The sequence below is a fragment of the Drosophila mojavensis genome, unplaced genomic scaffold (genome assembly GCF_018153725.1).
Source record: "Drosophila mojavensis isolate 15081-1352.22 unplaced genomic scaffold, ASM1815372v1 contig_72, whole genome shotgun sequence".
In the NCBI taxonomy this organism is placed as follows: domain Eukaryota; kingdom Metazoa; phylum Arthropoda; class Insecta; order Diptera; family Drosophilidae; genus Drosophila; species Drosophila mojavensis.
The window spans coordinates 2,846,029-2,918,117 of NW_025318897.1; the positions used below are offsets into that span (position 1 = coordinate 2,846,029).

The 72,089-nt window shown below is 40.1% G+C and overlaps 3 protein-coding genes across 3 annotated transcripts; 2 read left to right on the top strand and 1 right to left on the bottom strand.

Moving 5' to 3' along the window:
• Nucleotides 1–225: 225 nt before the first annotated feature.
• On the bottom strand, nt 226–41,046 carry LOC122757386. Its single transcript, XM_044009340.1, has 3 exons — nt 40,955–41,046; nt 40,761–40,848; nt 226–1,286 (listed from the first exon to the last, which is right to left on the bottom strand). The coding sequence occupies exon 3, from the start codon at nt 1,282–1,284 to the stop codon at nt 442–444; it is 843 nt and encodes a 280-aa protein (XP_043865275.1). The 5' UTR covers nt 1,285–1,286; nt 40,761–40,848; nt 40,955–41,046; the 3' UTR covers nt 226–441.
• Nucleotides 40,816–41,284, top strand: LOC6585859 (C-module-binding factor A). The gene is made up of 2 exons (XM_002011447.4): nt 40,816–41,072; nt 41,131–41,284. Exons 1-2 carry the CDS (start codon nt 40,855–40,857, stop codon nt 41,279–41,281), a joined length of 369 nt encoding a protein of 122 aa, XP_002011483.1. The 5' UTR covers nt 40,816–40,854; the 3' UTR covers nt 41,282–41,284.
• A 16,576-nt stretch (nt 41,285–57,860) lies between these two features.
• Nucleotides 57,861–59,963, top strand: LOC122757423. The gene has a single exon (XM_044009385.1). It carries the CDS (start codon nt 57,861–57,863, stop codon nt 59,961–59,963), a length of 2,103 nt encoding a protein of 700 aa, XP_043865320.1.
• The last annotated feature ends 12,126 nt before the right edge of the window (nt 59,964–72,089 follow it).

Sequence of the window (72,089 nt, forward strand, 5' to 3'; positions counted from 1 at the left end):
ATCATCCATATATACGATTACCTTGCTTTCCTTTATTAAATCTGCAAATATATCATTAATGAACCTTTGAAAAATTTGCGGAGCAGTTTTTAATCCCATAGGCATTCTCAAGAACTCAAACTGTCCTAACGGCGTAACAAACGATGTGTATTTTACGGACTCTTTCTCTACAAAAACATGAAAATATCCATTCTTAAGGTCAAGCTTAGTGAAAACATAACGGCAAAGGATAATTATCTTTGATCATGATTTTGTTGAGTTTTCTAAAATCAACGCACATTCTTAGGTCTCCTGTTTTTTTCATTACCAATACAATTGGCGAAGCATACTCTGAGCAACTAGGTTGTATGATGCCATCTCTAAGGTATTCGTCTAACATTATCTGTATATCTGTGCAGATTATTGGTAGGAACCTAAAAGGACCCACCCGAAGACGGTGTTCTAGGCCATGGGACGACCGTCAGTGCTGGGGACGATTCCTGGAAGGATGACGTGAGAATACACGTCAGCCCCCAGCACAACAGACACCGTACTGGGTCGAGCCCAATTGCCGTCGGCGAGCGTAATCCCAGCCGGATTGGCTGCGTGCTCGATCGACCGGATTGGCGTCCGGCAATTGAGCTGCGGGTCTAATTGCAGGATAGCATTAATATGGAAATCGGATGTTTTCGAACAGATGGTCGCCGTGCAAACCTCTCCCGGACCCACGCTAGTGGCGGAAAGACCCATGGCCCTTGCCAATGAAGCATGGATCCGAGTAGTAGGGCTACACGGATCGATCAACGCCCTCACATCGAAATTCTTCTGGTCCGTTTGCACAATGACAATTGCCGTGGGCAGGATGCTAACGGCCTTGTGCTGCATCAGCGTGCTCAGCGGCGGCGTAACTTCCCTCGTGGTGGTGGATGCTGCCTGGTGGCGTCGTCCTTTGCGGGATCCTTTTTGTGGTGCAGGTGTCCCGGCGAGGGCGGAGGAGGTGGGCCCGCTGATACGGGCTGCAGCGGGACGACGTCGCTGTCGGCGACGAGCTCCAGGCAGATGCAGCAGCGTGTGATGGCTCTGGCCACACGTCTTGCATTTGGCCTTGCTTCGGCAGGATTGCCCGGAGTGCTGGTGCGCCAGACAATTCGCGCAGTACTTATTAATTAGCACGGCGCGAAGACGTTTTTCGGCCGGAAGGCCCAGGAAACGCCTGCACTTCCGCAGAGCGTGGACCCCTCTACACACGCGGCATCGGAAAGAGTTGATGCCAAGTGTCTCCACGGATTGAACAGCTGATGGCATAGCTGAAAAGGAGAGATGTGCGGGGTGGTAAGTGGTGGAATTAGATGCACATACATGGTTAGTTGGACATCACAGCGGTGTTATCGTCCGTTGGTAGGATGACCAACTTATGGACGGGTCTACGGACAATGCCCCGGGAGGTGAGAATGTCCGCCACTTGGACCTTCCCATCATCTCCTGGGTGCGTGAGGTGGACACGGCCGAGCCGCCACTCGTTGATGGCGACATTGTCGTCTTTCACGATGACCATGTCGCCGACCTTCAAGTCACGTTGTGCGAATTGCCATTTGAGGATTTGCATCGTGAGGTCGGACTGAAGGACCGGGCCTGGATGAAGAATATCATTCAGGCTCTTCCCATTGGAAGATGGGCACGATGCATTGAACACCACCCTCACTTTGGTGGCAGGTAAAAGTTACTCACTGCAGGATTGCAATGTGAGAGCACTGGCCTCATATGACCCAAATCGAGATACTCTTGCAGGATAGCTTCGTATTCGGCCTTAAGTGTCGGATTCTTGGACAATCTGCTCTCATTCTTGAGAAACTGCCCCAGAGCGATGGATCGGGAGTGACCTAAGTCAGGGTGATCCGACTTGTCTCTCCGTGTGGTTCGGACAAAGTTATCCTCACACGCAGAGTCCGGCTCACTGGCTACCTTGGGGAGATTCTCCACCTCCCAAAATTTGGTGATGAGGTGGTCGAGTTTTTCATCGTGGAGAACGGTAACCCTAGTCGTGAAAGCGGAGGCTTCTTTGTGACTGGACCCGTAAGAATCCAGCCGAAGATTGTCTCTTGGCCTATAAGTGATCCGCAGAGGTTAGGGAGGAAAGCTGTTAATAGCATAATCGGGCTCTGTGGGGGAGAAGCAATCCTGTTAATGGGATCTGGCATTAACATTATCTGTAATTTTTCCTTTTCAGTGTATGATAACCTTCTTGGTGAACAGCTAAACGGTTTTGCTTTCTCAATTCACATTTGTTCTTAGGTTTCACTGGCTTTTCAGCAGCTACATATGCCACTTTCAGCAATCTAATTAGTTTTTCTCGTACATCATAACTAATGTTTTCACCGATAATATATGTCTCTTTTTCATTGTCTCCTTCAACCATATTAATTTGAAGCATCCTGTTTTCAAAATTATCGTCAAAAATGGTTTTGCTATTTATTTCCATTGACTTTTCTAAGCACTCTTTTGAACTGTCGTTCTCTTCTTTGCCTAATAATTTTTCTTCTAACTCTATATTATTTGACCATTTAGCTTACAATTTCTCTTCTAATTCTTCATTTTTTAACAATTTATCTAACAATTTCTCTTCTAATTCTTCATTTTCTAACAATTTTTTCTCTAACGTACTTAATTTTCCTTTTGCCGCATCATCGTTTTTTCTAAGTTTTGCTATAATAGGCTTCGATTCGACCAACGTGCTGGCTGTTCTTTCCACTGAAATCATCCTCAGAGCGTTTGGGTCAACGTACAAATTACAAGCTTCCATGAAATCCCTTCCTAAAATTACTCCCCACCTCATAGATTCATCAGACACAACTATTAACCAAACATTTTTTTTTTTTAACTTCTTGAAAACATGAACAAATGTTTTTCCAATAACATTCAACTGGCTTTCATTTAGCCCAAAGTAATTTTCTGCGTGTGCTTCAAGTTTTATTCCAAATGGAACACACGATTTTTTAATAAACGAAATGGGACTTCCTGAATCTATGAGGCATTCTGCAATAATTGACGTTTTATCTTTGGTCTTAAAATATATATTGACTAATCTTACGAAATTGTTTCATATATCATTCTTCCTCTGCGTGCATTGGTCCTTAGCGCCTAAGTGGTAATACGTACCCTTCTCCCTCTTGGGCTTCTGACAATCTCTTGCCCAATGTTCCTTATAGTTGCAGTTGAAGCAACGCGTCTCCTTCATTGCATTATCGAGCCTTAGTCCCACTGCTGTTGTCCATTTTCCTCCAGTAGATCGTTGCCGTGGCAGACGCACCTCTGCAAAAGCCCTTACCAATTTGCTGGGGTCTTCAAAGCACTGTATCCTGGCCTGCGCGCGTAAAACTGCATTTGGGATTCCTTCAATGAGACCATCCAGTAGCTCGTCTACATTTAAATGGGTTTCCCTTGCTAAACGTGTTTTTTCTTCATAATACAGGGTAAACTTCTCGTCGACATTCCATATACGTGCCCGACGCATTTCGGCCTTGGATATCTTGCTTTCGAATGCTGCTGCCAATCCATCCAGTAGTGTGCTCAACGGTTGTACAATCCTCGATGGATCCTCATGTATCCACTGCATGGCTTTCCCTTTTAATTTGGCCATGCACAGCAGCTTTTTTTTGCATGTCCGTTAGCTGATATAATAAGATACAGATAATAGACTCCTCCCCGGTGAATTCCGCCATAATTTCTTTAGCTAATTTGAACATCATTGACATCACCTCATCATTGTTCGTTTCATTTATTACGCAACTTTCACCGGCGCCCTTTTGGCGCGCGTCAGTAGCGCGTTCCTCGAATTCAGCTTCTGCATCGTTAATTTCGTCACGCTTGCTGTTGCCGTCTCTGTCAAAATGTCGTGTGTGAAAATTTTTTAGCTGCTTGTTCGCTGCGTCGATCTGCTCGCTTAGCTCTCGCAAAACTTCTTCGTTCCTGTCTATTTCCTCTTGTTGCATTTGCAATGTCTGAGATACTCCAGTTTGAGCTGAGTCCTCCTCACTCTGTTCCAATTCGGGGGCGCTGCCGCGCAAATTTGCGGACACGCCATTGAGGCGAGCGACAAGTTCAGTCTTGCACCCTTGGGTCGACAAGCCCAATGCAGCTAGCCAATTTTTTAACTGCACCACAGATACTTCGACTAGTCTTAAATTCATATTGTTTAACTTGAAAATTTGTGCACTTTATCCCACTTCTGAGATTGTAGTAGGCCTTTCACTTAATTTCTTTATTTCTTAATCTCTTAATTTCTTAATTTCACTCACGTCTTCTCTTGTTCACAATCCAGCTTAAAATGTATCGATCTACCTCCTCTTCTTCTATTACTCAAAATGGCACGTCACATATCGACAACCTCCCCAGCCACCGATATGGTTAACTATCGATAGATGTGTATCTATCGATGGTTAACCATAGTGCTGTTACTAGAGGTGTCAAACTATCGATGGCACTATCGCCACTATCGATGGTTGGGCACTATCGAGCGACTGAACTATCGATGATTCAATGTATCGATAGTGGACGATAATATCTTCAAAGGTGCGTGATTAATAATTATAATTTTTCCTAATTTTTTATCATAGCTTGCAAATGATGGTTGATCGTTTTTTCGAATATGCTCTGCTTCATAACATAACCGAAAGGATTGTGCAGACACAATCTCGCAATGAGCGTCACTCTTTGCTTTGTTTTGAATCGGTTTTGGTTAAGTGCTTCGCATTGACTCATTGGTGTGAGGATCTCAAATGAGTGTCGCGTAAAGAGTGTCGCTTACACAAAGCCTCTCAGCAAAAGACAGTTTGCCTAAAAACTCAACAGAAATGATCGTGTGCATGCAAATACATACATACATACAATAGATGATAAAAGTATTTTGACAACGCATTGCAAAAACTCTCTTGTTTATTATTTCAATTCATTTAACTCAAGCAAACGATCAGTGCTTGACTTGAGCGAAACGAAAACTGAAATAACTGTCTCGCTCAGAGCGCGAGCGAGCTAAATCATACGGGACAAAAACAATTTCTGTCTGAGTCTTTTTTATTGTGTGAGTGAATGACACTTATTTGCAGACAACAAAAATCGATCACTACAATAAAAACCATAACTTAATAGTATTTAGGATTTAACTTTTAAGTCAATTCAGCTTTTATCTTAAAATGTAATTTCTTAAAATTGAAGTGTTCAAATTTTTAAGGCTAAGAATCACGGTTTTTTATTGCGACTATCGACCACAATCGATGGTACTATCGACAGCTATCGATGGTTTAGAAATTACTATCGTCCTCAATCGATGGGGCCCACCATCGATAGTTTGTCACCTCTAGCTGTTACCTTTAATTTAATATAACATAGGCTAGTAGCCTGCTACACTATTGAGGATCTATGCATTGTCATTGAGAATTTACTCAGTAGGCATGATAACAGTGACAGTTTTCGGTCATGCTTTCATGTAAAAAAATTATTCATGCACATTTTATACGTGTTTTATTAGTATAAAAGGTACTGTTACTGTTTACCACCAAATGAGATGAGCGAAACTAGCAAAGACAATTGGAACGAAGAGAAGCGCGCAGACTCGTAGTCTACAGCCGTAGAGGAATTTACCGACTATGTCAACAAGTAAATCGAGCATTTACAGCACATTCCAAAGTGGTCATTGGTACATTGGACAAAGAATGCCCGCACTGCCCTGCCTTTAAATTTAAAAATGAGCCGATCGGGATGTGCTGCTCATCAGGAACTGATCTTCGCTGTTCTTGCAGTCAATGCGAAAATTCAATTCATGTTTTCAAATGACATCGTTTGGAGCAACGGAAATAGTTAAAAATACTGCTGCAAATGGTCAATAATTTAATTCCACATTAAAAATCAAAGGCCAAGTTTACCACAAAATCGGTTCATTGCTACCAATGCCAAACGAACCTTATAAATTTTTAGAAATTTACTTTATGGGAAGCGAGGACCTCGAACGCGCACTCGCCAATCCCGTGGATGTCCGTTGCAACTATAATCACCTCAATTCAACTTTTGGAACGCGCATCGTCAGCGAGTAGGACGCTCTGTTAAATGAGCTCAATGAATATTGTGCATTCCATTGCGCTGAGAGATTAATCTGAATTTTCTTTTAAATGTCAATATTATTATATAAATTAAGTATTCGAAAGCGGTTTTTGGATTTAAAAAACATTTATTCACTTTCGGAGTTGGATTAGAACTAAACCTAAGAATTATTATACAAGTACTATTTATATGAAAAATGCCGCTGCTGCTATTGGTGTCGCTGCTGTTGCTGCTGATAGGTGTCTTGTGACACGATGGCTCTCACGGTGTTGCTGATCGGTGCGCTGACTCGGCGCTCGTGGCGGAAATGCACACGTTGACCAGAATGTGTTTTAGCATTGATCTTATTATTATTGCTGACGATAGGCGCCCACGGTTGCGGTTGCGTTGCTGTTGTATTTTGCTGACAAAGCGCACGTGTCAAAAGTGCGTGCACTGGGCCGTGATATAATTGGGCCGGTGCAATGCCCTTTTGTATGGTCTGTCGTTATCCTTCCCCCCTTAGATGCGGACGTCCTCGGTCGCAATATAGAAAACTTGAGCATTTTCTCTCTTTTCTGCTTCGGATGTTGTGACTTGGCTTGTGGTGGCTGGGGTCTTCCGTTTTAGCAAGTATCCAACTACTGCCATTATTATCAGTAGGGTTCCAGAGAGTGTTATATTGATTGTTGCTTTCATATCGTTGCTGTTCTTTAGGGTTTCTAATTTCTTCGTGTTGATTAGATTTATTTCCTTGAGCATTTGCAGTGAAAGGACTTCATCGATCTTGTTTGTTTCCGCCATGATTTGAAATAGCGGTGGGGTGGCTTCTGCGAAGGACATTACTTTTGATTCGTATATGTCATCTTCGATGCGTATCGTGGAGTTTTCGAATTGTACCAGTAAGGTAGCATGGAGTTCTACTTCCTCTTCGTCGATCTTGATTGATCCATTGAAATCGTTGTTCGTGATTGGGTACGTGTTGATTGTTGATAACACGGCAGTTTGGAGGTTGGCTTTTTAATAGTGGCAGAGTACAAGTATCATTTCTTAAATCGACTAACTTATTCTTATTACAATTTTTTTTCCATTATGTGACTCACATGAGTCTCTTATAGCATAGATTGCATTTTCGCATTTTACAATATTTTCGAATTTTACTTCATTGATATAATTTTTTCTTTTAATTGGCTTAATTAACATGGTTGTACAAACTTCATTTGAGATTAAAGGTATGTTGATTATATAGAGTATATTACTTGCGATTTTTATTTGGCTAAATTCTAACAATTCTTCTGCATTAAAGAACATGATTTTTTCTCTTTCTAGTATCTGCTCTATTATTTTGACTTCGGATTCTGACAATATTATTGAGTTTCATCACTCTTAACTGTGGTTTCTGTACTATTGACTTCGTTTATTGGATTCCTTGATAAAGCGTCTGCAACTACGTTAGTGGTTTATACTTTAACTCGTAATTGAACTCTTCTAAGTAACTCTTCCAACGTTTTAATTTCCCGTTTTGATTTTTATTACTTAGAGCAACGGTTATTGGTTGCTGGTCTGTGAATTCAATAACTTTGGCAGTTCCATAAAAGTAAATTCGAAGGTTTTGCAATGCCCAAACTATGGCTAGCATTTCCTTTTCGTTTGTTGCATAGTTCTCCTCTGTTTTTGACAATGTTCGTGATATAAAAGTGTAAAGAAGTGATTTCAATGGCCGGGGTACAACTCTCAGTCTTCCCCAGGTTCCTTTACAAGAATATTTGTAAATTGCCGAGACCAGAGAAATGGCCAATGGCCGAGCTATCCGTGATTGGGGCACAAGAAACTTGAAAGCTTGAAAACTTGATAACGTATAACGCTCAGAAGCGGGATAACTATGGCACACATGCCATTCATGCAGCCACACTGACCACCACTATGAACCAGCCCTGGTGTATAACACACAGTGCTGAGGAAACGCGTGATGCCTGCCGTATGCTGCGATTGAATGCCTAGAGGACGATGGCCCAGCCTCGGGAATAACCGCGTGGACCGCCACCTCGACTCGGCTCTGGCGTATAACGTTCAGCGCCGCGTCGCATTGCACCCGCTATGTGCTGGTGCGCCACACTGGGTACTCCCGAGAACCGATAGGCCGCCCTCGCCACCGACAACCAACCAGTGTGTCGTCTCAGCTATGGTGCATAACACACATAACACTCGGAGCTGGGTCACACTGCACCCACTATGTGCCATGGCCGGTTGTCTCGAAAGCTAACCCCAGCCTATCTTGCCTCCAGCCACGCGGATTCCCCACGATCCCGCTCCGGTATATGACACTTGGCGTGGAATAGTGTGACCAATGTCGCGGGCGGCGGCGAGACACCTATGGCCAACCCCGGAGGGCAGAACGTCGTCGGCTTCCCAGTCCAAATTCTGGCGTATAACGCCCGGAATCTTTCATGCGTCCCCGCCGCGCCCTGACTCCCGGAGTTGACCAGTTGCTGGTCCCCTCGCACACGTTCCCTTGCCAACTCAGCCTGGGCGTATAACACTCCGGGCTGAGCTGTGCCACCCTCATTGGGCCGCGGTGCGGTGCCTGGAAACAAGTGGTTTCTCACGTCGGGCTCTGGCGTATGACACTCAGAGTCTTCAGTGTGATTCCACTGCCTCCCATCTAGAATCCGAAAAATCTTCCCCACGAAGCTACGCAACACCACCCCGTTCTCGCCCGCAGCCAAACGGGTTGCTGCCATGATGCGGCCCTGGCGTATAACGCTCAGTGTCGGATTGTGTAGCTCCCGTCGAGCTGTGGTGAGACACTCAGTTGTCAGCGGTTTCTCGCTTTGGGATTCTGGCGTATAACGCTCAGAGGACCTCGGTGTGACTCCGCTGCTCCGAGCCTAGAGTTGGCAGCGCCCATTCCAGACGACACGGAAAGCAAACTAACTCTCGAAGCGTAGCCACACTGACCATTATTGCCAGCCGGCTCTGGCGTATAACGCTCAGAATCGGGTTGTGTGACTCTCGCCAGGCTACGGTAGGATTCTTGGGTGCAGGCGGTTTCTTACGTCAGACTCTGGCGTATAACGCTCAGAGCCTTCGGCGCGATTCCGCTGCACCGAACCCCGAATTGGCCGAATAATTGATCTAATTACATTTTCGGCAATTAGCGCTAAGCCTTTGCTGCACAGAGTTTCTGCCTGCGGCGGCGTCGCTGCGTCTAGGCGCTGAGAAAGAGCTATGCAATTGCGTTGCATTGGCATTCGTTATGTTTAAGTGGAGCTTTCGCTATCGATCTTGCTTCGCGCTCCTTGTTCTTTGCTGCTGCTTTACGTTTAAAAGCGTAAGAGCTTTCAATTCTGCTCGCCGTGACGTCGCTGTTTGCAATGCGTGAGAGTTTCTTGGTGCAGTTTGCGCTCTTAATTATTTCGAATGCGTGCATTACTCTTATGCTCTTTATCGCAAACGCGTCAACGACGACGCAAGAGATGCGCCGTTAGATTTTCAAAATTGTATTCTGTCCGCGTCCGTTTTGTCGTTGTTGTTGTTCGTTGCAACGCTATTGCTCCCTTGCTTGTTTTTGTTGTTATTGGTGTTTTTGCGTGTTCTTCGATGCGTGGTGCAGGCTGTACTCGATTGCCGTTTTTTTTTTTTTTTTTTTTGTGGGTGTCGTTTTCTGTTGCTGTCCGTTTGTCATTGTCACCGTTCGATATTGCGTCGTTTTATTGTTGCTGTTGCCATGCAGACTACCTTATGCTATGAATACAACGGGTATAACTAACTTGCTTAAGATAAACATATGTAATTTCCTTTCCACTATGTTATTGAGATAAAAAATAAAGGGGACAGTTTTTTCCGGGGTTGGGGGACGAAAATGTGATTCTTCACAACTCCCCCCTTGCCGAGGGGATAGTCCGCGAGTTCGTCGACTGGTGGCCCGGTGCGGTTCCGGCTGATTCGGTAGCGGTGTCCAATATGGAGGAGGTTGCTCTGCGCAACAGAACAAGCTCAACCCATTTGCTGAAGTGGTCAAATAGAATCAATAGCATCGTATGTCCGGACTTAGAGCGGGGATGTGGTCCCACGAAATCTGCGCATACCATGTGGAATGGCTCCATTATCTGGCGGGTCAGCATCTTGCCTGCCGCCTGTCGTTGACTGACCTTGTATTGTTGACACGTCGGGCAATGCCGAACGTGGATGGCCACATTTCGGAAGTAGCCAGGCCAGTAGTAGCGCTGCGCTACTCTCGTCGCTGTCTTTCTTATCCCCAGGTGGCCTGCCGTTGGTTGGTCGTGACACTCTCGAAGGACTCTAGCTCGAGAATCCCGCGGGATGCAAAGTTTCCGGTGGTCGTGTAATTCACTTCTGGTGGGGCTAGTCGTCGACTGGCATATGCCACCACCCTTTCCTGTCCATCCTCCACTTGTGTTAGTACGGCTCCCAAGCCATGATCGCTAGCGTCCGTTTGCAGGGTGAAAGGCTTGTTGAAATCTGGACATGCCAACAATGGCGCTTCTGTCAATTTCTGTTTCAAATCCTCGAACGCGGCCTGTTGCGGGGTACCCCATTCCCACTTATACTCCTTTTTCAGGAGTGCGGTCATTGGCTGTACCACATCGGCGAAATTTGGGACGAACCGCCGGTACCATGATGCTAGTCCGACGCACTGTCGGAGCTCCTTCACGGTGGTGGGTGGCTCCAGATTCTGCACAGCTAGGATTTTGTCCGGGTCGGTGTGGATTCCCCGGTCGCTGATTACGTGTCCCAGGTAAATAATACTTTTCCTGAAGAATGCGCATTTGTCCGGGTTGAGCCTAAGGTTGGCCGGAATACTTCCCGCAAGACTCGCATATGTTCCTTAAGAGGCTCTGCTACCACCACGATGTCGTCCAGGTAAGCGAATGCGTTAGGTTCCATTTCGGGCCCGATGATACTGTCCAAAGCGCGTTGGAAGGTGGCTGGAGCGGAATGCAACCCGAACGGCATTACTTTCCAGTGGAAAAGGCCTCGTCCCGGTACCGTAAACGCCGTACACTCCCGACTCTCCTTAGCCATCGGAATTTGCCGATAGCCATTTTTTAGATCCAGCGTCGATATATAATTAGCGTGCCGCAGTTTTTCCAGGATGTGCGTCATTCTGGGGAGTGGGTACGCATCGGGAATGGATCGCTCATTTAGTTGCCGTTAGTCCACGCACATGCGCCATTTGTTGTTCTTCTTCCGTACTAATACTATCGGCGCACTGTGGGGACTTCGTGAAGGTTCGATACAGTCCTGTGCCAGCAACTCATCTATTTGCTCGTTGATGATCTTTTGCATGGCTGGATTCTTTGGATAATAACGTTGTTTGATGGGTCGGTCATCTTTCATAGTTATTTATCCGCGATGTTGGTGGTCCCTTTGAGCTCATAGAATCGGTCGAGCTCTTCCGTCAAAAACGCTACTTCTGGGTTATCCATGACTGGGTTCTCTACGTCCTGGCCTGTGGGTAGGTTCTCCGGAATTGGTTCGTGTACTTCCCTTTTCCTCCTCATCGGGGTACCTGCTGCCTGGTCCTCGGGTTCCTCGTTCTGTCCTGTCTGGGTGACTGAGGTTGTCGGAGTGCCGTCATGTTGATTTCCCGTCGATGTGGGCCGAAGGGAGACTCCTCGGTGGACCGCCGGTGTAGTCGTCTGAACCTCCTCTCTAATGATCGCTCGATGTTTCCCGCACTGGATAGTGGTCTGCATGGCTGCCATATAGTCCATACCTAAGATTAGCTCGTCCACTAACGTCGGCAAGACGAGTATCGGGATCGTGACTCCCCGAGCTCCCCAGCCTTATGTCGGCTGTAACGGTGCGGTCAATTTCGCGCGACTCGAGTGCAAACACCCCCGGCTACATACGCTAATTTCAACCTCTTTGCCGTATCCGCCCCGACGAAGCTCCTTGTCGCCCCTGTGTCGATGGTGCCATCCAGCTGGTGTCCATTGACCACCACCGTCGCGACAATTCGACCCTTTTGTATTTCAGGGTGTTTCTTGTGGTTAAAACAAAACGTAGTCCTTGGCCCGCTGTTTTTGTTGATAGTCCTTGACGATAGTTTAATGGTTCCCCGACGATAGTTGATCTACTCCTAGCCGATAGTTGAGAGCCCCGACGATGACTGATACCTACCGAGGATAGTTGGCTTACGACGATGACTGATACCCCCCGATGATGGTTGGTTTACGACGGTGACTGATACCCCACGACGATGGTGTGATTGTCAAACGACGATAGTTTACTTTCCACGATGCTAATACTTGGGGTGTACCACGACGATAATCCGCATCCCCCGATGATTATTTATCCTCCACGATTAATTCCTTGAATATCCCACGATGATAATTTAAACTCCACGAGGAATTCCTTGAATATTCCACGATGATAATTCCTCGAGTATTCCCCGATGGTGATTTCTTGAATATCCCACGATGATAATTCCACGACGATGATTCCAGTTAATTCTTTGAATATCCCACGATGGTGAATTTTTGAATATCCCACGATGATAATTCCACGATGATGATTCCAGTTAATTCCTTGAACATCCCACGATGAATTCCTTGCAAATAATTTCTTCGATGTCCTACGATGATAATTTTCTTGACGAATTCCTCCGCTGGGGTGTGTGCGCGTCGAGCGTTGGTAGAAGAGTGTTCCCCTGTTATGTTGCGCTCGCTGCTTTTATACTCTTCGTCGATGCCTCGTGTCTCCGATGCTGCCGAGTTCGGTTCGGCTATTCTGTCCGATCTCTCTCTCTCTCTGTCCGTCGTCTGTCTCTCCCTAACGGTGCCGTCACGTGCTATTTTCTCTGGCGCTCTCGAATGAGTTTTCGATGCCTCATAGTCGCCATTTTGCCGTTTCACCGGCCATTTTGCCTCTATTCGGTTCTAGGTTGTCGCTATTTTCATGGTTCACCTACTGCCTAGTTTTTTTTTTCTCAAATTTCTGGGGCCTTATGTGGTTCTTTCCAACGGGGCTTTAATCCCAGAAAGAAACCATCCTCATTAATCCCGGGTCCCTGCTCGGGCGCCACTTGTAAAGAAGTGATTTCAATGGCCGGGGTACAACTCTCAGTCTTCCCCAGGTTCCTTTACAAGAATATTTGTAAATTGCCGAGACCAGAGAAATGGCCGAAATGGCCGAGCTATCCGTGATTGGGGCACAAGAAACTTGAAAGCTTGAAAGCGTGAAAACTCGAAAACTTGAAAGCTTGAAACTTGGAGAACGGAAGCAAATTACAGTCCCTCTCTGGCGTATAACGCTCAGAAGCGGGATAACTATGGCACACATGCCATTCACGCAGCCACACTGACCACCACTATGACCCAGCCTTGGTGTATAACACACAGTGCTGGGGAAACGCGTGATGCCTGCCGTATGCTGCGATTGAATGCCTAGAGGACGATGGCCCAGCCTCGGGAATAACCGCGTGGACCGCCACCTCGACTCGGCTCTGGCGTATAACGTTCAGCGCCGCGTCGCATTGCACCCGCTATGTGTTGGTGCGCCACACTGGGTACTCCCGAGAACCGATAGGCCGCCCTCGCCACCGACAACCGACCAGTGTGTCGTCTCAGCTATGGTGCATAACACTCGGAGCTGGGTCACACTGCACCCACTATGTGCCATGGCCGGTTGTCTCGAAAGCTAACCCCAGCCTATCTTGCCTCCAGCCACGCGGATTCCCCACGATCCCGCTCCGGTATATGACACTCGGCGTGGAATAGTGTGACCAATGTCGCGGGCGGCGGCGAGACACCTATGGCCAACCCCGGAGGGCAGAACGTCGTCGGCTTCCCAGTCCAGATTCTGGCGTATAACGCCCGGAATCTTTCATGCGTCCCCGCCGCGCCCTGACTCCCGGAGTTGACCAGTTGCTGGTCCCCTCGCACACGTTCCCCTGCCTCTCAACGCGCAGCCAAGCCAGCCGTGGTTACAACCCAGCCTGGGCGTATAACACTCCGGGCTGAGCTGTGCCACCCTCACTGGGCCGCGGTGCGGTGCCTGGAAACCAGTAGTTTCTCACGTCGGGCTCTGGCGTATGGCACTCAGAGTCTTCAGTGTGATTCCACTGTATCCCACCTAGAATCCGAAAAATCTTCCCCACGAAGCTACGCAACACCACCCCGTTCTCGCCCGCAGCCAAACGGGTTGCTGCCAGTGTCAGTGTCGGATTGTGTAGCTCCCGTCGTGCTGTGGTGAGACACTCAGTTGTCAGCGGTTTCTCGCTTTGGGATTCTGGCGTATAACGCTCAGAGGACCTCGGCGTGACTCCGCTGCTCCGTGCCTAGAGTTGGCAGCGCCCATTCCAGACGACACGGAAAGCAAACTAACTCTCGAAGCGTAGCCACACTGACCATTATTGCCAGCCGGCTCTGGCGTATAACGCTCAGAATCGGGTTGTGTGACTCTCGCCAGGCTACGGTAAGATTCTTGGGTGCAGGCGGTTTCTTACGTCAGACTCTGGCGTATAACGCTCAGAGCCTTCGGCGCGATTCCGCTGCACCGAACCCCGAATTGGCCAACCTCGTTCACGAAGACACACGCGGCAATCCCTCTCTCGACGCGTACCCAAACCGGAGGCCCCCGCAATCCGGCTCTGGCGTATAACGCTCATAACCAGGTCGTGCCGTCCCGGCAGGCTACGGCGACACACGAGTCACCGAGTCAGGGAAGGCAGTAGGCCGGCGGCTCGCATTCCACGCCCTGGCTCAGAGTCCTTCATGCAATCACCGTCGTCCACTGCCTCCCAAACGCGGCGACTCGTTTTTCGCACTACTATCAATTCACTAACTTATGTTATGTATTTTATGTTTTCACAATTTATTTCACTTTCACTTAAACTTTAACTCTAATTCCTCGAAACTCGCTATAGGCCCCACCATAAGGCACTCTTACGACAAAAAAAAAAACAACAAAATATTAACGGGTGGGAATGTAATTCCCGTCGGTTTACCGGCGAGCTCTGTCCGCGTCACTGTCCATAGTCTATAATTTTATTATTTTCCGCTGACGTCCGTCTGCTACGTGGGTCCAAAGATAAGTGATCTAATTAAATTTTCGGCAATTGGCGCTAAGCCTTTGTTGCTCAGAGCTTCTGCCTGCGGCGGCGTCGCTGCGTTTAGGCGCTGAGAAAGAGCTATGCAATTGCGTTGCATTGGCATTCGCTATGTTTAAGCGGAGCTTTCGCTATCGATCTTGCTTCGCGCTCCTCGTTATTTGCTGCTGCCTTACGTTTAAAAGCGTAAGTTTGCATTGCGTGAGAGTTTCTTGGTGCAGTTTTCGCTCTTAATTATTTCGAATGCGTGCATTACTCTTATGCTCTTTATCGCAAACGCGTCAACGACGACGCAAGAGATGCGCCGTTAGATTTCCAAAATTGTATTCTGTCCGCGTCCGTTTTGTCGTTGTTGTTGTTCGTTGCAACGCTATTACTCCCTTGCTTGTTTTTGTTGTTATTGGTGTTTTTCGATGCGTGGTGCAGGCTGTACTCGATTGCCGTTTTTTTTTTTTTTTTTTTTGTGGGTGTCGTTTTCTGTTGCTGTCCGTTTGTCATTGTCACCGTTCGATATTGCGTCGTTTTATTGTTGCTGTTGCCATGCAGACTACCCTACGCTATGAATACGACGGGTATATCTAAATTGCTTAAGATAAACATATGTGTTATGTAATGCTTCACAAAAGTAATGGGTCTGCCTTCTTGTTCAAGGACTGCACCGATTGCGTAATTCGAAGCATCGGTTATTAGGTGGAATTCTTTAGAGAAGTTTGGGTATTTTAAAATTACGTCATTAGAACAAAGAGTTTGCTTTATTTTATTGAATGCAGTCACACCTCAACTCCCGCAGAGATAAGACGTGTCGCAATACATTAAAACTCGCTTAACGCCAGTGCATCTAAAAGTATTAGTAAAACTCTTCAAACAAAACTCAAACACAAAAGAAAACAAAGACAAAAACAAATCGCACGTTGCAAACCGTTAAGCCGGGCTTCAGCCCAACAACAACAAACATGCTCGATCCACCAGACATACACAAAATCAACAGAAACAACAACACACAACTGGGCGAACCGAAATATATAATACTAAAACGCGATGATAACTGCACATTCGAAAAACTGTCTCCCTTTATAATCAAAAAAACAATAGACTACACTTGCGGAGGTGAAGTCGAATCTTGCAAAAAAAACAAGAGACGGCTCGCTCCTAGTAAAGACCAAAAACAAACTGCAAGCTATAAAACTATTAAAGCTAACTAAAATGACAGACTTCAACATTATCGCATCAGAACACAAAGCATTAAATTTCACAAAAGGAGTTATCTATTGCAACGAACTAAGGGACATAGACGAAAACGATATATTACAAGAATTAAAACCACAAAAGGTAACAGAAGTTAAAAAAATATTTAAAAAACAATCAAACGCTGCCCACCAAACAACAAACACTGCAGACAATAACGTCAAACTTACCGAAACAGGGCTTATTACGTTAACGTTCGCAACACTTAAACTACCAGAAACCATCAGAATCGGATACGAAACCGTACGGATCCGGCCATACATACCACTTCCACTCAGATGCAAAAACTGCCTTCGCTTTGGTCACCCTACTTCAGCCTGCAAAAACTCAGAATCATGCAAAAACTGCTCTGAACAAACACACACAAACGGAATCGAACAATGCAAGAACATCAAAAAATGCCTTAACTGCAAAAATAACCCTGAAATCGACCATCAACACTCACCTCTCGATCGACAATGCCCCACATTCCGCAAACAACAAGAATTAACAGCTATAAAAATAACCGAAAAAGTGGATCACAAAACAGCACTTAACATATACTTTACAAGACACAGTCAACAACTGGGAAACACATATGCTAAAATACTCACACTCCCGACTGCACACACAGGAAACACCCGTCCAACCAACACACTCTCCAGGAATCTAAACACATACTCAGAAGACTGCTCGCTACAACCATCAACTTCCACACCAATATCGATTTACAATCCACCAGCCAACTCAATAAAAGTAACAGAAACACGATCAATGCACCAAAAAGAACATAATAATCAACAGACTACAACAGAGGACATGGAAACCGACTGTAATCTGGCAAACACAACATATACATCACAACAGACCAGCAATCTAAAATTAAAAATATTTTCTAAAGATCCCAAAACTAACACCCTCTCTACCAATTTTAAATCCACAAAAACAAAGACAAAACCCAAAACTTTAACTAAGAACCAACAAACAAACAACAGCGATAGTGAATCTATATAAACAAAGTAGCTAAATCAACTTAAAACTTAAACACTTAAACACTCTTAGATACTTAAACACGAAAACTTATACTTATTTATAGCAATGCTTAAGATTTTACAATGGAACATAAAAGGATACACTAACAACTACAACGAACTCCTAACTATTATAAAAAAACACTCACCACAAATAATATGCCTTCAAGAAACACACTATTATAATACACACATACCTGTACCAATCCCAATTAACTACCTAATTTTCACCAATACAGCTTCCAACAGGTTCGGTGGCACAGCCATATTAGTCCACCAATCTATTGGCCATACCCAGATTAACCAAACCGGCTACTTTGAATCACTTACCATAGAAATAGAATCAAAAAGAAAAATTCGAATAACATCAATATATATTTCCCCTAACAAAAATTTTTCCACTAAATCTTTAAACGACAACATCGATACAACCAACAATAGCCAGATTATTGTAGGTGATTTCAACAGTTGGCATAACAGCTGGGGCTCACCACAAACAAACAAGAGATGTAAAAACCTTCACAAATTCCTTCAGAATGCAAACCTACACATCCTTAATGACGGATCTCCAACACACTTCTCAACACACAACACATTCACACACACAGACCTATCCTTATGCTCACCTAAACTTACACCCTTCGCTAATTGGAAGATTATCGATGACCTTCACGGCAGCGACCACTTCCCAATCCTTATTTCACTATTCTCCCAGTCAAAAACAAACAACTCCTTTCGCCCCTATTTTAAAATAAAAGAAGCCAATTGGCCATCCTTCACCCAATATACCCACGATAAAGACGAAATCGTGCCAATATGCTCAAACATAAACAAAGAAACTGCAAACATTACCAAAATCATTCTCCAATCAGCCCACCATAATATACCACAAACCTCCCCCAACCACTTCAAAAAAAATACACCTTGGTGGAACAAAACACTTAGCGTACTTAGAGCAAATAAACAAAAAACATGGAAAATATTCAAATACATCAATAACACTGACAACTTAATCAACTACAAAAGAGCCAACGCAATCTTTCGCAGGGAACTTAAACTATCTAAAATCAAAGCCGCAAACGAATTCACCTCCACAATACAGCACAACACCCCCTCCGACAAAATTTGGGCCAACATCCGCCGTTTCTGCGGACTTAACCCAGTCAAGCAAATCCATTGCATAACCAACCCATCCAACAACCTACCCACAATAGACCCAATCTCCATAGCCCAACTATTCGCCCAACACTGGTCTAACCAATCCAAAGATGACAACTTTAAACAAACCTTCATAACAAACAAATACTCAAACAGATCAACAAACTACATACCCCACCCCTCAGCACAAATCATAGAATCCGACATATCCCAAATCGAACTCCTTTCCGCATTACACTCACTTAAAGGAACCACACCCGGCATCAATAGAATATCATACCCTATGATTAAAAATAGCTCCAACACAGTCAAAACCCGTATCAAAAACCTCTTTAACAACATATTCTATAACTTCATACCACAATCCTTTAAAACCAGCCTAGTGATCCCCATCCTGAAGTCAAACTCACACAAGACATTAATCACAAACTACAGACCAATTTCCCTAAACTGCTGTCTCGCAAAAACTCTAGAAAAAATTATTGCAAAACGCCTTTGGTGGTTCGTCACCAAAAACAATTTGATCCACCCTAATCAAACAGGATTCAAACGCGGCAAGTCTGTTTCAGATGGTCTGCTCATAGCAGACTATCTTTTAACAAAGTCGCTGCGCACCAAAAAGCACTCCTCTGTCATTGCTCTTGATTTTTCAAAAGCTTTCGACAGGGTCGGAGTGCACTCCATAGTCGACCAATTAATAGAATGGGAAATGGGCCCCAAAATGATAAACTTCGTCAAAAACTTTATGTCCAACAGGAAAATCAAAATCAAAATAAAAAACACATTCAGTCACCCCCTCCCAGTCTTTAACGGGATTCCCCAAGGATCACCCATATCAGTTATCCTTTTCCTAATTGCTTACAACAAACTTTCCCACATTATTAGCCTACAAAAAGAAATCCAATCTAGTGCCTATGCAGACGATTTTTTCCTAATAATTCCCCTCAATAGACAAAAGAACCAAACATGCAACCTTGACTCCTTTTTTGCAAACATCCAACAATGGTGCTCATACTCAGGAGCATCACTATCCCTAGACAAATGCCAACACCTACATATTTGTAGGAAACAAAACTGCAAATGCAAAATTTCCTCAAACAACATAACAATTCCCGAAGTAAATAACCTCAAAATTCTAGGCCTAACAATAAACAACAAATACAGATGGAACTCACACATAAAATACATTCAACCATCCCTTAACAAAAAACTCAACATAATAAAATGCTTAGCCAGCCCCAAATTTAACTGTAACACCCACACACTGGTTAACATAGCAAAGGCAACACTCGTAGCCAAAATTGACTACGCCTTATTCATATATGGACACGCCCCTAAATCGTCTCTTAACAAACTAAAAACAGCACTTAATGCAGGAATACGCGCAGCCCTAGGAGCCCTTCCCTCAACACCAATAGCCAATCTGCTTTTCGAAGCCAATATACCCACAATAGAACAAAAAAGAGACCTCATGACAGCAAAAACATTCAAAACCATTTTACACAGCGCAAACTCCCCAATCCAAAAGTATACCAAACAAATTAAACACCACAACATAAAGAAATTACAATCCGCAATAGAAAGAACCATAACATCCTGCAAAGAGCATAATATTCCCCACCTTCCCCTACTCAACAACCAACCTATCACACCCCAATGGCTATACCCTCCCTCTAACATCAACACTTCACTAAACGACCTTAGAAAATCCAACACATCACCAGAAATATACCAAAAAATGTTTCTAGACATAAAATACAAACACCAAAGACACAATTTCATCTACACAGACGGCTCATTACAACATAAGACAGCTACATTTGCCATAAAAACCGAAACAGAAGTTTTAAAAGCAGGTATCCTTCCACATTATTCCTCCATCCTCTCTGCAGAAATAATAGCCATTCTGGAAGCCATAAAACTGATAAGAAATAAAAAAGGAAACTTCATAATATGCTCTGACTCCTTATCAGCAATCAAATCAATCGGCAACATAAACAACAACAACTTTTATCCCACATTAATAAGAACAATCCTAACCCTAACCAAAACCAAAATAAAACTCCTCTGGATCCCGAGCCACTGCAACATAAAGGCAACGAACTTGCTGACCAAACCGCCAAATCCACAATTAATTCCCCACTCCATTACACTCCCAACTTCAACTCCACAGATATAAACAAATTTCTAAAAAATAACTTAATTCATAAACTCATAAATAACATAGACCACTGCAATACATGGTACCAACAATTAAACAGCAACCTTTCACACACAGAACACTACCTAAAAAATTTAAACCAAAAAGATATAACACGCATAGATCAAATAAAAATTCTAAGGCTCAGATTAGGACACACAAGATTCACCCAACAACACTACATCAACCCTGACGATATACCACCCTGTCCAAACTGCAACTCAACATCCGACCTAAACATAAAACACATACTAAAAAACTGCACTGCAACATCCCACATAAGAAAAGAAATCTTCAAAAACGTATGCCCCTGAAAAATGTTATCAAACCCAACATCAACCAACATTCCCCAAATAATAAAATACCTAAAGAAATCAAACCTCTACCACATCCTATAAACCTTTAAAACCCATTATAAGTAAAATATGTAAATATGTTAAAAAATGTTAAAATATTCTTAATCCGATAAGCCGAAGGCCCATGCAGCCAGCGCTTTAAAAATTTAAGTTAGTTTTAATTTTAATTAACTCTAACTCTAAGATAAATAAATAAATAAATTTTATTGAATGCTTCTATTACCTTGTTATCTAACTTTATCTGTACTTTATCTGATGCTTTTGCTGATATACGACCATCTTCACCTCTGAGGTGAGTGGTAAGAGGTTTAGCTAGTTTTGCATAATCTTTTATGAATCTGCGGTAGTAGCCGGAGAGGCCTAAGAACGATCGTAGTTCTTTCAGAGTTTTGGGTATGGGGAATCTGGAAATCGCTTCAACCTTTTCGGGATTTGTCTTAACGCCACTGTCTGAAATGATGAATCCTAGGAAATTTGCTTCCTTTTTGAAAAATTCACATTTGTCCATTTGGATTTTCATATTAGCGTTAAGTAAAGTCGTGAAGGCTTGTTTTAGGTGATGAGCATGTTCGTTTTCAGTTTTGTTGAAAACAATGATGTCATAAATGTAGATATAGCAGATTTTTCTAACATGATCCCTTAGAATATCATCTAAGGCTCTTTGGAATATTGAAGGGGAATTCTTGAGACCAAAAGGTAGTCTTGTAAATTTGGTGGAAACCACTTTTGAGGTCGAGGACCGTGAAGAATTTATTGTCCCCTAAGTGGGCTATGATGTCCCCTATTTCTGGCATGGGGTATCGGTCGGAGATTGTGACCAAATTTAGCTTGCGATAATCAATTACTAATCGTTATTTCTTTTTTCCCGAGGCATCAGATTTCTTTGGTACGATCCATACTGGAGCGTTATACGGTGATCTAGAGGGTCTAATGACTCCGTCGTCAAGCATTTCTGATATCTGCTTTTCGATTTCTTTCTTTAGAGCAATAGGATATAGGTAATGCCTGCTGTAAACCGGAGTGTCGGTATTGGTTCGGATCTCTCCTACTACTTTAGTCGTGTAAGTTAATTTTTGCTCTGGGTCTGCAAATAATGGTTTAGCTTCGATCTATTATTTTTTTCTGGCTATCGGACATATGATTTGTTCGGACCTTTATACTGTTAACTGCTTGTGCAGGTAATTGCTTAATACGGAATTTATTACTGCCATTTACTATAAGGATATCATTCCTGACATCAATAACAACATTGAGTTGTTTCATTGCCTAGAATACCATGAAAAGTTTTTAGAGTGGGCAATACAAAAAATCTGATTGGAGTGGTGAGGTTAAAAAGATTCAGAAATGTATGATGGGTTATGGCTATTTTTCCGCCTATAGAATTAGCAAAAAAAGCTTCTTTGTTCTTTTTTGCGTTGGTTACTAGGGAAGACTGTATGTAAATCTGGTTGGAACCAGTATCAATGAGGAAGTTCAGTACCTGTCCGTCCCTCGTTTTGCATTGGAAGTAAGGTAACATTTAAGCTAAAAAATTGACGTCAGACAAATCAGAAATTTCTGCTGGCATCTGGTTGTTTGCGGTTGCTTCGTTCTCGTATGGTGTTTCGACGATACCTTGCTCCTCTGCAGCAGCATAGTAGGCCTGTCCACTCATACACTCCTCGTATGCCTCGGCATAAGCTTCGGCGGCGTATGCGTTGGCATATGCATTTGCGTAAGCGTTAGCTGTTGCGATGGAGACACTTCTCTCTCCGAGTTGCTGGAAGTTATCTGCTTTGAAATATAGAAATAAAATGCCGCGCTTGTGTGCTTCCGTAGCAAAGGTTTATTTGTGACTAACTTACTTAGAGGTGATACCTATCAGCTAGATATGGTACACACGTTTATCGATATATCGTGTCGCATTGTAACAGATGATATTCATTAACACCCTTCCTCAATGCGATCATGATTACAAATTCAGTTTACATAATCCATTTCAAATTAACTTAACATTTAACATAATTAATTTCAAACTTAACATTTCAGTAATTTAACATGCTTGTTCTTCTTCTTTGTCATGATATCCGCAATCATATCTGTTGTACAAGCATACTTTAAGTTAATTTGACCCTCGTCAACTACTTGACGTACAAAAATGATATCCAATATCAATATGCTTTTTCTGGATCACGAGTTTGCAATAATCCCTTGATGTATTGCGAATGGCCTATGGTGATAGGCCCAAGCTCATCTTCACGCATCACCTCCATGCCCAAGAACAGTTCAGGCACGCCTTTGTCGACACATTCAAACGAATTCGAAATCGCCGATTTGATGCTAACCAGGTCCTCTTTGGATTGACATGCTATCAGTATCTCATCAACATATACCAGGATTAAACACAAATTATCCTTCCCCATATGTTGGTAGAGACAGGGCTCGTTTTCGCAGGCCACGAAACCCAAACCAATCAGGACATCATTTAGTTTTGTGTTCCACTCCCTTCCTGATTGTTTCAATCCATATATCGCCTTCTTCAGCTCGCTGTCCTTTCGGCAAATCTGCCAATTGCCATGTCCGGTTGGCCATCAGTGCGTCATATTCCCGTTTCATCGAATCGCACCAATCTGATGCATGAGCACTCTTCATCGCCTCCTCATAGGATGATGGAACCTTTACGTCGCTGGCAACTAGAGCCCCAAGTACGTTGTGCTGCTTTCGAGGTCGGCCTGGCTTGCCGGTTCGAATCAGCCTTGGTCTGCCAGGACCAATGCGAGGAACATTCGCAGATTCGTCCACGCTGACTTTATCTTTGTCACAGCTACGCCCATGGCTGCTGTCTCGATCGCTGCTGCGTCCAACGCTGCTCTCCCGATCGCTGCTGTGTCCAACGCTGCTCTCTCGATCGCTGCTACGCCCATGGCTGCTGTCCCGATCGCTGCTGCGTCCACTGCTGCCAGAATCATCATTTCCGCTACCAGGCTGAATGGTAGCATTCGCATTTGGCAACACACATACAAATGAATCGTCGTCATCTTGAGTCTCGTCGAAAAGAACATCTCGCCTCTCAACCACCTGGTGAGTTATTGGGTCGTACAAACGATAGCCCTTGCTTGCTACCGAATACCCAATCATCCGGTATTCCTTGCCTTTTGGTTGCAGTTTGCTCTTTCTTGGACCCTTGCCCAAAGCCACTGCAATTGAACCAAACGTTTTTAGATGACCGACAAAAGGTTTCTTACCAGTCCACGCTTCCATAGGCGTCATACTGCCTAAAGCACTGGTTGGCGATCGATTTCGTATATATACGGCTGTGTTGACTGCTTCAGCCCACAAAGATTCACCCAATCCTGACTGCGTCAACATACATCTTGACATCTCCACCAGAGTGCGGTTTGCTCTCTCAGCTACGCCATTTTGCTGTGGAGTGTATGCTACTGCCAGCTGCCTCTCGATCCCTTGACTCTTCAGGTATTCATCAAACGGCTTATTGACGAATTCACCTCCCTTGTCGCTCCGGATACATTTGAGACGCTTGCCTGTTTGCCGTTCAACCAACGTTTTGAACTCGACGAACTTCTTGAAGACTTCATCCTTCCTCCGAAGGAAATATACGAAGATACGCCTTGACTTGTCATCAATAAAGGTTAAGAAGTACCTCGATCCAGCCAGAGACTGTGTGCTAAAAGGCCCGCACACATCTGCATGAACCAACTCCAATATGCCTTGTGCTCTATTGGCAGTTGCATCAGGAAATGGCTGCACATGAATTTTGCATAGCATGCAAGTTTTACAATTCATGTTATCATTGAAAACCATATTTTCAATACCGCGCACCATTCCTTTCTTGATCAGGTCTTTCAAGCTATTTACATTCAAATGGCCATACCGTTTATGCCATAGCACACCATCTGCCTTGACCGCAGAATTACAGCCATTTTGCTTTCCTTGAAACATGTACAAGTCGCCAACTTTATTTGCTTTCACAATGCAATCACCCTTTTGCATTACTTTTGCATACGTTTGCCCAAACGTAATAAAGCAATCATATTTCACAGCGCTGCTCACTGAGAAAAAGTTCCCGTTCATTTTCGGCACATAGAGAACATCTTTTAACAGCAACGTGCATAATTCCGTCTCTAGCTTTATTTCTCCTCTTCCCTCTGCTCTCAGCAAACCAGAGTCAGCCAGACTGATCATTTCTGTGTGTTTTTCAAACTTTGTGAATAACCTTTTATCACAACACATGTGGCTTGTCGCGCCACTATCCAAACACCACATACTCTTTTTCAAATGATCTGCGCTCACCGCATTAAATAAACTGCACTGCTTGTTCTCTCTTCTTCCTGCCTTTTTCTCACTTGCGCTCTCTTTCTTACACTCAGCCTTCATATGCCCGCGCTCGCCACACTTGAAACATACCACATTTTTGTTTCTCTGCTTTTGCGCTCTCTGCGCGGCTGGCTTGTAAGTTGCACTATACGCTTTTTCGCATTCTGCGTTCTCCCTCCGCTCGCTCTCCTCCTTCACTTTGATGCATAGAGCGTTGAAGGCCGGCAGACTGTCGCGCGTCTCTATGGCGACAACGAAATTTTCGAAACTTTCTGGAAGACTCGACAGCAAAATAATACTGCGCAATTCGTCGCATAGCTCAATTCCTACTGTCCCAAGGGCATCCAGAATTCCCACGAATTCATTTATGTAATTCGAAATGCTTTGCCCTTGCTCCATGCGCTTGAAAAGCAATTTCTTGTAGAGCTGAACCTTACGTGTTGCTCCAGTTGGCTGATGGACATCTTTCAACCGATTCCATGCCTCGGACGACGTCTTGCAATCCTTCAAATAGCCCAATTGTGAAGCCTTCACACTCAATGTGATCACTGCCAGCGCCTTCTCATCTTTGGCCTGCCGATTCACATTCTCCGGGGCATCCGTTGGTAGCACTTCACCTGATACTACACTCCATAGCTCCTGGTGTACCAACACACTCCGCATTTGCACGCGCCAAGTGTCATAATTGCCTTCGTCCAACTTTTCTATTTGATAAATCCCGCTCATAGCTTATTATCAATTAGTCCTGAGTCACACCAATGTTAATAGTTCATAACTAATAACAACCACTATATTTCAAAGACACAGATATTCGCAACCTGGGCCCATAACCTGTTGCGATGGAGACTCTTCTCTATCCGAGTTGCTGGAAGTTATCTGCTTTGAAATATAGAAATAAAATGCCGCGCTTGTGTGCTTTCGTAGCAAAGGTTTATTTGTGACTAACTTACTTAGAGGTGGTACCTATCAGCTAGATATGGTACACACGTTTATCGATATATCGTGTCGCATTGTAACAGATGATATTCATTAACATTAGCCTCATCATCTACGTTCTGCATTTGGGTTTCCCCAGTATTGATGTGAAATTGTCGCTGTTCTTTGGATGGGTTTTCTGCCCTAGAAGATAAGGGTCTTTTCCCAGCAAATTGGTTATTATTTGGCCTATTCATATAATTCACATTAGTAGTACAATTTTAGAGTTTTCTTAAATACTAAGTGTTAAAGTTCAATATTTCTTGTTTATTTCTTGTTTTTCTTAATTTCTAAGTGAATTGTTTAATGTTTGTTGTTTATTTCTTGTTTTTAAATCTTATTCACTATGCTTACAATATAATTTTTAGCATCATTGACTACCGCGATGATGGTCCGGATTGCTCTCATTCGTCAGATTCCAGTATTAGTGGTGTGTCTAAAGATCCTGCGACGCACACTGATTACGCGGTACCCTACGGGCGGACACTTATAGGGTGGCAACAATGTTTTTGACCCACGACCGTACCTCGTTTACGTAGTTAGAGTCACTCTTTCACGAACACGGTGTAGCTGCGGATTAGGCACTATTACGGTGTCTTGTGACATGATGGCTCTCCCGGTGGTGCTGATCGGTGCGCTGACTTGGCGCTCGTGGCGGAAATGCACACGTTGACCAGAATGTGTTTTAGCCAAGTGCATTATTGGCTTATTGGCGGAAATGCAAAAGCTTTAAGATGGCCAAGCTTTATCTCTTGGAGCAGATCGCGTGGCCGTTAGTATCAAAAAGAACTCACTTAAGAGCAACATGCACAAGCTGTTGCTAATAGCTATTAATTAGAATAAAGTCGAGCTTATACAAATCTTTTGTGGATCGCTAAATAAAGCCTCCACACTACAAAATGAAAAAACTTATATCATTCAATAAATAATATATATATATCATTCACTAAATAAATTCTCATAATATTGTACACATTGTAGCCCAAACGCAGTCGCTGTTATCTGCGTAGTTAGCCCGTGCTTATACGTGTACATATCTGTACATGTGTGTATCAAATAAGTGCAGAATGATTGGAAATCAGTTCTTTGAAGGTTTCAGGGTATCTCGGAGCCGAGCTGTCTCGACTAGAGCATTCTTACTTGTTTCAAAATTTCAGTTCCCATTTTTAATGTATTCAGGGAATAAAAATATCCAAAATTATATTTTCAGATGGAGCTTCGTCGTCGGCGAATACCAGAATTAAAGCAGCGACCAAAGTCGGGTAATTGGAGTAGCTTTCATGGAACAATGTCATCTTCCCTTATGAGAAATCAAATGCTGAACAACAGTTATTACGAAGCACTCTCTTCTGAAACTCATACAAATTCTAATACAAATACATTAGAAACAAATTCTCTGATTGAGATAAGAGCGCAAAGCATCGATTCATTAGACCAAAATGACTCAAAAATTAAGAAAGAAGAAATTGATCGACTTAACAAACAATTTAAAATATTTGGCAAAAAGCAGGAACAGCTACTTCGTGTTGCCTTTTATCTGCTGCTTAATATGGCCGAGAATGTAAAGCTTGAGAAAACAAGTAAGAAGACTCTAGTCGCGACTGCTCGACTAGGAGATACCCTGAACCCTCTAATCTGATATTCTAATCACTCTGCACTTCTTTTCGGCACACGTACATACACACGCCCGTATTAGAACGCGCTCTGCTAACTGCGCAGTAAGCAGCGACTGCGCTTATGCTGCGCTGCAGTGTGGGCAACATTATAAGAATTTATTTGTTGAATAATTTAATTTCTAGACGTACAATCTTAATGAAACTTTCAGGACGTAATCATATGGTGAAAATGTATGTACATTTTAAAGCACATGTCTCTAGTACTTGAAATACACCTTTTACAAAGGTGAGGGTGAGGGGGTGGATATCGGGGTGGGAGGTAAATTGCAACAAAAACCGAAATTATATAAAATACATATAAGTCTACATTTTAAATTTGGAAGCTCTAGCTCGAAAGCTGTAGGAGATATAATTAAATAACTAGCTTTCGATAAGGTTTTTAATCGATAATAAAATATCGGAAGTAGTTATCGATATATAAAGAAAAACTTGATATGCGCGTGATATACACGGACCAAGGAAAAAAAATTTCAAGTCTCTAGCTCTTATATCTTCTGAAATCGACGCGTTCATACATACGGACGGACGGACGGACGGACGGACAGACAGACGGACAGGGCCAAATCGACTCCGCTCGTCGCCCTGATCAAGAATATATATACTTTGTGGGGTCTGCCGCGCCTCCTTCTGCCTGTTACATACTTTTAACAAAACCATTATACCCTGATTTTCCATTTTCAATGGGTTCAGGGTATAAACACATTGTTAGAATGCTCGTCAAAGCACTTGATGGTCAAAACATTGATTTGCTCATATTAATAATCACGTTTCTTAAAAAACTGTCTATTGTTGGCGAAAATAAGGATGAAATGTGCGACTTAAAAACTATCGTAAAACTACCAAGGTTATTTCAAAAATCACATACAGATTTGGTGCAAGTTACTCTTAAGCTAGTATTCAATTTATCGTTTGATGCGACTCTACGCCTAAGAATGGTTGCAGCTGGTTATTTGCCTATGCTAGTTATGTTTATCAACGACGAAAATCATCATGGCATTGCAGTTAAGATACTGTATCATATGAGCCTCGATGATAGGGTCAAGTCAATGTTCATTGTCACGGAATGTGTACAAATTGCCATAGATGGATGCTATTATATTGTATCTTAATGTAAAAGTTGATCTGGATCTCATTGCTCTTTGTATAAATTTGTCATTGAACCGACGTAATGCACAAATTATGGTTGAAGGTCAGCGTCTGCACAGTCTTATGGATCGTTCGTTCAAGTACCAGGATGCTCTCTTGATGAAACTATTACGAAATATTTCACAGCATGAATCACTAAAACTTCAATACATAGACTATGTAGGGGATCTTGCACGTGTACTGACTATCTGTGACGAGGAATCTTTCATTGTAGAGTGTTTAGGCTTATTAGGAAATCTAACATTAACTGACCTAGATTATTTGCAAATACTCCAAAACTTTCAGCTAATATCTTGGATACGAAAAGTATTAATACCCTGCGCAAGACTTGATGATATTGTTCTTGATACTATAGTTTATCTGGGAACATGTGCATGCGATGAGCTTTGTGCTCTCCTTTTCTGTCGCGCGAAGGTTGTGATTTCACTGATTGAGCTTTTAAAGGCCAAGCAAGAAGATGATGAGATTGTGCTACAAATCATTTTTGTGTTCCAACAGATTTTGAGACACGAAAGTACAAGGGAGTATATGATTAGGGAAACTGAGTCGCCTGCCTATCTTATAGATCTTATGCATGACAAGAATGAGGAAATTAGAAAAGTATGTGATTATTGTCTAGATATAATTGCAATTAGCGACAACGAGTGGGCAAAGCGTATCAAGGTGAGTTAATATTATTTATTTATTTATTTATTTATTTCTTAAAGCTATTGACAAAAACGAGAGTCAATTTTAATTTAAACAAGTAAGAAAGCTCTAGTCGAGACTGCTCGACTACGAGATCCCCTGAACCCTTGGAGCAATAGATATTTCAATACTTTTTCGCGACTTTCAGCTTGCACAAGAAACACACACACACACACACACACACGCACGTACGCACACACAGGCATACATACACACACACACACGCATACAGACACACATACACACACACACGCATACATACACAAACGCATACACACACACATATACACACACACATACACACACAAGCAACCACGCATAAACACGCATGGGCGGCAATGAGCGCTTACTATGAGAACTTAATTGCTTAATAACTTTTTTGTGGACGTACGATCTTCATGAAACTTTCAGATTATGATTATGACATGGATATGCATGTAATTGCCAAAGCACAAGTCTCTAGTATTTGAAATAAGCTTTTTACAAAAGTGAGGGTGAGGGGGTGAATTTAAGGGTGGAGGGTAAATTTTAACAAAAACCGAAATTGTATAAATTGCATATAGGCATACCTAAAAAATTTTGAGACTCTAGCAATAAAGGTGTAGAAGATATAATTTTATAACTGGTTTTCGATAAGGTTTTTTATCGATAAAAAAAGATCGGGATGAGTTATCGATTTTTAATGATAAACTTGATATGCGCGCTGTAATTACGAACATTTAAAAAAAAATTTGAAGTCTCTAGCTCTTATATCTTCTGAAATCGACGCGTTCATACATACGGACAGACGGACAGACGGACGGACGGACAGACGGACAGACAGACGGACAGGGCCAAATCAACTCAGCTCGTCGCCCTGATCAAGAATATATATACTTTGTGGGGTCTGCCACGCCTCCTTCTGCCTGTTACATACATTTCAACAAAACCATTATACCCTGATTTCCCATTGAAAATGGGTTCAGGGTATAAAAAGCCTATACAAAATACACGATATAATTTCAATAGTAACACCAACCCGATGGGGGTATTTTATTTGCCAGTCCGGCCGGCTATGCCCACGTCTCACAGCCAAATATGGTCAGTGATACTATTGAAGCTATGAAAAGAAAGTGTTAGTAAGAAAGCTTAAAAAAATAAAATATTAAAATGTAGGTTATAAACAATATCTAGCATAATTAAAATAATTCTTAAAATAATAATAAAAAATAAAATAATAATAATAATAATAATAATAATAAAAAAATAAATAAATAAAATGAAAGGAGTTAAAAAAAAACAATAAAAAAAAATAGAAAAAAAGAATAAAATAAGAAGAGATAAAGTATAGAAAAAGAAAAAGGACGGTAATAAAAGAAGTTGCAAGAAAAGTTAATAAAAAGAATAAGAAATAATAAAAAGAAAAGAGTAATGGAAGAGCCAAAAATAGAGTATAAGAATAGAATTGAGAAATCACTAACACAACATTAGCAGCAAAAACGTATGCCAATGCTTATGCCTGGGCATTGTGAGTGATTTCCCTAAGATAAGCTGATAGTAAACTTTTTATTTTAGGAGGAGAGAGCTCTAAGGAAAAAACGTGATAATATTTATTAAAATTAACACAAAGAACATGAAACGCACTGTGCAAAGAATAATCCCTAGTGCACACAGGTAAATAAAGCGGACGATAGTGTCTAGTTGCTCGGGACGGAACCAAAAAATTTAGACGACCCAACAAAGAGGACAAATCAATATCACCACTAATCAATTTATGCAGAAAAACAATTCCTAAAATTGTTCTGCGATTGGTTAGCGATGGAAGATCAATTAGCTGGAGCCTACTATGATAAGACGGTAATCGTAAATTACTGTCCCATCTAAGGTCTGTTAAGGCAAAGAGATGAAACTGTTTTTGGACCGATTCGATACGATCCTGATACAGTTTATATTGCGGAGACCATACAACAGAGCAATACTCTAGGATAGGACGCACAAGCGAAGTAAATAAGCGCTTGGTAATAAAAGGATCTTTAAATTCCTTAGACCAACGTTTAATAAAGCCAAGCACACTTTTGGCTTCATTAATGATGGTAGAAATATGAAGATTAAAGTTAAGTTTACAGTCAAAGAACACACCAAGATCTTTGACTGTAAAGATGCGTTCTAAGGAAATATTGCTAATTTTATAATCAACAATTAGAGGAACGGTACGACTGAAGGACATTGTCATACACTTTGAGCAATTTAGGTCAAGCTGGTTTGCCGCACACCAAAGTTGAAATGCATTTAGGTCATCTTGAAGGTGAAGATGTCCATTTGCACTGGAGTATGGAAGGCAAAGTTTTACATCATCAGCATACATAAATATAGTGGAATACGAGATACAACTAGGAAGGTCATTTATAAAAAGGGAAAAGAGCAATGGGCCCAAATGGCTACCCTGAGGTACACCAGACGAAACAAAGATAAGTTTAGACATAGCTGTTCTCAGGAAGACTCGTTGGGTTCTACCCGTTAAATAGGATGAAATCCAAGAGACAAGACTGGGTGAAAATCCTAAACGTTCAAGCTTAAGAATTAGTATGTGATGATGAACTGAGTCAAATGCTTTACTGAAGTCCGTATAAATAACATTGGTTTGCATTTTTTTGGAAAAGCTGTCATTAACAAGCGAAGTGAACTCAAGTAAATTAGAGGACGTGGATCGATTTTGAACAAAACCATGTTGAGATGGTTGAATAATCGATATGCAAAAGTGCTGCAAGGCCGATGTTATGATTTTCTCAAATAACTTCGGAATAGCAGATAATTTCGCGATGCCTCTATAATTGGAAATATCAGATCTTCCACCTTTTTTATATAAGGGAATGATGAAAGATTCTTTCCAAATTGAAGGGAACACAGAAGTATCCAAGGACAAGTTAAACAATTTTAGTAATTGTGACTGAAGAGAAACACTGCACTCTTTAATCACACAACTAGGAATATTATCAGCACCAGGAGAGAAAGATGATTTCAATGTCCTAATGGCTGCAGCCAGAGAGGATGCAGTAACTTTGGGAGTATTTATAGATCCATATTCAGGAAGAGAATATGGATATGAGTTGCTGTAGAGATCAGCAGAAGAATAAGTGGATTGAAAAAAATCAGCAAATAGATCAGAGGAATCCTGATCATTGCATGTTTTTTCACCTCCAAGGACAAATGAGGACGGCAAACCAGAGGATTTACGCTTCGAGTTTACAAATGAGAAAAATTGTTTGGGATCTCGAGTAAACTGACGTTTGCAACGTGTAAGATAATTCTCATAACAGCTAGAATTTAAAATATTGAAGTTTGACTTGGCAATGGAATATTTGGACCAGTCAATACTTGAACCAGACTTTTTGTAATATTTAAAACATTTAGTTTTAATGTTTCTCAAGTTCGAAAGAGTTTTGGTGAACCAAGGTGGCTTATTTGAAACTGGCGAAATACGGCGGAGAGGGACACAAACATCCAGAATAGAGTTTAAGGTAGAATAAAAAAACGATGCTGCTAAATTAATATCAACCGACTCATATAAAATAGACCAGTCTGTTGAATTAATTAGTTCGTTAAGCAAAACGAAATTGCATTTACGATAACAGCGACTAAGTTTAGAAGGCATTGGAGTAGTAGAGGGAGGATTATCGATAGTTAATAAAACCTCTAAAGTGGGGTGATATATATCCTCAGGTAAGGAGAAAGGAGTTGATCTCGCGACATTAATGAGCGAATCATGATTAACAAACACAAGATCAAGAGTACGATTAAGATGGTTTGAAATAGAGTTCATCTGAAACATACACAGGTTAAACAATTCATCAAAGTTGTTGATAGTTGATTACAAATATTTATTATTATTTCATTTCGTAATTTATCCTCTAAGTAAATATATCGTCAGATTCTGCACTTGTCGCACAAAGATAAAGATTTTTTTATCTCTTGCTTGCACTTCGCGACTTCTGAAGCATTGCTGGGATTCCTTTTATAAATCCAATTGTTAGCCTTGTTGGGTAGCAAAAGCTTAAATGTAGTCTTAAGAACTAAGTGCTAGGGGCTCTCGTTAACTTAAACATACATACATATATACTTCATCAGGGCGAGGTGAGCTGTAATGGTTCTCGTAATTAATAATAAATAAATGTTGTATATTTCTACATTATATCCAGATTTTCCTTTTTTATGGAATTGTATATTTATTTATTTATTTATTTTCTTAAAGCGGGAGTCAATTAAATTAAAAAAAAAGCCCAAACTAAGTACAGAATATAATTTCAATAGTACACCGACCCGATGGGGGTATTTTATTTGCCAGTCTGGCCAGCTATGCCCACGTCTCACAGCTAAATATGGTCAGTGATACTAATGAAGCTATAAAAAGAAAGTATATCTAACATAATAATTAAAATAATTCTTTAAAAAAAATAAATAAATAAAAAAAAAAAAAAAATAAAAGTTAATAAAACAAGTAAGAAAGCTCTAGTCGAGACTACTCGACTACGAGATCCCCTGATCCCTTGGAGTAATAGCTATTTCAATAATTTTTCGCGTCTTTCAGCTTACACAAGAAACATGCACACACACACACACGCACGCACGTACAGGCATACATACACACACATACATACACATACATACATACACACACACACACACACACACACACACACACACACACACACACACACACACACACACATACACAAACATTTACATACACATACACACACAAGCATAAACACGCATGGGCGGCAGTGAGCGCTTACTATGAGAACTTAATTGCTTAATAACTTTTTTTGTGGACGTACGATCTTCATGAAACTTTCAGATTATGATTATAACACAAATATGCATGTAATTGCCAAAGCACAAGTCTCTAGTATTTGAAATAAATTGCATTTAAGCATACGTTAAAAATTTGGAAACTCTAGCAATAAAGGTGTAGAAGATATAATTTTATAGCTGGGTTTCGATAAGGTTTTTTATCGATAAAAAAAGATCGGGATGAGTTATCGATTTTTAATGATAAACTTGATATGCGCGCTGTAATTATGGACATTTAAAAAAAATTTTGTAAGGCGGCTCGATGAGCCACCTCACATAAGTCGTTTTCAAATGCCCGCGCAAGTCGCAGCGATCGGCAATGCAACCATGGTTTCGACTTTCGCGGCGAAAAGTTCAAAGGGCCCGAAGCTGTGGTGAGTTGCATTGCCGACGCGGAGCGCGCGGCCGAGGTGTGGAGGCGGCTGGAGAGCGATAGAATTTTTAATTAGTGAGTGACAGCGAGACTGAAAATTAGTGAGTGACAGCGAGACTGAAAGTTAGTGAGCGACAGCGAGACTGACGGCTAGTGGGTGAGCGCGACCATAGTTAATAGCGACATTAAGAAATTAAAAGAGTTGTGAAATAAAGAGATTGTGAAGAAGTGAATCTGTGTGTGTTTTATTTCTATCAGGCAACTAATAACTAACTAATGGTGCTAGTAGATCCCATTTCCCCCCTTCCCTCCTCGATGCATATTTCGTCATTTGGCCGAGGCGCATCCCGGCATTAAGTAGTTAAAGTAGAGAACGCGGCTATGCCCGTTCGCTGAGAGGCCAAACCCTCAGCATTGCCCCCGTTGTTCCCTATCGCCCTGATCAAGAATATATATACTTTGTGGGGTCTGCCACGCCTTCTTCTGCCTGTTACATACATTTCAACAAAACCATTATACCCTGATTTCCCATTGAAAATGGGTTCAGGGTATAAAAATAGTAAATAAACAAGTAAGAAAACTCTAGTCGAGAGTGCTCGACTAGATACTACCCTGAACTCAACAAATAAAAATGCCCATTTAGTATGGCTGAAATTTCAATTTCGATGTATTTAAAAATATAAATAAAATACCAAACTCATTTAATAAAATATAAAAATATTTTGAAACAATTAAAAAAGTTAACATCAGTTGCACCGATCGGGATTCGAACCACAACTTCTCGATCGAGCGTCATGCAGCTAACACACTAGGCCACCTCACTCATGCTAGTGGCGCTGGCAAAACTCAAATAGATTCACTGCTGCAGCGCCATCTACCAAAACTGAACGAAACTAACTGCTGATGTGATTCTAAGAATCTGCTAGAATAACCAAACTATTAAAAACGCATATTAAGTATGGTTAAAATTTCAATTTCGGTGTATTTAAAAATATAAATTAAATAGAAAACTCATTTATGAAAATATAAAAATATTTTGAAACAATTAAAAAAAATGAACATCAGTTGCATCGATCGGGATTCGAACCGCGACTTCTCGATCGAGAGTCATGCAGCTAATACACCAAGCCACCCCACTCCTGCAGGTGGCGCTGGCAAAACTCAAATAGATTCACTGCTGCTGCGCCATCTACCAAAACTAAACGAAACTAACAGCTGATGTTTTTCAACGAATGTTTCTAGAAGAAGTTTGAATGTATGTGTGAACACGCATACGATGCTGTTGTAGCTGCTGCACGTGCGTTTGTTAATTGGCCAAATATTTGATTATTTTTTATTAATTTTTGGCTGAACGGAATTTAATGAAACTTTCAGCATATGATCTACATATTATATTGAATATTTGAGAAATTAAAAAAAAGAAAAATCATTCACAATTAGCTATATTGGCATCTGATTTGAACTTGAATGTTTTTACTCGATAAAAACATAACGGGATGATTTATCGAATTTTAAAAGCAAACTCGACGTCCGCGCTGTATATACGGTCATATAAAAAAAAATTCAAGTCTCTAGCTCTTATATCTTCGGAAATCGACGCGTTCAAACATTAGAACAGACGGACAGACGGACAGGGCCAAATCGACTCAGCTCGTCGCCCTGATCAAGAATATATATACTTTGTGGGGTCATTTCAACAAAACCATTATACCCTGATTTCCCATTTTCAATGGGTTCAGGGTATAACAAGTAAGAAGACTCTAGTCGAGACTGCTCGACTAGGAGATACCCTGAACCCTCTAATCTGATATTCTAATCAGTCAGCACTTCTTCAGTAAGCAGCGACTGCGCTTGGGCTGCGCTGTAGTGTGGGCAACATTATAAGAATTTATTTGTTGAATAATTTAATTTCTAGACGTACAATCTTAATGAAACTTTCAGAGCGTAATCATATGGTAAAAATGTGTGCACATTCTAAAGCACACGTGTCTACTACTTGAAATACGCCTTTTACAAAGTTGATGGTGAGGGGGTGAATATAGGGGTGGGGGGTAAATTACAACAAAAATCGAAATTATATAAAATACATATAAGTCTACATTTAAAATTTTAGCTAGCTTTCGATAAGGTTTTTAATCGATAATAAAATATCGGGAGTAGTTATCGATATATAAAGAAAAACTTGATATGCGCGTGATATACACGGACCTAGGAAAAAAAATTTCAAGTCTCTAGCTCTTATATCTTCTGAGATCAACGCGTTCATACATACATACGGACGGACGGACGGACGGACAGACAGACGGACAGGGCCAAATCGACTTAGCTCGTCGCCCTGTTCAAGAATATACACTTGCTCGCAGAACTCTGCGTACACTTGCAAACAAACCCCTATTTCTAAGTTTACATGTATATTGTATTTAATATAGAAGACTTAATGCAATACTTCTTTTTGTATAACAATTTTCATTTATTTATTAACATAATTATGTTTTCATTTTATTATTAAAACTAAACCTAATATAGAAAAAAATTATAAACAAAACACATTACCAAAAAATGACACCTCAAAAGTCTGCGTACATTTTAAGTTTGCTGCGTACAGCGCTGGAATTTGTTAGTTGTTAGTATCTTGTAGGATACCCTTTTCGTTTTAACACCTCAGCCAGACGGCGAGGCATTGACTCAACCAGCTTTTTAGTGTCCTCTGCAGTTATTTTGCCCCATTCTTCCATCATGACCTCCTTCAGCATGTTCTTAGACCTTATGGTGTGCTGCCGAATCCTACGCTCGAGTAAGTCCCATAGATGCTCAATAGGATTGAGGTCTGGGGACTGGGGAGGCGTTCGGAGTTGGCTTTTTACATTGTAAAGTAGCCAGAGCTTTACATTGTGGGCTGTATGCTTCGGATCATTGTCCTGTTGGAAGCAAAATTCGTCCTCCAGGTGCAATTTCTGGGCACTCTGATGCAGATTCTCACTAAGAACTTTTATATAATCCTTCTGGTCCATTGTTGATTCTATAAAAGAGAGATTTCCCACGCCACTAGCCGCCATACATCCCCACACCATTACACCACCTCCACCATGCTTTACTGTAGGCAATAAATTTTCCTTATCCATGGCTGTTCCGCTTTTTCTCCATACTATTTTCTTTCCTTTTATGCCAAATAGGCAAAACTTGCTCTCATCTGAGAAAATTACCCTTTTCCAGAAGCTAGAAGGCTTGGAAATGTGCTCATTGGCGAAGTCCATTCGCTTTTTCCTGTTCACCTCTGATACATGTGGCTTCCTACGTGCAACGCGGCCATGATACCCCCGCTTTTTTCCAAGTGCGTCGAACGGTTTGCTCAGAAACAGTTTTGGAGAAACGTTCTGCAACTTCCAGACGTCCTTGGTGAGCAGATATCATTGGATTTTGAGGTACCAATTGAACAATACGTTTTTTCTCTCGTTCCGTGAGCAAGGGTGGGCGGCCTGAACGAGGCTTTGACAATATAGAGCCCGATGAGACATAATTGTCGTAGACTCTTTGGCACGAAGAATGAGTTCTGCCTACCAATAGACCAATTTCTCGGTAGGATTTGCCTTCTAACCTATATTTTAATATAAGCTTACGAACTTCTACCGATATTTCTTTCCCTTTTTGCTCCATGATGAAACGCGTGCCAAATTTCTTTTCAAAGTGATAGCAAATTACGCAAATGAGCGAAGAGGAATTAAAGAAACATGCAAAAACTAACGGTGATCGTGAATTCCAGCGCTGTACGCAGCAAACTTAAAATGTACGCAGACTTTTGAGGTGTCATTTTTTGGTAATGTGTTTTGTTTATAATTTTTTTCTATATTAGGTTTAGTTTTAATAATAAAATGAAAACATAATTATGTTAATAAATAAATGAAAATTGTTATACAAAAAGAAGTATTGCATTAAGTCTTCTATATTAAATACAATATACATGTAAACTTAGAAATAGGGGTTTGTTTGCAAGTGTACGCAGAGTTCTGCGAGCAAGTGTATATACTTTGTGGGGTCTGCCACGCCTCCTTCTGCCTGTTACATACTTTTAACAAAACCATTATACCCTGATTTCCCATTTTCAATGGGTTCAGGGTATAAAAAGAAAAAGGAAGGTATTAAAAGAAGTTGCACGAAAAGTTAATACAAAGAATAAGACATAATAAAAAGAAAAGAATAGGGGAATAGCCAAAATAGAGTATAGGATAGAATTTAGAAATCACTAAACAACATTGGCAACGAAAATGTATACCAATGATTATGCCTGGGCATTGTGAGTGATTTCCCTAAGATAAGCTAGAAGTAAACTTTTTATTTTAGAAAGAGAGAGCTCTATGGAAAAAACGTGATAATATTTATTAAAATCAACACAAAGAACATGAAACGCACTGTGCAAAGAATAATCCCTAGTACACACAGGTAAATGAAACGGACGATAATGTCTAGTTGCTCGGGACGGAACCGAATAATTTAGACGACCCAACAAAGAGGACGATGGAAGATCAACAAGCTGGAGCCTACTATGATAAGACGATAATCGTAAATTACTGTCCCATCTAAGGTCTCTTAAGGCAAAGAGAAGAAACTGTTTTTGAACCGATTCGATACGATCCTGATACAGTTTATGCTGCGGAGACCATACGACAGAGCAATACTCTAAGATAGGACGCACAAGCGAAGTGAATAAGCGCTTGGTAGTAAATAGATCTTTAAACTCCTTAGACCAACGTTTAATAAAGCCAAGCACACTTTTGGCCCCATTAATGATGGTAGAAATATGAAGATTAAAGTCAAGTTTACAGTCAAAAAACACACCAAGATCTTTGACTGTAAAGATGCGTTCTAAGGAAATATTGCTAATTTTATAATCAACAATTAGAGGAACGGTACGAATGAAGGTCATTGTCATACAATTTAAGCGATTTAAGTCCAGCTGGTTTGCCACACACCAAAGTTGAAATGCATTTACGTCATCTTGAAGGTGATGATGTCCATTTGCACTGGAATATGGATGGCAAAGTTTTACATCATCAGCATACATAAATATAGTAGAATACGAGATACAACTAGGAAGGTCATTTATAAAAAGGGAAAAAAGCAATGGACCCAAATGGCTACCCTGAGGTACACCAGACGAAACAAAGATAAGTTTAGACATAGCTGTTCTCAGAAATACTCTTTAGGTTCTACCCATTAAATAGGATGAAATCCAAGTCTAGGTGAAAATCCTAAGCGTTCAAGCTTAAGAATTAGTAAGTGATGATGTACTGAGTCAAATGCTTTACTGAAGTCCGTATAAATAACATCAGTTTGCATTTTTTTAGAGAAACTATCATTAATAAGCGAAGTAAACTCAAGTAAATTAGAGGACGTGGATCGATTTTGAACAAAACCATGTTGAGATGGTTGAATAATCGATTTTCAAAAATGCTGCAAGGCCGATGTTATGATTTTAGGATATCCGCTTATATCATGTGATAAACAATATGTACAATAACGTAAATAATTCACGAATAGGTAATGTTTATGGTAAAATTCTAATGATTACACAAGCGAAACATTTTTGTTTTGGTAAGTGAGCGACTGGAGTGCTGAGTCTATTAAATAAGACTTTCCCTTGAGGAATGGAACTAAAGTTTACTTACATTTTTAATCCTCGAAGTATCTGATATTTTAATTATTTTTTTTTATTCCGTGCAGCTAGAAAAGTTCTGAAATCACTACTCCCAGTGGCTTTGTATGGTAGAGTCGCAGCAGGAACGTGATAATGAACAGGATTACATAGAAAATAATGATAATGATAATGACTTGAACACGTTTATGCGATCAGAGTACTTACAAAATTGCGATCTCTACAACAGCTCGAATATCAACGAGTACGACATCGATAGTAACAGCATCAATAGCAACCATTTAGAAGGTTCCTTAAATTCAATTTATAGCAGGCCTGTGAGCACGTAAGTAATCAAATTAGATACTTTGTTTGCTAAGTAGATAATACTTTTTCTCATACAGATTTCGTCTTAGCCAGGATCTGGACGATATGTATAATATAACTTCCAGCTCCAAATCTCAAAGTTTCAATCAGGGCTGTAATGATAACATTTATATGTTTAAGTCGAACAAGTCATTAGATGCTGACGGCTTGAATGATAAGCTTATATAGTAACAAGTAAGAAGGCTCTAGTCGAGACTGCTCGACTACGAGATCCCCTGAACCCTTGGAGTAATAGCTATTTCAATCATTTTTCGCGTCTTTCAGCTTACACAAGAAACACGCACACACACACACACACACACACTCACACACACATGCACGCACACACAGGCAAACACACACACACACACACAAGCATAAACACGCATGGGCGGCAGTGATCGCTTACTATGAGAAATTAATTGTTTAATAACTTTTTTTGTGGACGTACGATCTTCATGAAACTTTCAGATTATGATTATAACACAAATATGCATGTAATTGCCAAAGCACAAGTCTCTAGTATTTGAAATACGTTTTTTACAAAAGTGAGGGTGAGGGGGTGAATCTAGGGGTGGGGGGTAAATTTTAACAAAAACCGAAATTGTATAAATTGCATATAAAAATACATTAAAAATTTGGTATTCGATAAGGTTTTTTATCGATAAAAAAAAAGATCGGGATGAGTTATCGATTTTTAATGATAAACTTGATATGCGCGCTGTAATTACGGACATTTAAAAAAAAATTTGAAGTCTCTAGCTCTTATATCTTCGGAAATCGACGCGTTCAAACATACGGACAGACGGACAGACAGACAGACGGACAGGGCCAAATCGACTCAGCTCGTCGCCCTGATCAAGAATATATATACTTTGTGGGGTCTGCCACGCCTCCTTCTGCCTGTTACATACATTTCAACAAAACCATTATACCCTGATTTCCCATTTTCAATGGGTTCAGGGTATAAAAAATAAGACTATTCACAGCGTTGAGTATGTAAACTTCGTAATTACAAAAATGTTATAATTTTACAGCGTCTATATGCAGATGTTATATGTACATATGTACTATGTCTACATATGTTAACATACTTGCTGTCATACATATAAATTATTCACTTAGAGCGTTTTAATCAAATGTGTTTAGTATTTATTTTTAAATGATATATTATTTTTATTGTGATTTGTGATTAAACGTTTCTAGTCCTAGCATTCAACCAAAAATTCCATTGAAAAACTAGAAAGTTATGTGAAGTCGTTGCTTGCAAAATATGCGGCCCCTCAAAGTGGAATTATGGAGTTATGGGGGAGGACCAAAGACATCTGGTAAGCGATTCCTTCCTCAAATAAGAGATCTAAATATTGCAGTAAGAAAACAAGGCATATCTCTTAAGCAAACATAGAGTAGAGGCGAAAATATAAACCATTAAATGTTGAGTCCGTGTTACTGTTTTCTCGTCAGTGTAATTCAAAATGTGCAAAGAAAACAAATAAGAAAACTCTAGTCGAGAGTGCTCGACTAGATACTACCATGAACCACTGACCAAAGAACACATAGATGAGACATGTAGAACAAACTTTTTCACCACCGAAAAAATGTGCATTAGGTACTACTCAACTTCGTATTTGCTCGGCTCCGTCTCTTGAGGCTCGAGCAGTAAAAATACAACACTACAAAGTCAGTTCGTTGCGAGCGCCAGGGTGACCGAATATGGTATTTTAAATACTTTTTGGTATTTTATCAGCTCCGATTTAGCTCAAAAGTATTTTAATGGTATATAGGTATTTAGTAGCATTTTTCTTCGATTTTATGGTATTATATGGTATTTTCGGTTTGGTCACTCTTTAAGTCTTAATGAATCGAATGCTTAATGCTTAAGACTTGCTTAATTTTAAAACAAATAAATAGAAAACATGAGCAATAGGCAAAAATATAGAGCTGAGTGGGAGACTATGCCGGAAAATGAAAAATGGCTGGGAAGGAGCGCTAATAATATGGATGCGCACTGCAAAGCGTGCCAGACTAATATTTTGAGTAGGCTGGCGTCACTTAGGCAGCATGCGGCTACACAAAAACAAAGATTTAATAATTTTGCCCGTTTCTAATCCGTCGTGTGAACGCATATTCTCTCAAATTAATTTAATCAAAACGAAAAATCGAAACCGCTTTAAGAATGTAAATATATCACATATATTACATGTACAATAATCATTGCGCGAAAATGGGTGCAATAATTTTAAGCCTAGTGAACAAGTGTTATGTAAAGATTTTAACAAATTGAATTTAAGCTGCTCTGACGAAGAAGGCTAGTAAATATAATTAAATGATCTTAAAAGAAACTAGCAAGACTGAACAAAGAAGTTCCTTTATTATTTTATTTTAAGAAAATGTTACAAAATGAATTTTAAGCATTTAATTAATTTTAAGACTTTAAATATATATTGGAATATGGAATTGAATACGAATGCATATTGTTCTAGTTTTATGTTGGACTAAAATATTATTAATTTTTTAAAATGAAATAAACAACAAACATTTTTTGCAATGGGAAAACCCTTATTTTTTCTATATATAATAAGTCAGTTATTCTTTTATTATAATTTGAATTTCCAGACGATTTATTTGTTATGGTATTTATAGTGGTATTTTGTAAAATATGAAATAGTATTTTATAGTATATTTTTGAGACCAAATTGGTATTTTTCGTTTGGTCCGGCGCGGTCACCCTGGCGAGCGCTCAAACGAAATGGTCCCATTCTTATATGAAGCAAGGCTATGCGCTATTTGTCCTACTCTCTCTCTCTCTCTCTCTCTCACTCCATCTCTCTCTTTGGTCTCGCAAATCACCGAAAGCAGCAGCACACAAAAATTGAATTTTGTTCGCGATGATCCCAGCTCTTTCCCTTTGAAGTAAAAGGTATACCTAAATCATAAAAACGTTTGTCACGCTCATGCAAACAAAATGTAAGCGTTTGTATGGTTGTATGGTCGTGGGAAGGGTATGAAAGCGTTGATACTCATGAAAATGTTTTCGCGACGAGCATGCACACACACATTTACAGTATGGGCTTTAGTGTGCGTGCGTCGCGAAACTCAATTCTTTCTTAATATGTTCATCAATCGCCCGTTGCAGTCCCGTAATGTGTACTGGTTAGTGTTTGAACACTTTTAGACCTAGAGATTTCAGATTTACTGTGTATGATTACGCTCTGAAAGTTTCAATAAGATTGTATGTCTACAAAAGAAATTCGCTGCTAACTGCGCAGTCAGCAGATCGCGTTGTAAACACGTGCGTGTGTATGCATGTGTGCATAAAAGACGTGCAGAATCAGTCAAATATCAGTTTATAGGATTCAGGGTATCTCCCAGTCGTGCAGTCACGACTGGAGCCTTCTTACTTGTTCTTATTCGAATAATTTTATAAGTTTAAATTTGTTTCTTCTTAAATAGCTCTCAAATACATATACGCAAATACAATATATATGTAAGTCTGCACGCATGATGCATCAAGCATTCCAGCCTTATACAAGTTAACAACAAATATATTTTTCAAGTTAAAAACAAAAATATTCTGCATTGCAACAAAACCCAATGGGAATTGTTGCAACACAAATAAAACGTAACAAGCTGATCAGACCAATAAGCCAAAACTGCTGACACCATGTCTAGCGGACTTCCTGCACACGCCAACCAGAGCTCCAGCAATTCCAAGAAGAATTGCACAACGGTTCAACAACACCACGAGCGACGCCGCTGCCAACGTCGTCGACTGAACCACAGCTTAGCTAGGGATAGAATTGATTTAAGTAATTTAGTTGCAAATTTGTTCTTCAATAAAGCGGACTGCATTTAAACAGCGAAATATCAAAACATCTTATTTTTTCCCGTTTTAATAAAGAAAGAACTTAACTGGCGCCCGAGCAGGGACCGGCTTCGCGCGCAATACAGCAAAACGTTTAGTACGTGCGCGATACTGCAAGTTAAAAGCAGAGTCGGTTCAAATAAAACGAAAATTCGATCGCGTTACAACACAGCAAAACGCCTGTACGAGCGCGACCGAAAATCACCAAAGCAACTCACGTCGCGTAACTTCGACGTTCGGTGAAATTCGTTAAAGGTAGTCTGGAACGTAATAGTTCGATTGCCCATCGGTGGACGGTAATCCTGTACGGCCCGCCCACAGGATACTTCAACGGAGTCTGGTCGCAGGATCCCCAGTAGGTACAACCAAAAAGGATGAAATCCGGATCAGCAGTGAAGACCGCCACATCATCATTATTGTAAGTTAGAAACATAAGAACACGAAACAAGAAACTAACAAAACTAAAACTAAAACAAATAAGTGTAATAAAATATAAGAAAAGTTTTTGAGAAAAATAAAAATTAAATAAGTGTAATAAAATATAAGAAAAATTTTTGAGAGAAATAAAAATCAAACAAGTTTAAGAAAATTTAAGGAAAATTTTTAGAAAAATAAAGAGAAAAATAAAATATTAAAAAAAAAAAAAACACAAAAAATAAAAAAGCGTAAAGCGATCAAATTCAAAGTGACTACAATAGTAGTATAAAATAACCCAACTTTGCGATTCCCAAGGGATCCTCCAAAGTAGAAGGGAAAAACCAGCCACTGGTCTTAATACAAAATAAAAATAAAAGCTAAATTTAAATTTAAAAAAAAAAAAAAAAAAAAAAAAAAAAATTTTTTATATCAGAAATTTCTTTATATTAAATTAAGTTGTACTAATGATAATCATAAACTAACACTAACTAACTAACTAAATTCAATCAAAAATCCACCTGTAAACATAAAACAATAGATCAAAGTCACAGTTGATAACGTATGGCTAACGAGAATAATTTGATTAGGCCCCCAGTGTTAGTCGAACAACCCCAAGTAGGTGCACACATTATCAATAGGCAGCAACAACGACATATAGACCGTCAGAACGAACACTTGCAGAACAGAGGCATGGCGAATAACGCAGAACAGTTGATTGCAGCCACTGTCGCTCAAATTTTGACAGAACAACTTCCGACGCTAGTGAGACAAATAGTTAACCCTTCTAGAGAATTCAATGACGTGGACGATCAGACCATAAACGACAATCAAAATTTGAACGACCTTAACAGAGTACCAGACATTGTCAAAAGTCTTAGGGAATTTTCCGGCAACAAAATCGAATTTAGCTCATGGAAAAAGAGTGTGGATCGCATACTCTCCATATATGCAAGCCAAGTTGGATCACCAATGTACTATGGTATTTTGCATACCGTGAGAAATAAGATCATCGGACAAGCCGACGCGGCCCTCGAATCTTACAATGTTCCCCTTAATTGGAGTGCCATTTCCAAGTGTCTCACACTGCACTATGCAGATAAAAGAGATATAAATACATTAGAATACGAGATGACTATGTTAATACAGGGCAACAACCAGACAGTAGAACAGTTTTATCAGGTTGTCTACAACCAGCTGACTTTAATATTGAACAAAGTACAAAGTTGATGTATGGAACTAAATAGAGAGTCGGAACTACTCATGACGAAAATGTACAGGGAAAAAGCATTAGACACTTTCATCAGAGGTTTGAGAGGAGACTTGCCACGTATTCTTAGCATAAAGGAACCAACAGACCTTCCCTCAGCTCTCCATTTATGTTTGAAATTAGAAAATCATAACTATAGAACAAACATAGCATTCAATAAAAGCCATCAAACAGGTCACAAAAGCGTAGCTCGAAACGCAACACCACCCATGTTGCCACCGCGTATGGTTCAATACGCACAAAATCCCCCTCAGATGATGAGATCTGTACCAATTGGTTTCAGAGCTCAAGTGCCAATGCAACATGCATGGCCAAATACCATGAATCAGGGACACCAATACCATAGACAACAATATTACCAAACGCAACCTCAACAGACAAACGTACCGCCCCGACCATTAGCACCTAAACCACAGCCACGCCCCGAACCAATGGACGTTGACAAAAGCATCCAAACACGGATGGTAAATTACATGAACAGGCCAAATTTTGAACCAGGAAAAAGACCCCCACCAATAGCAAATACAACAGATAAAAGACAACGAAATTTTAATATTCAAACGGGAGAGGAATATCCCGACAATGACTACCACAACGCTTCCATAACTATGGAAGAATACGGACAGACCATCGAAAGCTACGAACAACAGACCGAACACGAGCAATCACTACAAGAGTACGCACAACAAATAGAACAAGATGACAACGAACAAGAGAGCCCCATTGAACATGATAACATCAATTTTTTAGAATAACTAGCTCTTCGCTTCCTTACATAGAATGTAAGACAAAAAGCGGAGAGATACTTAGCCCAAACTAGTTTCTAACCCGATTCCCAATCAAAAGCCTTTTGAAGCCGTAACAGTCGGCGGAAATATAAAAATAACTCACCATAAAATCGCTAATCTCTTTGACAGACAAGATATCCAAGTAAAATTTTTCCTATTACCTACGTTAAAAGCATTTGACGCAATTCTGGGCAACGACAGCCTTAAAGAATTAGACGCTGTAATCCATAGCAGCAAGAATCAATTAATAATTAAAGATACCATATTTATACCCCTTAGACAAAAAAAAATCGAGGCAGTTAACACTGTCATACCACGGACAGATCACATGACTATCGAACAGAAACAAAGATTAAAACAGTTAGTTACGAAATACCCCAATTTATTTGCCACCCCAAACGAAAAATTAACCTACACAACCAATGTAAAAGCAGAAATTCGAACCAAAACAGATTCACCCATATATTCTAAATTTTACCAATTCCCAATGTCTTTAAAAGACGAAGTCCATAAACAAATACGAGAACTTTTAGAGGACGGAATTATTCGCCCATCCCGATCACCCTACAATTCACCTGTGTGGATTGTTCCCAAGAAAAATGGATGCTTCCCAAGAGAAAAAGTATAGAATGGTTATTGATTACAGAAAGCTTAATAAAGAAACAATAGCAGACAAGTACCCTATTCCAGAAATAAACGAAGTACTAGCACAACTTGGAAATAATAAAATTTTTTCAGTGCTTGACTTAAAAAGTGGCTTCCACCAAATTCCATTAAAAGAAGCAGATATTGAAAAGACCGCCTTCTCCGTAAACAACGGAAAATACGAGTTTACACGACTCCCTTTCGGTCTGAAAAACGCACCTTCTATTTTTCAAAGGGCGTTAGATGACATTCTTCGTGATCATATCGGCAAGATATGCTTCATATACATAGACGACATTATCATATTTAGCAAAGATAATGAAACACATGCAGAAAATCTTGACACAATTTTTCGAACTCTTCAAGAAGCTAACATGAAATGTCAGTTAGACAAATGCGAGTTCTTTAAAGACAAAGTAGAATTTCTCGGCTTTGTCATCTCAGATAAAGGCGTCGAGACTAACCCAGACAAAATAGCAACCATAGCCAAGTATCCCTATCCAAAAACACTCAAAGATTTGAGATCTTTCCTCGGACTCTCTAGCTACTATAGAAGGTTCATAAGAGATTTCGCTAAGTTGGCAAAACCACTTAGCTCTCTTTTAAGAGGGGAGGATGGACGAGTGTCCAAAAGCCAGTCTTCAAAAAAACTAATTAATCTCAATCAAGAAGCCATTGATTCCTTTGATAAAATCAAAAACGCTCTAATATCCAATGAAGTCATTTTACAATACCCAGACTTTAATAAGGAATTTCAATTAACAACAGACGCATCCAATTATGCAATTGGAGCAGTCTTATCTCAGAATAAACGACCCATATGCTTCCTTTCAAGAACATTGTCAAAATCTGAAGAAAATTATGCCACTAATGAAAAAGAAATGTTGGCGATTATTTGGGCACTAAAAGCCCTCAAAAATTACCTTTACGGTAAGGCAAAAGTAAAAATATACACAGACCATCAACCACTTACACATTCGCTTAGCAGTTGGAATGGCAACGCTCGAATCAAACGATGGAAAACGTACCTAGAAGAGTTTGATTATGAACTCCTTTATAAACCAGGCAGGGATAACACAGTAGCAGACGCATTGTCAAGAATACCCATAGTAAACCAAATCAATTCAGTAACATCCACTCAGCATAGCGCAGAAAGTTCAAGTCATAACCTAATACCTAGTATGGAGGTCCCGATAAACGTATTCAAGAATCAAGTATTCTTAAACAAAGCAAACACAGACGACTATGAATTCCAAATTCCTTTCCCAACTTTCCATAGACACCTAATAACTAGACAAGAGCTCACGGAAAATAACCTAGTTCAGATATTAAAAAAGTATTTAAATCCTTCTGTAATTAACGGAATAATAACGTCAGAAGAAATCATGAATCAAATTCAACAAATATACCCCAAACACTTTAGGAATTATAAAATCAGATTCACCCAGACACAAGTGAAGGACTTGACTAACGAAACTGAACAGGACGAACATATATTAAAAATACACAATAGAGCTCACCGAAACGCAATAGAAAATAAAAAACAATTATCAGAAACCCATTACTTCCCTAAAATGAAACAGAAAATAGCGGCATTAGTCAAACAATGTCAAGTTTGTAAAGAAGAAAAATACGACAGACAACCAAACAACCCTAAACTAAATGAAACACCCATACCTCAATATCCTGGACATATAATTCATGTAGACATATACACGACAGGCAAAAACTTAGTCCTGACAGCAATAGATAAATTTTCGAAACTAGCCCAAGGACGCATCATCAAATCTAGAGCAATAGAGGACATAAAAAAACCACTTCACGACATTTTATTTTATTATGGAGTTCCGAAATTCGTGGTCATAGATAACGAAAAATCTCTGAATTCAGCATCCATAACATTCATGATGCGAGATCAATTAGGGATTGAAATTTATAACACTCCACCTTATAAAAGCACAGTCAACGGCCAAGTCGAACGATTTCACTCTACGCTTTCAGACATTATGAGATGTAACAAGAGAAAACAAGAATATAAAACCTTTCAAGAATTAATTGACAAATCAATATACGACTATAACTACACCATTCATTCAACGACTAACAGACGACCACTAGATTTGTTTTTTGGCAGAAACCTAACGACGAACCCAGAACAATATGAAAAATCTAGTCAAGACAACATTGACAGACTTAGACAGAAACAAACAATAGACTTACAGAACCACAATAAAAGACGCAACGAAATACGTACCTACACACCAGGACAAGAAATATACGTCAAGATCAACAACAGACTAGGAACTAAATTGTCTCCCAGATACAAAAAAGAAACAGTAAAAGAGGACAGAAACACAACAGTACTAACCTCAACAAATAGAGTCATACATAAAAGTAATATTAAAAACGTTTGACATTTATAGACTACTCGTAATAATGGCGATGATGGTACAACCTATCGAACCGAATATGGACATAACGAACCATACGGCAGCACAAACCATAACGATCTACGACGGACTAGGCAAAATACAAACAACGACGACAAGAATTATTCACATCATTAACTTAGGCAAAATTAAAGAAGCTTTAGAGCAAATAGAATTTCATACAGAAAAAAATTTAAAATTTAGCAGTTTATACCACACCTTGCACCACGAAATTAACCAAACTCACTTGACTTTACGCACTATAGATTATGACATTAACAAGAGGACCACAAGGGCCATTAATATTCTAGGCACAGCTTGGAAATACATAGCAGGCAACCCAGATCATGATGACTTCGTGCAGATAGAAGAACATATTAATAAAGTTATAGATAACAATAACAAACAAGTAATAATAAACTCACAGTTAGAACAAAGATTAAATAAGCTGACCACAGTTACCAATACCCTTACAAACAATATACGGAAAGACGATAGATTCACACACGATATAGCGGAAAGTTTACAGAACCAAGTTAGATTGATCAAAGAGGAGGTTATTAATATAAAATATGCCATACAATGGGCAAAAGTTAACGTAATAAACTCATTTTTACTAAAAAAAGCAGAAATAGATGAAATAGAGAGAATCTTCAAAGCTGGTAGAATGCCTTCATTATCTGTAGAAGAAATGCTAGAATATTCAGACGTGGCCATATTTCACAATACTACTACTTTGTTTTATGTAATTAAAATACCTAACGTAGAAGAAAATGATTATGAAAATCTAATTGTGAAACCAGTCGTAAAAAATAACGCTATCATAAATATAGAGTATAAAGAAATATTGTCTCGAAAAAATGTAATGTTTGGAATTATAAAAAATTGTAAAAAATATAATAACATTAAGATTTGTTCAAAAAATAACATTGTCAACATTAGCAATAGTACATGTTTGCCTAGGCTCCTCAATGGAGAAAAGTCGCTGTGTGAGTTCAGTAACGCCGAGCATGTGGAACCCATCGAAGAAGTGGCCAACGGTCTTCTGATCCTCAACAACTTTGATGGAGTGGTGACATCGACCACAACAAGTACATGGTTAAACGGCACCTATGTCATTCGCTTTACCAACGAGTCCATTTCAATTGGCAACCGGACTTTCAACAACCTAGAGAGCAGCACACTGAGAGTCGGCTCTTCGATAATCCAGATGACACCAGAAGAATCGAGACGACTCCAAATTCTATCACTAAAGGCTTTGCAGGCATTACACATCAACAATACCCAAAGATTAGAACACCTAAAACTTACGACACATGCAATATCATCCATAATATTGGTCTGCATAGTCGTGATAATCATTGTCATTGCCTTCCTCTACATAAAGAGAGCGAAAAAAATTACGTTACTACTGGACAATAGCCAGGTAAAGAAAGTAACAGAGGCACCAAGACGAACCATAGAAAACATACAGTTCAACGACATTCCCTTCTTTTAATGATCGCTTGAGGACAAGCTCAAATCAAAGGGGGAAGAGTTAACAACAAATATATTTTTCAAGTTAAAAACAAAAATATTCTGCATTGCAACAAAACCCAATGGGAATTGTTGCAACACAAATAAAACGTAACAAGCTGATCAGACCAATAAGCCAAAACTGCTGACACCATGTCTAGCGGACTTCCTGCACACGCCAACCAGAGCTCCAGCAATTCCAAGAAGAATTGCACAACGGTTCAACAACACCACGAGCGACGCCGCTGCCAACGTCGTCGACTGAACCACAGCTTAGCTAGGGATAGAATTGATTTAAGTAATTTAGTTGCAAATTTGTTCTTCAATAAAGCGGACTGCATTTAAACAGCGAAATATCAAAACATCTTATTTTTTCCCGTTTTAATAAAGAAAGAACTTAACTTACACGCGCTCATTTGTATGTGTGTATGTACACATAAATGCGTACTCTAGCACATTCTAAGAATCTCGTTGCGATTGATTTGTCTTTGCATTGTTTTTGAATTTCCAGTCGCTACGCTTGCTTTTCTTTGCTATATGACGTCAGAACAATAATGTGATTTCGTTTTAACTACTGTTGTTCGAAACGACGGAGTGGTGAAGCAGAAGCGCTGGCGATTGTCATTTTAGTTATTTTGACAAACTTGCTATTTGGCTTGGATGCTAGTTCAAACCGTGAATGAGTATAAAAATTGACAGCAGTTGCACCGATCGGGATTCGAACCGCGACTTCTCGATCGAGCGTCATGCCGCTACTCACAGCACCACCTCATTTTTGGAAGCTGCGTTGGCAAAACTCAAATAGATTCTCTGCTGCAGCGCCATCTACCAAAACTAAACAAAACTAACAGCTGATGTGATTCAAAGTATAGCTGGAGAGCCATTGATAGAGACGGTACTCGATGGTTTTCCCAACGATGGCTCAAACTATCGATACTATCGATGGTTCCATCGAAAATTTTTGCTATATTAAATCACTGACCAGAGAGCACATAGACTAGACATGTAGTACAAAGTTTTTCAACACCGAAAAATCAACCGAAAAATATTTAAATTTTTTTTTTTTTATTTTAAAATATTTTTTTTTTTTCTATATTATATTTTTCTATAGTACATTAATTTATATAATTTCATTTTCAGTTTTTTGTTTGTTGACGCATGAATTAAAAAAAAAAAAAAAAAAAAAAACGCTTTTTCTGCAGCTGCATGGCCTTTCTCAGTTGCTCTTCGGCCGATCCATTGCCATCAACCAGATTTATTGCATCTAGGGAACAAATGTGAAGATTAAATTTTGTAATTAAATCGGCAATGAATTAAATAATACTTACCAATTAAAACGTCATAGAAAGCGCTCTCTTTTTTTAAGGCAGCTTTGCCTTGAACGCCATCATTCGTCAACTTGAACTTCATTTTCATTATTTTTTTTTGTTTTCTCCCCTTTCTGGAGTATTTTCTTACGTCGTAGCACAATACAATTTGTTTCTGTATTTTTCTTTCTGCTGCTGCTTCAGCCGTCTTAAATGTCATTCACTATACATATTTATTTTCTTTATTATTATTATTTATTTTGATTATTTTATTATTTTAATTTGTTAAAATTTTGTTGCAATTGCATACATACATATGTATTAATACAATATTTACGTTTGTTTGCTGCTTGAAAACTTCACTCAACTTGCAATGCTTGATTGTATTTGCTCAACGGGCGAACGCAGCAGCCTTCGAACATCGAGGAAGAGCAGAAAGCATAAACAAAAACAAACGGTACTTCCATAACAATTGTTTTTGTAAATTATGAAGGGAACAGCGACAGAAAGCAAAGATTGTTTTTTTCCTTCACTATGCACTATTCGCAAAACACCAAAAATATATGTGATGATAGTACCGTTTTTTTTCGTTTATGTTTTCTGCCGTTTCATGCATGTAGTTTGTTGCTCGGTGGTTCGGCGTTCGCTTACCATAGGGTCAGTCAAGTAAGTACCCATGTAAGGACTAGTGGGGAAGGTAGGGGGGAAGGTTCAACTACAGTCAATCGCCACCTCCAGTACTACAGGGAATTTTACAGTCCAGCACCTAGATCATAGCCGACTACGAGATCCCCAGAACCCTTGGAGCAATAGTTATTTCAATCATTTTTCGCGTCTTCCAGCTTACACACACACACACACACAAATACACACACACCGACACGCCACCCTAACATCTGAAGCGAAGACGCAGTTACTAAAAGTAGTGCATACTTTCGGGCTCTTGCTGTAGTTAAGCTGAGTTTAAGATACTGCGGTCTGTAAACTCAAATTATATTAGTAGCCATTGCCCACTACAGGCTTTACGTCGTTGTAGTCGGAGCAAGAAATGGATGCCAGGATGGAGGACGAGCTACAAGCTTTCGCGCGTCGTTCTTCGTTGCAGCGATCACCGCAGCAACAACAGAGGGCGCTGCCGCAGCCGTCGACCTTTAATCAGTCCCCAGTGCCTGAGTGCCAGGCACCCAACTCACTAAAAGAAGCGTTAGCCCAAATAGGAGTTACTCTAGATGGCTTGACTGCCTTATTTGGGGGTAAGCGGCATATTAATGCCCTAATGAGAGAGGAGCTGGCTAGGCTAGTCAATTTCCATAAGACGGCCGAAAAGCTCTGCAACCGACAGGCTAAAAACTGCGAGGTACAGACCATGCTGCTCCAGAAAGTAGTCGAGAAAGCGAGTGCTAGTGCGATCTCAGGTAGCAATACGCCTAAGCGGTCGAAGTTGCCACCGATCAGAGGAAAACACCCTCAAAAAAGCAGAGGCCCAATAAAAGCGCAGCGAACCCAAAAGAACAAATGGCTCTACGGGCTACAGCTGAAAATTCAAATCAGGCAGGTCAACAGACAAACCCGAACAGCTGGACAATCGTTAAAGGACGCAAGCCCATGCAAACACGACCCAGAAGTGACGCAATCGCGATTTCAGGCGTGGGTGGTTGCAGCTATGCGAACATGCTTCGTGTAGTCAAGACCGACCCAAATTCAAAGCATCTGAGCGGCGACGTTCAAGGCATTAGGAAGACAGCTAAGGGTGATCTGATTTGTTGCGACTGAGTAGGAAGCCGGAGCATAGCGATGAGGCCCTGCACGAAGCTGTAGGCAAGGCTTTAGGCGACCGAGCGGTAATTAAAACACCTACCGAATCGACTCAAATTGAGATTCGTGACCTAGATGAGGAGGCCATTGGGGTGGAGTTGAAGGATAGCTCACACCCCTTGAGATTATCAAATCGCTTCGACCAGCCTTTGGTGGACAGCAAAGAGTTACGGTTGCTCTCCCAATTGGGAAAGCCAAAACTCTGCTCGAGCTGTCCAAAATTAGAATAGGATGGGTAGTATGCCGTATCCAGCTTAACTAAAATCACTCTGTTGCTGCCCAAGATCTACTAGAGCAGACCATAAGAGAAAAATGCATTAACGTAGCCTTTCTCAGTGAGCCTCATCACAGTAGGACCATCTGCCATAGGACATGGTCAACAGACGCCAATGGCAAAGCTGTGTTGTGGGTATGTGGCAACTCAACAAATGTACTTTCGAATGTTAAGTCATTCAATGGGTTCGTACGCGGCCGATATGGTAACTTATGGCTCTACAGCTGCTACCTGGCCCCCAGCATGCAGCTCAGTGAATTCACAACGGTGCTTGACAAGCTTGCCGAGGATGCTAGGGATCGGAAGGCCATTATAGCAGGAGTTTTTAACTCATGGGCGTTAGAATGGGGTAGCCATACAACAAATGCCAGAGGCCGTATCCTACTGGAGATCTTCGCGACACTTGATATTGCACTACTCAACACTGGCCACGAGTTCACCTTCCGTCGGGCTGGATATGGATCTGTTATTGACACTACTTTTGTCACCTCATCCCTTTTTCGGGAAGCAACATGGAGCCATTGCGATAGCTATACGGGCAGCGATCATACGGCACTTCTATTCACAATAGGTGAGCCACCTGTCAGGGCGTCAACCTTGTGGAGGGAGTCGTATCGGCTAGATACTTTTGATCCCCGGCCATCCCTTTTCAGAAGCCATCCAGTCTCTGGGCACAATTGGTAATGCTAAGGCCAGAGCATGCCAAATAGTAGCATAAATTAAGAGTGCCTGCAATAGGAGCATATTACGTCGCAAGCACTTCACGCGACAACAAGAGCCTAGGTATTGGTGGAACGCACAAATAGGTGACATTCGACGCAAATGCATCCAGGCGAGAAGAATCTATCAACGGACTCGCGGTAGGTCTACGTTTTTTGAGAAATAATTAACTTACCAGGCAGCTAGATGACAGTTGAAGATGGCCATTCGGGCAAGCAAAAGAGAATGTTTCTTAGAGTTGTGCGACTCAGCCGAATATGACCCCTGGGGCAGAGCATCCAAGATAGTAGTTAAACAAGTAAGAAGACTCCAGTCGAGACTGCTCGACTAGGAGATTCACTGAACCCTCTAATCTGATTTTTTAATCAGTCTGCACTTCTTTTCTGCACACATACATACAAACGAACGTATTAGAACGCGATCTGCTAACTGCGTAGCAAGCAGCGACTGCGCTTGGGCTGCGCTGCAGGGTAAGCAACATTATAAGAATTTATTTGTTGACGTACAATCTTAATGAAACTTTCAGAACATAATCATAATGTTCAATTGTATGTACTCGTACATACCAAAGCACAAGTCTCTAGTACTTGAAATACGCCTTTTACAAAGGTGAGGGTGAGGGGGTGGATATAAAGGTGGGGGGTAAATTACAACAAAAATCGAAATTGTATAAAATGTATATAAGTCTACATTTAAAATTTGGAAGCTCTAGCTCTAAAGGTGCTGGAGATATAATTAAATAACTAGCTTTCGATAAGGTTTTTAATCGATAATAAAATATCGGGCGTAGCTATCGATATATAGAGAAAAACTCGATATGCGCGTGATATACACGGTCCTAGGAAAAAAATTTCAAGTCTCTAGCTGTTCATGCACATGCATGAACATAGAAATATGATAAGTATGGGAACATATGAATATACGAAGATCGTATACATGCCTCCGACGCACTCAACGACTAGCATGTAGTGCGCTGGGAAAAGATAAGGGTCACATGTACGGACTGTATAAATAGACAAATGGACACCAACCCTTGCAACCACAGAGTCAGATATATAAGAGACGAACGCTGAGCCTTACAACCTCAGCGATAGGATAAGAATAGATAATAGAACCACGCGGAGCCTTACAAACTCTGCGATAAGATAAGAACATGCAATAGACCAATGCTGAGCCTTACACACTCAGCAATAGACGCACTAGATTTAAGGGTTGAAATTATGCATGAGTCTGGGTATATAAACCCAGGCTCAGAAGAATAAAGATCAATACGAAACTAAACACCATCAAAGTAAAGTGTATTCGTTCATGGTCCTTCGAGCCGGAGCACAAGTCTACCAAATACCAAATGTTGTGACAGTTGTATATTAAATAAAAAAAAGTGGTTTCTTCTTTGGCTTACCGATCCACGCTGTGAGTAGAGGCACAGCAAGATCAACAAGGCGATCAAAACAAAAACACCTCCAACGGGTTAAGCCAAAAAGAAGATTAATCACAAATAAACAAAAACTACAACAACCGCAACAAAATGCTGTCAGGAAAGGCTATTGATATGCTAAAAAAGCAATCAGACCTGTATGACAGAACTATAAAGGCCATAGCTAATAAGGATGCGTTAGAAGTCGTGGATAAGTTGGCAGAAGAATTCACTGCCAACCACTCTACACTGACTAAAATCTGTACCCCAAACCATATATATTTTACTGAGAAAATATATGATGGATTAATGGAAAAAGTCAGGATCTACAAGGAGGCCCTGATGAAGGTCGAAGCTACCGACCTCGATATAGATACCGACAAACCATCCACTAGCAAGAATTGGCATATGCAAACTGAGGTATCCAGGAAACAGCAAACTCAAAAGGAAGTACTGTTTTCACGAAGTGGTTCAACCTCATTGGACTATCTGGTAGAACTTGTGAGTAAAAGAGCTCTAGTGTTAAAGCGGCACATTGAAGAGGTGCATGCCAATCTAGAGGTCAGCAACCAGGAGGAAACTCTAGATAGCAAAGAAACACTAGAGTTCCTCTGGAATAAAGTCCAGTCTACGCTTACCGATTTGGAGGTAAAATATGATATACCTTCCCATGAAATCGACGGCATAGACGCATTGGAGCTTAAAGTCCATACATTGTCGAAGAAACTTAACAGGAAGTTAAGTGTCTTTCACAGTATGAAAGAAGACGTTCCAGAGATGCCAAAATCGGATCTTCCTCAATTTAATGGAAGTCCCAAAGAATGGCCAACGTTCTTCAACTTGTTCTCCGACATGGTTCACAAAAGGAAGGATATCAGCGACACAAGGAAGCTGAACTACCTGAAATCATGCCTCAAAGGAGATGCCCAAATGGTAGTGAGCCATTTGTTAAGTGGATCAGCTGCTAGCTACAATTCGGCGTGGGAACTTATATGTAAGCGCTATGAAAATAAGCGCAAGATATTCGCAAACGCCGTTAACCAGCTAGTGGACATGGAACTGCTAGAAAACAATGATGAAAGCAGGATCCGCCAATTCTTGGATACAGCAAATGAGAATATTCACATCGTTAAAGAAGTAGCCCAAATTGGTAACGATGCTGATGTACTAATCGCTCAAATTTTGCTACGAAGATTCTCGACGGAAGTCTTACAACTTTACGAGCAACATGTAAAGAGGGCCAGAGAAATTCAGTCCTTGAAACATGTACTCGAGTTTATTGATCAACTATACAATTCAATAGACGCAGTACAGATAAGGGCCGTCCAGACGGTTATTGAAGCAAAGAGAACGAACTACAAAAGATGCCGTTTTTGCAACCTGGACAACCTAGAAATTACCAGGTGTTCAAAATTTAAAGCAGAGCCAGTTAAAAAACGCAAGGAGTTTGTAACTAAAAGTGGTCTATGTTTTAAATGCCTAGGTTCCCATAGCATGAAAGAGTGCCAAAAGGATTGGTCATGCAAGTATTGTACCAAATCACACAACAATCTGCTTCACGAGGATGCGAACGAAAACGAGACCTTCAGCAGCAATTGTCTTAAAGAAAGCAACGGACAAGATACGTTGTTGGCAACTGCGCTTATTCGGATTAAAAACAAGTCCGGAAAATATGAGCAGCTAAGGGCCCTCATCGATGGAGGCTCGCAAAAGACATTGATATCGGAAGAGGCCGCTCAACGACTACAACTGCGCCGAATCAAGCGGAAATTGGGAGTACAAGGAATTTCACAAAATGTTGAAGTTCTAAAAAACAGCGTTTGCTTGGCAATCAAACCAAGGATGACAAGCAAATTCGTCACCAGAACGGAGGCCCTTGTTATGCCAAAACTGCAAAGAGCTCTACCGAGCAAGAAAATTGAAATGGACATCAATAAGGACTGGATGGGCTGCAAGCTGGCAGACCCACATTTCAATGAACCCAGCAGAATCGATGTTGTGATTGGCGTTGATTTACTCCACTCAATAATGTTGGGAAAAGTTAAAAAAGTCAACGGTATACTGGGGCAAAAAACTGAACTTGGATGGATTGTTTCGGGGAACATAGCTAGAGCAGTAAACAACAAGGTGATCAGCGCAACAACGACGATTTGCCTGGATAACCTCGAACGCCTCTGGAAGCTGGAAAATAACTCAAGCTGTTCAAAAAAGAACAATAAATGGGATGGCCAAGGCCGGCTAGTAGTCTCCATACCATTTAAAAAAGACTTCGAGTCAGGAAAATCGCGCAAGCACGCTATGACACGATTACTGCATATGGAGAACAAATTCAGAAAGCATCTACAAATATTCACGGAATATAAAGACTTCACTTGGCATGGGAACCGCCACCTGAGCAAAGGACCAAAGTAAGGTTCATCTGGATGTCACATTCTCTGGGCCCCGCAGAATGTTCAAGTACGAACATGAGACCTCAAGGATTGCAAGCATGGACATTTTGTCAAGATTATCAATAATTATCATATCTCTATTTCTCATGTACACAACTAAGAGAAGAAACCAGGGACAGGAATTGTCAGCTATTACTTTCTCTGGCCCCCCGCAGAATGTTCATGCACATGCATGAACATAGAAATATGATAAGTATGGGAACATATGAATATACGAAGATCGTATACATGCCTCCGACGCACTCAACGACTAGCATGTAGTGCGCTGGGAAAAGATAAGGGTCACATGTACGGACTGTATAAATAGACAAATGGACACCAACCCTTGCAACCACAGAGTCAGATATGTAAGAGACGAACGCTGAGCCTTACAACCTCAGCGATAGGATAAGAATAGATAATAGAACCACGCGGAGCCTTACAAACTCTGCGATAAGATAAGAACATGCAATAGACCAATGCTGAGCCTTACACACTCAGCAATAGACGCACTAGATTTAAGGGTTGAAATTATGCATGAGTCTGGGTATATAAACCCAGGCTCAGAAGAATAAAGATCAATACGAAACTAAACACCATCAAAGTAAAGTGTATTCGTTCACTAGCTCTTATATCTTCTGAAATCAACGCGTTCATACATACGGACGGACGGACGGACAGACAGACAGACGGACAGGGCCAAATCGACTCAGCTCGTCGCCCTGATCAAGAATATATATTGTTGAGGTTTTCTTAAATGAAACACGGTATATGTATGTGCAACGCAATAAGTTTATTTAACACAACAAAAATATTCAGTAACAAGTACACTACTTCACGTACCGCGACGATTTGAACTTAACTGACCGAGCCGACACACTGACATTGATCTTACACAATGAACTTGCAGAATTAACTCTGGCTCGATTTACAGCATGCTTATATACTTACTTCTATTCCATATCGAATGTTCTGGATGTCTCCTTATGCTTCTATGTTTACGTCTATTTCATATGGAATGTATGCATGTACATAATCCAGAACATTCGATTTCTTATTCTAGAGACAAATGTGCGATCAGCCGACGACTGTGTTTACCGTTAGGTCAAATGCTTACTTGATGATGTTGATGAGTTTTTTTCGAGATCATTCCACAACACCCTCCCTAAAACTCAACATCTCTATAACAAATTTGTTCTTTATTCTTCATTCCTAATTTCTCTCTTAGATATAAAAATTTGGGCTTTGGCAAAGCTTTAGTAAAAATGTCAGCGATTTGTTCTTCACTCTTTACATATTTTACATCTATTTCACCTTTTTCAAATAAATCGCGTATAAAATGATATTTAACATCTATATGTTTGCTTCGTTGATGAAATTCAGGATTTTTGATTTGCTTAATCGCACTTATATTATCTATAAACAAGATGTAGTTACTTAAATTAATGTTACAATCAAAAAACAATTTCTTTAGCTATATCATTTCCTTACTTGCTAGAGCTGCACTTACATATTCGGCTTCTGTTGTTGATAAAGCTACACATTGTTGTTTTTTACTTTGCCACGTTATTGCAGCATTCGCATATTTACACAAAATTCCAGATGTAGATATCCGAGTTTTCTTATCACCTGCATAATCAGCATCACTATATGTCTCAAAAATATTATTATTTTTACTGTATAAAATTCCCAAATCCATCGTTCCTTTCAAATAACGAAATATTCTCTTAACTAACGTCCAGTGATGCTGCTTCGGGTTTTTTAGCTCTCGGGAAACTACATTAACAGAAAAAGTTATATCTGGCCTTGAAACAACTTGTAAAAACATTGAATTTCCTATTGCTTCGCGGTAAGGTGCATTACAATTATTTTGTTCAGATACATTTTCATCATAATTACATTCAACTGGCGTGGAGACAATGTTCGCATTTATCATATTAAATTTTTCTAAAATTTTCCTTATATAATTTCCTTGATATATGAAGATAGAACCATTTGGCTGCTTCAGTATTTCTATTCCTAAGAAGCATGTTACATTTTTTGTATTTGTTATTTTAAATTCCTTGCTCAAATTCTCAAATAGATTGTCAATTAAAAATTCATTGGATGCAGCAATTAACCCGTCATCTACATAAATCGTTAACAAAATTCTGTCATTGTTTTTAGAGTATATATAAAAACATGGATCTGCAATACTTTGTGTAAATCCCAGATTTTTAATAACATTTGCAAAATGCTCTGTCCAGCACCTCGGAGCTTGTTTTAACCCATACAAACTCTTCAACAATTTGCAAACAGAAGAGGTACCATCTTCGAAACCCTCTGGCTGATGCATATAAATATTTTCCTTAAGAGTACCATATAAAAAGGCTGTTTTTACATCAAACTGACCAAGAAATAGATTTTCTTGAGCAGCTACACTTAACAGGAATCTCACGGTATCAAATCTAACTACAGGGCTAAAAGTCTCTTTATAATCGATCCCTTCCTTTTGTGAATAACCCTTAATAACTAAACGCGCTTTATACCTTTCCGAGCCGTCTGGATTGAGCTTCTTTGTATAAACCCCATTGATAACCTTTTTATTTTCAGGTTTTGGAACAAGAACCCAAGTTCTATTTTCATGTAAAGAATTAACTTCTTCTTGCATCGCAGTTTGCCAGTACTCTTTATCATCAGACTTTAACGCTTCATTATAATTTAAAGGCAAGCTTTGTGTAATAAATGTAACAGGGCAACCATAAAAATCTGTCATACGAATCTGTGATCTATCTCGCAATCGCCGACCCATTTCACTATTATTATGTTCAGTTGATTCATCTTCAATTTTATTATTTTCGTATTCACTTTCATTAGTCTCACTTTTAGAATTGTCAACTAAAATTTCAGGTTTTTTAAACTGAGCTGTAAAGTTTTCTGGTTTAAAACATACATCTCTACTTATAATTACATCTCTCATATTTGGAACATATACACGATATCCTTTGCAATTATCCTACGTATCCTACTATAAATCCTTTAATAGACTTTTTATCTAATTTTCTCCTTTTTTCTTTTGGTACATGTACAAAACATTCAGTCCCGAAAATTTTAAGATTTCCGATATCTGGCTCTTTCTTGAACCACAACTCATATGGAGTTTTATTCCCATGTTTTGTTGGACCTGTGCGGTTAATTACATAAACTGCAGTGTTTACTGCTTCTGCCCATAGAAATAATGGTAACTCAGAATTAGAATGCAACATTGATCGTGCAGCTTCAATAATATTTCTATTCTCACGTTCCGCAACTCCATTCTGTTCAGGTGTATAAGGAGCATTAACAATATGTTTTATTCCCTTCTTATTAAAGAACAATTTAACTTCTTTATTAATATATTCTCTACCCCCATCGCTGTGAATTTCTTTAATGTTTTCATGAAATTGATTCTGAACTGCCTGAATAAAAATTTGGAGTTTTTCAAATACTTCCGACTTATGACGTATAAAATAAACTTCCCGATAACTTGAATAATCATCTTTAAAGCTAACAAAATACAACTTTTTACCAATAGACTCTACCTCTATCGGACCGCAAACATCAGTATGAATTATCTCTCGTGTGTTTGTTGCACGGTCAATATTTTTGTGAAATGTTAGCCGATGCTGCTTCCCATAAGCACATCCTTCACAAAAGAAATCATTTTCTAGAAAATCAATATTCTTATTTTTCAAATAATCGCGAACATGTCGAACGTTTTGATGACAAAACCTCTCGTGCCATACTTGTAAAGAATCACTTTCTTTCGATTCTATTTTTCTTGTTAAATTACACAATTTTGGCATCAAAACATTCGCATCTAATTTTAATAAGTTTCCGAACCTAGAACCCGTTGCAATTATTTTATTATCACGTCTCAACAAACACTGTGTTCCTTTATTTTTAATAAGACAATCAACACCCCTTTTTATAGCTGACATAATAGAAAATAAATTGTAAACTATTTCCGGAACATACAAAACATCAAACATTGTCGTCGCCCTTTTATTATTATTGACATAAGTTTCAATATCAATATTACCTTTTCCGTGCGCCGTGATATATTTACCGTTACCTACGCCTATCCTCAGGGGCTCCAAAAATTCTTCATAAGTAGAATACCAATCTCGACGCCTTGACATGTGATCAGAAGCTCCTGAGTCGATCACCCACACGTCATCTTCTCTGCCGTCCCTGCTCGCAATCAATCCTTTCCTCGATGATTCACCCAATTCTCCTTGATTATTTTCCGCTTGACTTCCTGCATTTCTCCTTTGGTGACAGGTGTTGCTCTTGTGGCCTTTCTTCTTGCATATATAACACCTGTAGCAGTCCTTCTTCAGATGTCCCATCACGCCGCAGTTATAGCACTTCGTAATTTTCTTCTTATTTTCATGTTCTCTTTTATTTTTTCCGTTGCCGGCAACTAACGCTGTTGACTCTTCAGGTACCACTTCTTGTTCTTTTGACCGCATTTCTTCTGTCATTAAACGAGTCGTCAAATTGTCCAATGTTCTTTTGCTGTCTTCGACCGAATCCTACGCACTATGAAAATAGTTAAACTTTAGAGGTAAAGATGACAGGATTCGCGACATTAACATTGTTTCAGGCACAGCACTTCCAAGATTTTTCATCTTGCTCCACAAAACTTCCAACTTTGAAATATTGTAGTCCACACTCTCACTTTCAATCCATTTGAAATCAAACAAGTAAGAACGTTGCAGTCGGGCGTTACCGACTGCGGAATACTCATTCACATCCCATCAACAATTTAGTAGTTAAGTTTCGCTCTAATACTGTAGAATATACAGGTTTTTCCGATTTGCCACGCCCCAACTGGGCGTAGACACCTCATTTTTGGTCAGTTTTTAGCAAGAGATAACGGTACCCTGACTGCAAAGTTTGAATGCTTACCCTCAAAAAATGTGAAAATTACAGGGTATTTTTCGATATGCCACGCCCCTAAAGAGGCGTAAACATTATTTTTGGGGAATCGATAGAGGAGGCTACCAGTAACTCAACTATCCAAATTTGAAGCTTCTAGCTATTATACTTTAGGAGATATAAACTTTTGCGGTTTGCCACGCCCCCTGTGGGCGGACATATATCCGACAAAACTTTTTGGTCTTGGGTGATCAGTCCGAGTATATATACAAAATTTGAGGTCTCTGCCATCAATAGTGTCCAAAATATAGGAGAATTTAAAAAATCACTATATCTTCAGGTCCGATTTGCCACGCCCCCAATGGGCGTAGACTTATAATTTATCTTCAGACTTTATAGAATCATACCATTAGCTGACGTGCAAAATTTCAGCATTCTAGGTTAACAACTTTAGGATATACAGTTTTATCCGATTTGCCACGCCCCCAATGGGCGTAGATATATCCGCCATAGCTCGTGATCTTGGGTGGTCAACGCGGACCTACATACCAAATTTCAGCTTTCTAGCTCTTCAACAAACATGATTTCTGGTATATCGGAAAATGCATTTTCCGATTTGCCACGCCCCTAGTGGGCGGATCGGGACAATTTTAACACTTTATAAATCGGAGATATACACGAGTATGTGTTCCAAATTTCAAGTCTCTAGCTTCTATAGCGCCGAAATAGATTGCGTTCATACGGACAGACGGACAGACGGACAGACGGACAGACGGACGGACGGACAGACGGACAGACGGACAGACGGACGGACAGCAAGACGGACATTGCACAAAACCAATATACTGATTCACTTTCGTGAATGAGTATAAAAACTGTTTCTGAATAGCCGATAAATTTTCTTCTGATTTCATATCATACACTGAGTTCAATTTTATCCACATTTCTCTTGCTGTTTTGCAGCTCACAATCAATTCCATCGGAGGCCCGTCACCCAACCAATTTGGTTTCCGGAAGGCTCGGTCAACAATAGATGCGCTAGAAAAAGTTGCTGGCCTGGCAACTTCCGCCATCCAAGGCACCGGATGGAGGCATGGGACGAAGCAATACTACATCGTCGCGACCCTGGATGTAAAGAATGCCTTTAACACAGCTAGTTGGGATATGATACTGGATGCGCTATCACAATATAATATCCCTAAATATCTAAGAGAGATAATAAAGAGCTACTTCAGAGGAAGAACACTGGTATACAACACGAGTGAGGGTCCCCAAACTCATACAGTGTCAGCTGGAGTACCCCAAGGCTCAGTGCTGGGGCCTCTCTTATGGAATATTATGTACGACGGCGTACTGCGCTTGGAACTTCTAGCAGGCGCGCACACCATTGGCTTTGCTGATGATGTAGCTGTCGTCGCCATAGGCAAGGAGCTTAAAGATACAGAGGATATGTGCAGCGAAAGTATCAATCGCATACGAAACTGGTTGACAGGAGCTGGGCTCGAGCTAGCAGCACACAAAACCGAAGTCGTCTTAGTAAGACGTCGCAAAAGAGTGGAAACTGCCAATATAAAGATCGGCAGCGTCACCATTGCGTCAAAGAGGGCGTCATGTTAGACACAAGATTAACTTTCCGCGAGCACCTAGAATATGTGCATAATAAGGCAGCTGATTCTTGTAGAGCTCTCTCAAGAATTTTGCTTAACACGCGGGGACCAAAACAGCAACCACGTCTCCTTGTAATGAGCGTCGTTAGGTCCGTCATCCTCTATGCTGCGCCAATATGGGCAAGAGCGATGGCAACGCCGAGCTACAGCCGGGGCATTTGCGCCACCTACAGACTGTGCGCAATCAGAGTCTGCTGCGCGTTCAGAACAGTCTCTGACGACGCGGCACTCGTCATAGCCGGTATTGTGCCTCTAGAGGACATTGTCGCCGAAGCCGTGGAGCGGAATGCACTCGAGCCTCTACGACGAAACGATATCAGAGCGATGAGTATTGCCCGATGGCAAAGAAGGTGGAGCAGCTCAACTAAAGGGCGGTGGACACATACTCCCATTAAGGAGCTTGAGCCATGGGTAAACCGCAAATACGGCGAGGTTAATTTTTATCTTTCACAGATTCTTTCGGGACTTGGGTGCTTTCGGAGCTACTTAAAGCGCTTTGGCCACGAAGAAATGGACGAATGCTCTTGGTGCGGACGAGGTCTGGTGGAGGACGCCAACCACGTCTTATTCGAATGTGGACGCTTTCTAGAGGCGAGGCGTTGTCTGGAAGAAGCAGTGGGCCGCTCCCTTAGAGCGGACAACATGGTCAACGTTATGCTGGGATCGGAGGCAGCTTGGAAACTCATAAGCACCTTCGCGGCCACAATTATGATGGAGCTTCGCAGAATCGAGCGAAGACGAGCTGTCCCAGACTAAGGGAGTGTAAAGTGCTTGCGAAGCAATGCTTTACGGCTGTCCCGCAAGCATCGTGCGCTATCCTTAGCCATCTAAACACATAATGTATTATATGTATAAGTAAAGTTGTAAATAAACAAAATATAAAAAAAAAAAAAATAAAAAAACCGACACGCATACACACACACTCACATACACAAACATGCATAAACACGCATGGGCTGCAGTGTGCGCTTACTATGAGAAATTAATTTTTTGTGGACATACGATCTTCATGAAACTTTCAGATTGTGATTATAATATGGATTTGCTTGTATTTGCCAAAGCACAAGTCTAGTATTTGGAAAACGCTTTTACAAATATGGTGGTGAGGGGATGGATATAGGGGTGGGGGGTAAATTTTATCAAAAACATAAAAAATTTGGAGACTAGCAATAAAGGAGTGGGAGATATAATTTTATTACTGGTTTTCGATAAAGTTTTTTATCGATAAAAAAAGAACGGGATGAGTTATGGACTTTTAGTGATAAACTCGATTCCGCGCTGTAAATACCGACATTTTTAACCCTTTATGTGGCACCACGTCCGATTTTGACGCGGTTTCTTTTATTAGATAAAAATATAAAAATAAAAAATTCAACTTTTTTTTTTTTTAATTTTACTTTTTTAGACATTTATTTAAGGATAAAAGGATTGTTGCATATATGCAACAGATAGGCTTGTGGTGAAAATAATTGAAGTATTTCATAGTGTATTGTAAGAAGTAAAACCAAATATTTTTCAAAGTTAGTTTAATATTATTATTAATTAATTATATAACACATTTAAGTAAAAAAGTGGAGTTATTTTAATGTAAATGAAATTTTTTGAAACAATTATTTCTTTTGTTAAAGCAGAGTGCTACGCCACATTTTTCGCACATTATCTGTGAAAAACCAGTGCAGTTTGGATATTTGCATCTGTTGCTGTTGTCAGTCCACGTTGGCCAATGCCCAACCTGATCTTGACGCACCATTTGATTTGGTACATGTTGAGTTGGACCTCTCTGCTTTTTTTTTCTGCAATTCATTTTCAACAGAATAACTTCGCTTTCCAGTTTTAGATTTTGTGTCTACTTTTATCAAAACTTCAGCCATATCTAGCCGAAACTCTGATGAGCTTAAAAGTTTTTTTTGTCGATGCATTTTCTTTTTGCACTCGTTTATACAACAACCAAGCGTTGCTGACTATCAAGTCCAGCAGGTGATAAAAAAAACCCGGACTTGCCAACGTCTGCTCCTTATATTTTTATACCCTGAACCCATTTTCAATGGGAAATCAGGGTATAATGGTTTTGTTGAAATGTATGTAACAGGCAGAAGGAGGCGTGGCAGACCCCACAAAGTATATATAAATTAAATATTCGAAAGCGGTTTTTGGATTAAAAAAACATTTATTCACTTTCGGAGTTGGATTAGAACTAACTTAAGAATAATTATACAAGTACTATTTATATGAAAGCTGCCGCTGCTGCTATTGGCGTCGCTGCCGCCGTGGTCACTGCTGTTGCTGCTGATAGGTGTCTTGTGGCACGATGGCTCTCACGGTGGTGCTGATCGGTGCGCTGACTCGGCGCTCGTGGCGGAAATGCACACGTTGGCCAGAATGTGATTTGGCCAAGTGCATTGATCTTATTATTATTGCTGACGATAGGCTCCCACGGTTGCGGTTGCGTTGCTGTTGTATTCTGCTGACAAAGCGCACGTGTCAAAAGTGCATGCACTGGAGCCGTGATATAATTGGGCCGGTGCAATGCCCTTTTGTAGGGTCTGTCGTTAACTCTTCCCCCCTTAGATGCGGACGTCCTCGGTCGCAATATAGAAAACTTGATCATTTTCTCTCTTTTCTGCTTCGGGTGTTGTGACTTGGCCTGTGGTGGCTGGGGTCTTTCGTTTTAGCAAATATCCAACTACGGCCATAATTATCAGTAGATTTCCAGAGAGAGTTATATTGATTGTTGCTCTTATATCGTTGCTGCTCTTTAGGGTTTCTAATTTTCTTGTGTTGTTTAGATTTATTTCCTTGAGCATTTGCAGTGAAAGGACTTCGTCGATCTTGTTTGTTTTCGCCATGATTTGAAATAGCGGTGGGGTGGCTTCTGCGAAGGACATTACTTTTGATTCGTATATGTCATCTTCGTGGAGTTTTCGAATTGTACCAGGAGGGTACCATGGAGTTCTACTTCCTCTTCGTCGATCTTGATTGATTTTTGATAGCACGGCAGTTTGGAGGTTGGCTTTTTAATAGTGGCAGAGTACAAGTATCATTTCTTAAGTCGACTAATTTATTTTTATTACAAATTGTTTTTTCATTATGCGACTCACATGAGTCTCTTATAGCATAGATTGAATTTTCGCATTTTACAATATTTTCGAATTTTATTTCATTGATATAATTTTTTCTTTTAATTGGCTTAATTAACATGGTTGTACAAACTTCATTTGAGATTAAAGGTATGTTGATTATATATAGTATATTTTTTCCATTACTTGCGATTTTTATTTGGCTAAATTCTAACAATTCTTCTGCATTTAAGAACATGATTTTTTCTCTTTCTAGTATCTGCTCTATTATTTTGACTTCGAATTCTGACAATATTATTGAGTTTATTGTATTTGTTTTTGCCCAGTCTATGGCATGAATTAAATTAGTTAAATCGTCTTTAAAGATTTGGAGCTTGTATTTAAAAAACGTGATTTTTTCTTCTTGAATATTAGAATGATCTTTTACAATTTTCATTATGTTATTTGAGGTTTGTGTGATTTCATTGATTCTATCTTGCAATACTCTATTGATGACTACTTGTTTATTATTATTTTCTAATTGCTCATTTATTTTTGTAATTATAACCTCATGGTCACTGTGGTCCGGTGTACCAGCCAGCCATTTCCATGCTGTTCCCAATGCATTAATTGCTCTTGCCACTCTTATGGAGGGTTTGAGTCTACGCAAGTCATTTCTGACGCTATTTAGTTCATAATTTAGCAGTGGGTACATCTGGTGTGAGGTGCTCCGTTCTGCATTGCCGAAGTTCCTGTCTTTATCGGAATTAACTGAGAGTGTGAGTAGTCGAGGATTGTGGTTATACCCAGACATAGCGGTGCGAATATCCTGTAAGTTACGTTCGAATGATATTTTTGTGGATAATTTTCTCTGAAGCTGTTCTAATGGTTGAATTCCTGTTTTCTGCTACAGTTTCTTTTTTGTATTTGGGTGTGAGTTTTGAACCTAGGCGCTTGTTTATTTTTACATAGACTATCTCCCCTGGTTCGTAAGTTTTGGTTCCCTGTCTCTCTTTATTGTGGTAATTTAAGTCATATTTTTGTTTGTCTAGTAGTTTGTTGGATATTATTTTCCTATTCTCTTCTGTTTTTTCTGGGTTATCCTGAACTGTTGTGCCGAAAAATATCTCTATTGGTTTTCTTTTAGTAACTGAGTGGTAGGAGGCGTTATATTCTTGTACTGCTTTAAAGAGTGTATCTGTAAAACTCATATCTTCATTGTCTTTTCTTAGGCAAGTCATTATTTCTGACAGGGTGGAGTGAAATCTCTCTATTTGTCCGTTACTTGTTGAGTTATAGGGAGGGGTAATATAAACTTCGATACCTAGTTGGTCTTGCAGCAAAAACTTTATAGAGGCTGAATTTAAAGCTCGCTCATTGTCGATTACTACAGTTTTGGGCATACCGAATGCAATTAGGATTTCTCTTAATGGGATTTTTATATCCTCTGCAGCTCTTGAATTTAAAATCTTAACTTGAACGTATTTCGAGAATTTATCGATGCTAGTTAAAATAGTCTTATTTTCTGTTATATAAATATCTATATGAATGATTTCGCCTGGAAATTTGGGAATTGGTGTTGCTTGAATTGCGGGATGTGGAGGGTATCTATCGTATTTTGACTCCCTGCATGTTAAGCATGATTTTGTAATTTCTTTAACTTTTTTGTGTAGTTGTAGGAACAAAAATTTTTCTAGAATTTGGGCTTTATTTTCTGATGCATTTCTGTGTGCTCGTCTATGCTCTTGTGTTATAATTTTATACTGTTCATCGACGCTCGTAATGTCTTCTACCTTTTTTTGAGTGTATCGTATTTTATAATTGGAAAAGTGAAGTGGGTAGAATTCCTGTATTTTGCCCATTATATGTTCTGGAGTAAATAAACCGTTAATAAGTCTTGGGTCAAGTCGTTTCTTAAAAATGTCAATTAATTCTTCTTCGGTAAAGTGGGGCTGTGTTGCTGTATGTTTATGGTATGTAGGGAAGGGAATTTCGAATTTATAATCGTGCTTTTCGCCGATTACTATGAATAGCTGATTTTTGAAAACGTTAATAGGTGTTTCTATTGTGGGGATGAGATTGTGTGACGAACTTTCATCACTCATAACTGTGGTTTCTGTACTATTGACTTCGTTTATTGGGTTCCTTGATAAAGCGTCTGCTACTACGTTAGTGGTTCCTGGCTTATACTTTAACTCGTAATTGAATTCTTCTAAGTAACTCTTCCAACGTTTTAATTTCCCGTTGTGATTTTTATTACTTAGAGCAAAGGTTATTGGTTGGTGGTCTGTGAATATAATAACTTTGGCAGATCCATACAAGTAAATTCGAAGGTTTTACAATGCCCAAACTATGGCTAGCATTTCCTTTTCGTTTGTTGCATAGTTCTCCTCTGTTTTTGACAATGTTCGTGATATAAAAGTAATGGGTCTGCCTTCTTGTTCAAGGACTGCACCGATTGCGTAATTCGAAGCATCGGTTGTT

What these genes read in the sequence shown, in the direction of transcription:
- LOC122757386 (XM_044009340.1), bottom strand. Translation starts at nt 1,284, where the DNA reads ATGCCATCAGCTGTTCAATCCGTGGAGACACTTGGCATCAACTCTTTC.
- LOC6585859 (XM_002011447.4), top strand. Translation starts at nt 40,855, where the DNA reads ATGGTAGAGTCGCAGCAGGAACGTGATAATGAACAGGATTACATAGAA. An exon ending in TATAGCAGGCCTGTGAGCAC is followed by an intron (nt 41,073 to 41,130) that starts GTAAGTAATCAA and finishes TTTCTCATACAG; the next exon opens with ATTTCGTCTTAGCCAGGATC.
- LOC122757423 (XM_044009385.1), top strand. Translation starts at nt 57,861, where the DNA reads ATGGAAAAAGTCAGGATCTACAAGGAGGCCCTGATGAAGGTCGAAGCT.